The 72,089-nt window shown below is 38.9% G+C and overlaps 3 protein-coding genes across 7 annotated transcripts in view; 1 reads left to right on the forward strand and 2 right to left on the reverse strand.

Annotated features, from left to right (window-relative positions):
* Window positions 1-700: 700 nt before the first annotated feature.
* CAPS2 (calcyphosine 2) lies at window positions 701-34,155 on the reverse strand. 5 transcript variants are annotated; one of them, XM_080392512.1, is made up of 18 exons: window positions 32,655-34,155; window positions 31,438-31,544; window positions 28,999-29,045; window positions 27,665-27,710; window positions 27,411-27,530; window positions 26,445-26,486; window positions 21,667-21,789; window positions 17,967-18,034; window positions 15,556-15,675; window positions 13,127-13,201; window positions 12,141-12,236; window positions 11,941-12,034; window positions 9,672-9,787; window positions 6,651-6,727; window positions 4,877-5,031; window positions 4,214-4,333; window positions 3,046-3,142; window positions 701-1,745 (listed from the first exon to the last, which is right to left on the reverse strand). In XM_080392512.1, exons 2-18 carry the CDS (start codon window positions 31,513-31,515, stop codon window positions 1,570-1,572), a joined length of 1,650 nt encoding a protein of 549 aa, XP_080248638.1. In that variant the 5' UTR covers window positions 31,516-31,544; window positions 32,655-34,155; the 3' UTR covers window positions 701-1,569. The 5 variants fall into 5 exon arrangements, with proteins under 5 accessions (XP_080248638.1, XP_080248636.1, XP_080248639.1 ...); XM_080392510.1 differs by lacking the exon at window positions 32,655-34,155 and adding an exon at window positions 32,163-32,518; XM_080392513.1 differs by lacking the exons at window positions 26,445-26,486; window positions 32,655-34,155 and adding an exon at window positions 32,163-32,518.
* Window positions 34,156-34,264: 109 nt separating this feature from the next.
* Window positions 34,265-43,201, reverse strand: CCDC107 (coiled-coil domain containing 107). Its single transcript, XM_080392519.1, has 6 exons — window positions 42,532-43,201; window positions 39,467-39,672; window positions 38,127-38,193; window positions 36,747-36,837; window positions 35,542-35,651; window positions 34,265-34,934 (listed from the first exon to the last, which is right to left on the reverse strand). Exons 1-6 carry the CDS (start codon window positions 43,136-43,138, stop codon window positions 34,660-34,662), a joined length of 1,356 nt encoding a protein of 451 aa, XP_080248645.1. The 5' UTR covers window positions 43,139-43,201; the 3' UTR covers window positions 34,265-34,659.
* A 16,279-nt stretch (window positions 43,202-59,480) lies between these two features.
* GLIPR1 (GLI pathogenesis related 1) overlaps window positions 59,481-72,089 on the forward strand; it is a 19,494-nt gene continuing 6,885 nt past the window's right edge. The window contains exons 1-8 of the mRNA XM_080393451.1: window positions 59,481-59,793; window positions 61,931-62,176; window positions 62,594-62,706; window positions 63,501-63,583; window positions 64,878-64,904; window positions 64,990-65,210; window positions 66,961-67,143; window positions 71,964-72,089. The exon at window positions 71,964-72,089 is cut by the window's right edge and continues 120 nt beyond it. Coding sequence (XP_080249577.1) covers window positions 59,620-59,793; window positions 61,931-62,176; window positions 62,594-62,706; window positions 63,501-63,583; window positions 64,878-64,904; window positions 64,990-65,210; window positions 66,961-67,143; window positions 71,964-72,089 — 1,173 coding nt within the window. The 5' untranslated portion in view covers window positions 59,481-59,619. The remainder of the gene's footprint in view (window positions 59,794-61,930; window positions 62,177-62,593; window positions 62,707-63,500; window positions 63,584-64,877; window positions 64,905-64,989; window positions 65,211-66,960; window positions 67,144-71,963) is intronic.

Consider the following 72,089-nt stretch of genomic DNA (forward strand, 5'->3'; position numbering starts at 1 on the left):
AGAACACTTAATTAACAAAATCCTTCCAGCAAGAGAAATTCCAGCAGGAATGGGAAGCAAGAAAATCATAATAAGCCACATCAGAATTCTTAGAATAGCAGAGAATTTGCCTTTCTCTGTAAACCAATACGTACAGACTTTTGTAGCCCCAAAAGAACTCCCTGAAGTCTCTCATTTGAGGATTTAGAGCAGAAACTTCAGTTTTAGTTACATCTGAGGACAGGGTAAAACAATCAAAATGTAACAATGCACAAGCTATTAGAACAAGGAAGTGTTGTATCTAGAATAAGTCAGTCAGCCACAGAGGGACCAAAGTCCCTCATTTCAGCACTGCCCTTACCATCCTATGAAACACAAATTCTGTCTCAGAGGAAGGTTTAACCATAGACTATAAATGCAAAACCAGGCAGACAAGCACAGGGGAAACAAATATATTTCAATTGCTCAAGAAATGCAGTTCAACATACAGTTAGTTTTGGCAACAGGTATGTTGAAACCAAAGGCTATCTATCTCTCTATATAATTAATAATACATTTCTTTTTATTTCTTAACATAAAGAATTGTACAGAATTAACAAGATGTATTACATTGAAAAGTGTACCTCGCTGAATATTTGAAGTAGCCAGAAATATTTCAATTCATGGGTTAATTTTTTGTGACAGAGGTGGTTGGTTTGGGTTTGATTTTTTTTTGGGGGGAGGGGGGGTTAATAGACTTTTCTGTTTTAGAGCTGATAGGAAATGCTATATATCAGCTTGACAAAGGATATAATTGCAAAGTTTTAATTACAAAAAAAAAAAAAAAAGACAGCAATAGAAAGTAAAGATTTTTTTTTCCAAAAAAAACACACTTAGCAAAATATAGGAAAGGAGGAAGTGCATTACAAAATATATATGTGCTTATTAAAATGTTTGAGATTCAATGCTCAGCTTCAGATGCCTGACCATAATGAAAAGGATCAGTCAAGATGGTACACAGGCCAAAGGGCTAATTGGTGTGAATATTTCCGCACTTTCAGTACTGCAGATATCCTCAAAATCAGAAAAGGATGACCTGTTCTCTTTCAAGCTCAGTACCAGCATAACAAACAAAAAATGACACAAAGAATAAGAACACACATATTGCTTTCATAAGAAAACTATGAAGAAAAGCTACCATTCATATTTATGCAGTCAAATCTAAAGCTTTTCACAATAAGTCATAAAACTAAATTTTCTCTTGCATATACACCCTTTCATGCACTTTAGTAGTCTAATTCTCTCTTATTTTAAAATAGGTCACTTTAACACCAAGTAAATGATGCCTTTCGGTATGGGGAACAGCCTTTATTATTCCCAATGAAAAGGAATGAACATAATTTATATTTAAAAAGTGGTTGGCATAGCTCAACAGACACTCCTCTAAGGAATTTGCCATGTATTATTCTGAAAGCATCTAAAATCTTCAGTCCCTGTAATCAGTTTAAGACACTAATTATGAAGTAACGCACATCAAGACTAAATCCTCCCTTATTTAGCTCACTCCCTGTTGTAGAAAACGTCCCTTCTTCATTTTTGTAATCTTCAACTCTAAATTCCCCAAGGGTTCCTTAAGATATTAACAAAATCATCATCATCTATTACTCCAATACTTAATCCTTCATAGTAATCTTCAAACTCAGAATAGGACACTTCACTGGGGTTGCTGCAGGACTCTCTTAATGTTTCTAGAAACGATGATTTAATTTCTTCTTCTGTAGCTTTGCCTGTGAAAGTATATTTTTCTATTAAATATGTTTTCAAGTACAGGGAATATATTGCATTGAATATACTTCAGGCAAGAAACTTCCAAATTTTAGCTTGCAAATATTATTTTCTTGAACAAATTCAATATTCTGATTTCAGAATTAAGTCATTGTCTCACTTAGTAACAGCTGCAGAAATGATTTTTCTTTAATAGAACACGATAGCATTAAATATCAACAGAGGCCACGGTCAATTTCAATGAATGACAAGATCAGGAAGACTTCTTCAAATGACTGCAAAAACTGAGTAATGCATTTGTAAACTAAAATTCTGGTAATTCAGAAATTATCTTCTATAAAGCATATGTTTAATGTAATACTAGTTCAAAGCTCTAGGAAAATATTAAAATGCAAGTTTGCATTTGAAATGCGTTCTGCAATTTACATGTGTTTTAGTGACTTAATAAGGAATATACTCAAGATTATTTCATAGCACTCAGGGAAAAAATGGAAAAAACATAGCACTATAACACTGGAAAAACTTGTATGTGTAACATCCCTATACCACCATGTATCTTCATGTGTTATCATTAAAAACACCAGCAATACAAAAAAACATCCTCTCTTCTACAGGTAAAATAGAAAGAGTCAGGACACTAAGGAGGCTTTCGCAATTACTCGTTTGGTACATAGAAATGATATTTTAAAAACTCACACAAATATTTAGACTCCTATTTTTTCAATGATAGAGTTTAAACATTTTTGAGAATCCTGAGGAAAAAGAAAAAAAAAAAAAAAGAAGATACCAACATTTCCTCTGTAGAGGATGACAATCCTGTCCCAGAAGTAAATGAGTAACTTATTCAGAAGGAACTTCAAGTGCCAAGTACATTCAGTGTCATTTGGAAACCGCACAGTTTGATGGAAGACAGTAACATGAAATGGGAGTATCCTCCTAAATGAAATTACTAACATCATATGTGTCACTGATAACTTGCACACCAAAGCTGAGAAATAGCTGCTTAAATGTAGTTCTACACAGGCAGGGAAAGGAACTATTCTGCATATATGCAGTATTCGCAGCTTGATAAAAAGCAAGTATTTAAATTGTGTCTATGAACTCCCTTATTATTCGTAGTTGTGTTCCAGATAGACACATTCTAGGTCATCAGAGGAAAAAAAAGATTCTCCTTACCAGCTCGAGTCTAAGACAATATGAAAACAGTTTGTATTTGCAACCAGTTTCTGGATCTGGTATCTCTGCTAACAAGATGACTTCAGTAGTTACAGATTTATTATTTTTTTTGTTCACGTGAATTACCTGCCAATACTAGAGGATGTTTCTTTGCACAGTAACATTTTCTGATATCTACCATAGGCACACTCCCAGTTTTGCTGAAGTCTAGTTTCATATAAGCCTATAAGGGGAAAAAAAAAAAAAGAGTTTCATATAAGCACATAAGAAGAGAGTAAAAAAGCAGAAAAACTTAAAGATCAAATATTTAAATATCAAGATATTTAACTACCTAGCACATAGTTTTAGATCTTGTGTAATGGATTATGTGAAATTATCTATTTTATGTAAGGCACCAGATACAAGAAAATTATTCTAGATTATGGAGTTTCATGATTATTTTATCTCAACAGCTCTCATAACAGATGTGGTCCCCTCGCTAACTCAAAAAAAAAAAAAAATCATTCTCTCCAAAATTTCTAGTTCATCCTTAGAATCAGAATTAAGCTGCTTCCCTTCTGCCTCCTCCAATTACTAAGATACTTGCATCATTCTGACAGAGGCCTCAACACAGCCTCTTCAGCACTGCTAAGAGCAGCTTCATTTTCATTCCAGTTTATTCAAGTACACGTGCTTGATACATAAGATTAAGGGAGTCAGATCCTCCGTGACTAAAGAAAAAGTTTGAAAGTATGTAATTTCTTTTGATCTTGATATCCAGTTGCTACTCTACCGATTGATTTGTGATCAGTGTTTCATACTGCAAACAGTTCCACGTTACATTATAGACGTATAATAAATGGCATTTTAAATATAAATAGTCTCAGGAATACAACAATCCCAACTGTAGGTCTCAAAGGAGCCAAGTATTACTGCCACCTATTTCTGGCACTGAGGGGAAAAAAATCTGCACACAGATATAGTGATCTGCCAAAATAAGGAAACATACTTCTGGAAGAGATAGTTTCAGGGACTGAACTGTAAGAATAGCACACATATGCATAAACTCAAAATAATAAAGGAATTTTAATTCTAGAGTTTAAAATTAACTAATTCTACAATGAAACAGCATGCAGTCCTCTGATTTATATTTGTTTTAATGAACTGATCTGAAAATTTAAAAAGTCAATTACCAGATGCACAGTTTAAGAAAAACAACAATAACAAAAATAACCAATAACCAGAACATGATGAATAACCAACTCCAAAGTTAGACTGCAAAATATCTATACTTGGAATATCTGTAACAACTTACTTTTCTTACAAATGCTTTCCTATATTCATTCATTTCTCCAAATATGGCACGAGTAAATTCTCCATAATCGACTTTACCGCTCTTGCTGTCATCAAGAATAAGCCATAAGGATTCAAAGTCCTGCAATTTAAAAATATTTTGCTGAAGTTCTTCACTATGTCCTAGAATAAAACAATTACTAGAATAGGAAATTACAGTATTCTGTAACCCTTCCAAATCCAAACTGATTAAAATATTTTTCAAAATAACGGAAGTCATCATCAATCACAGATGAGCATAATTCACATTATATGCATTTCTGGTAGCTGCAGGTTATTTTTAAAATGTAAAATATATATATATATATATATAAAAGATAAGTAGACAGCACCTTCTAGATTATTTTTACAAGGCTAAATAAGAAAAAAATGGATTGCAATACCGCTTGCTTCTTCATGATTAAAAAGGTTGCATGTTTTTAAATGTATTAATTTTTATTTTTAAGAATTTCACACAGAACCTAATGCAGAAATGTCAATATACCACAAGGGGGGGGAAAAAACCCCTAAACTCAATAACCTTGCAAAAAACAGCCATTAAACTATAGATTTAAGCAAAGAAAATAACTGATTCCATAAATTAAAATAAGGTAATACCCATGATTACAGTTCCAACTAGACTTACCTCTTCAGGAATTTCCAAATGGAAAACTTTTAGAGCTTCTTTAAAGGCTGCCTGAGAGAGAAAACCATTTCTGTTCTTGTCTACTTGTCGGAAATACTTTCCTAAGCCTGTTATAACCCGAACTCCTCTTTTACTTAGTGTCTCTCTGAGTATACCTGAGGATTTAGAGGAATAAAGGACACAGAGATTACCTGAAGTTGGCCACTTGCTATGGAGCTGATATAACAGTAAAGAAACCCACAACTACTTATGAAATTTCTGGTTAAAATGACACATCCACGCATCCAGGCTCCCTTATCTTTGATGACAGAATGTCAGATCAAAATGAAACTATCAGTTACTTAATATTTGAGTAATAATAATATAAAGCAGCAGCAACATCTTACTAAACTTTTTCAGAGATCAGAGAAAGAAAGGGAGAATGGCTAACACCCTTTACGTGCTCAGATTATAAACTGCTTACTTCTGCTAGAACTGATTACACACCACTGTTCAACATACAAAACAATGTAGGAACACTACTTTGGTAATACAAGCATTCCATTATGGGACACAGAGTTGCTCCTTCATTGTACAAACACATTAAATACATCTGGAAACAAGAACAAGTATCAGTAATGCTGCAAAATTGCTCCAAAATGATATGCAGAGAACTATTTCTACAGTAAAAATGACAGCCTTATCAAAATCTTTAGGTAGCAGGTTTACTTTAGGGATGCCTGAGTTTCTTAGCATAATCTCTTAACAGATAATCTGCTATTATCATAGTATATCTTCAAATTATTTGTATCTACAATTATAAAGCAAAATAGGGGGGAGGGTGACAGAAGCAAGTTTTTTTCAAGTGAAGTTCAAACTCAGATGTATGTTAAAAGATTCTTGAAGCACATACATGTAACCTTCTTCCCAGCTACACCAGCAACCTTAGATGTAGTCCGACAACTGAGAAATCAATTTGTGTCTATTATGCAAGGGAAAAAAATGGAAAAACTATAAAATTGTAGAAATATCCCTAATTATTATTCCAAGAATTTTTCTAAAATTAAAAGTCTAAGCAGATTTTAGTGACCAAAGAGTGCCTACTGAAACCAGGTTTAGCTAATGACAATAAATAATGGAGATTACACAAGCTAGATAGTTTTGGTTGACCACAGGTTACAAAGACAATATACAGCACTGCATAAACATCTTGCCGTGATTTTAAACACAAAGCTATGCTTTTGTCCTAAAGACTGTAGGTAGGAACCTGAAAAAAATTGTTTACATATTCCAGAATATACTATTCAATTATACTTACATACTCTAATAAGTATAACATTAAAGACTATCAAAAATAACTTATTAACGGATAGAAATAATGGCCAAAAGAAGCATCTGGCAGAAAAATAACTGGAAAAAAATGAGATTGTGCTTGTACATTTTGCCAATAACTTTTTTAGTTTAATACCAGTTTAACATAGGATCAGCATTATGTTTCAGCATGTTTTCAGAGATTATGTTGACACAGAGATTAACATTTTATTGATTACATGTATAATTATTCTGTACTGTCTCCACAATCTTTAGCCTGACTGTTTATTTAAAGAAAGAGAGAAGAAATTATTCCTATGGTTGATTTATGCTGGTATCACTTCCAAAAATATTTTGATAAACATCTGAATTTTGTTTAATTTCATTTATACAAATAAAATATTTATAACGTCACTATTGTTCTTGGTGTTGACCTGAAAAGACAAAGGTGCAGAAATTAGAATAGGTTCTGCTAGACACTAACCTTGAATCTTCCTGAAAACTTTGTTGTCATCAACCACTTGCTTGGAACACTCTTGCTTGAACTCTGTAGAAGAAGCTCTAAAATAACAAAAATTAATGTTGCTTGGTGAAATTACATATAATACTACTGAATTTAAAACAGCTGTAGTAAAAAACATACTGAACTTTATATTTAATTCTTATACTACCCTTAAGCATTGCAACCAATTGCTTGGGTTTGAGATGGCACACATCCTTGCTGAACAGCTGCAGGTATACAGAAATTCCTTTCTGACAATATTCCATTAGCAGCTCCTCTACTAATTCATTAATTATGGATAATTTCTCCTGTGCATAAAAACTCCAGAAATTTATTTCAAAAGAGTCCTAATCTCCAGCTCAGGCCACTGGAAGAGCTTGTTAAAACAACTACATTTCGTTACCATCAGGAAAATAACATGAAGTAGCTACAAGTTTCTCTTTAGAAGAGAAACAAGCAAGGGTATAGACTAAAAACTGGATCAGCATATCTTAGGTGTGATCTAGGAATTATAGTGAGATTTTGTGTTTTGTCTGACAAGTTCCCTTCTGAAAAGAGCTTCCCAGAAGACCCCATCAGAAATTATTGTAAAGGTTGATAAAAAAATACCGTGGAAGAACCTACTGGAAGGAAAAGAAAAGAAAAGAAAAAAAAAGTCATAATTATCAGAACAGGAGGGCAAACAGAAACGCACTACGGTCAACTTTGAGCTGCTTGCTTGCCAGTGCTTTGTTATGGAAGAGTACTCCCCCTGCTGCTTTCTGAGACCTCTCTGCTGCCTATTAAAGACTTTTCGTCTCCACTTTGGGTACCTTCCCATTATGAAGTCCCTAAAAGCTTGCCTATATCAAACCACCTAAACCGTAAAGCCAACGACCACCTACAGAGGACAGCATACTCTCTCCAAAACACATGTAAAACAAGACTCATGGCTTGTGACAGCAGGGCATAGCTGCCATTGAAAACCTGCAATAGACCTTCCGGGCTGTACTTGAGCAGAATTCTCTGTGAGTACCGTAATGGAGGTAGGAAGACTCAGTTCAAGAGTTTTGCATCAGATTGTACCGAGTTCGATAACACACCCATTCAGAAGAAAAAGACAGACTTCACAATCTGAAAATTAGTCACTAATGGAAAGAACACAGAGAGCAAGTATAAAAAAGAAACAATCTGTTCCACCACAGGTAGAAAAAAATGCAAAATTATAACCCAGTGAGCAGGTCTTCTTTCTGCAGCCTTCAGAGATAACATTGGATCAACTCCAAATTTCACAGGTATAAGATTAGCAACAAATGAAACAAAAAGCTGTTTACCAGAATGATAGGCTTCTGAGATGTAAAATGCCTTACATAAACTATCTGAAATTAAACATATTGTCTTTTATTTCATGGAAAACTTGCAGAAAGGGAACAACTAGCATTGAGCATCATACAACTATATATTTCTATAACAAATTACATTTGAATTTATTGGTTTATGTACTGTTAGCTCACTATGGCTCCTTTGCAAAGCTTTCAGTGTAAAAGGTCCTTAAAGTGAATATTACCATAACTGAGAACAAGCTTCATGCATCTAAACACTTGCAGAAAGAAAAATAATAGTTGATTAAGTTGTGCTAAACAAAAGTAGTCTTTAGATACTAAACATATTTAATTGAAATTGTGTTATTGCTGGTCCCAGTCAAGGGATTGAAGCATCTGATACATGAAGAAAGGCTGGGAGAGCTGGAACTGTTTAGCCTGGAGAAAAGAAAGCCTGAGGGATCTTACCAGTGTGTATAAACACCTGACAGGAGGGAGTAAAGATAATTGAGACAGGATCTGCTAGGCGGAGCCCAGTGACAGGACAAGAGGTAGTGGGCATAAACTGAAACAAAGGAGCTTCCCTCTGAACATCAGGAAACACGTTTGTACTGAGGGTGACTGAACACTGGAATAGGTTGCCCACAGAGGTTGCAGAGTCTCCATATTTTGAGATATTTAAAAACTCAACTGGCTGCAGCCACCCTGAGAAGCCTGCTGTAGCAAACTCTGCTCCGAGCAGCGAGGTTGGACTAGAGACCCTCTGGAGGTCCCTTTCTATGATTCTGTGATTTTATGAAAATTTCTGCCTTGCAACATCTGATACCAACTAACACTCCTCACCAAAATTTAAGTAATCAAACTCTGACTGTATTTCCAACACTTAAGTAACTTCTGTGTTCAGGCAACGCAGCAGGGTGATAAATTTTATACCAAGATTTTATTTGTGCTAAGAAACCAATATACTCACAATAAAAGCCAGAAACGCCAGAGAAAGATGCTTTATTCCCTAGACAGTTTACTTCTGCATAGCTATTGAGAATAACCTTCATAAATAACACATATTCAAAGATTAACCAATTACCTAACCATCTAAAAAATTTCTAAGAAATTCCCATCTTTGAGACTATGGAACAACATAATTTACCAAAAACTTTTTTTGAAAGAGCGCAGAAATCCTGTCCCAGTGCCTGAAGTCTTCAACATGTGGCAATATATGGAAGAATGAAAAATGAAGGGATAGGAAGGGGAATGAAAGGAATGAAGAAGAAAAAACAGAGAAAGAAATCCCCAATCCTTCCCCTGCCTATATTGAAATACTTGTGTTATCATGACTGATACAAGCTTTTAACATAACTGTCACAAAAGATTCAATAATAATAATGCTGATCACAAAAAAGCAGATTTTCCCCAAATGCAGTATTTGAGTCCATTACATAAGAAAAGTTTCAGTATATGACTTGTATATAAAAACACCTGACTTCAAACAAAGCAAACAGGCACTTATAATGTATTTATTTTAAAATTACCTCTCATCATTCTAGAAAGTTAATGAATTACAGAACATCCACTAACATCTATTACTAAAGTCTCCTAACAACAGCCTAAATTTATTTTTTTAGCAGTATAAGATATTAGAAGCTCTTAGTAAAAAAAACTTTTTTGCTTAAAGAAAGGTAGTTTGAAAAACAGCTGCACTTACTTTAGAAAATCCATAGCAGCTTCATCTATACTTATCACACGAAGGGTGAGAACTGGGTTCTGCTTAACACTTTCTGGAAGGTTATGATCAATACTTCGGAAAGTTAGGTTAGCTCCCTGTTGGTAAAGCATACAACCACTTAAAAACAGGTCATGTATTTCATAAAATACATTCTTAAAACCTTGGTATGAAGTGATGGAAAAGTGCAACTAAGGTCAGTTAACCTGCTTAACTTTCTAGTACTAAATAACAACAGCTGCAGGCTCCAAGATGACACATTATCGTCTACATAGAGGTTTGTCTAGTAAGAGGGACTACTGTTGCCTAATCTACAGCTTAGAATCACAAGACTAGAGATTTTTGTTCCCTCAGCCAGGCTCTACTTTTCAATTTTTCTTCTCCCTTCATCCATATGGGATCCAAAACTCACTGGACCACAGAATAGTCACAGAAGGTGCCACATTGATTCCATGACAGCAAAGTTCTCTTAAACCAGAAAAAACCCTCCAGTTATTTTCAATAACCTAAAATCATACTTGAGATAACCACTAAAAAGTAGCCTTCCCAAAGTTCAAATCATTCCTGTGAAGTTTAACTATAAAGTTATTCTTTAAAATTGCCAAATTTCACCAATAAATATTGAATAAAAATATGTTATTAGTAGCACAGAGTTCTATTACCCTGCATAGTTTCTTCTAGTCTTACAAACCACCCTTCCCTTCAAGTTGGGGACAGAGAAAACACTTCACATATTCTGCAAAGTTCAGGATGCTTTTTGGTTTGGGTGAAGAGGGAAGGGGAGAGAAAGAAAAACAGCAAACTAAACCCAAAGGATGCTGAGAAGCAGCAAAAAAAGCAGCAGCTCTAATATCCATGCAGGCTTGGGTTATAAAGCCTCCAAAACTCATAAATTAGGAAGGGGACAGAGACACTGTTATTGTACAAGTGTCTCAAACATTTGGATTTTGTGAGAGATTTTTACATCTTAATGTCAGCCCAGAAACCCAGTTTGCAGATCTGGAGATTCACAGATACGATGTTATACTGAAGAGCTATCCAACTTGGCAACAGTACATTTTCTGAATGGCTTTAAGATGCATCTTTATTCAGAACACATTTCTATCTGCAGGTTACAAAGATACACAGGGCAATAATAATAATTAAAAAAACCCCAAACCTCTAAAAAATAGCTTCAGTTTCCATACCATAAAGAAAGTAATCTATTTCATCTTGGAAACTCTTACATCATAGCCACATATAAACAGTTAGAATTAGGCAGGTGGTTAGACAAAACACTAAGAACTAATGTTGTCCTCTTTTAGTTTCAATACTTAATTCAAACACATTTTTGCTCTAAACTCAAGATTTGCAGGAGGATATGACGAACTCGGTGAAAACACTCTGTACTTGAAAAATTGCTCAAGTATTTATAAACCAGGAACACTTAACCCAGTACAGAAGTACAGAAGATGCAGTATGATTTGTAGTCAGTCACCAAATTATCTGGTAGATGAAGTTTACCATTGTTTCAAAAGCTCTATCTAAAAGGCTGGTAGTACACATTTTCAAACTTCAGGTTAGAAACCATCAGCCTGCCATTTCCCCATGTTTAAAAAAATGCATTTTATAATTTTATCGCGTCAAAAATGTCAGCAGACCTTGCAAAGATTATTAATTTTTATCAATTACTTTGCTCTACTTCATTTTAAGGACTTTCCTTCCCGAGTTGTTCATTTCGCCTACAAAAAGGTCTACGCTGTCTGCAGTCTTGTGCCCTCTCGTGGGAACATCGGGAACTACAGCTTAATCTGAAGCCAAAAACGGAACCTAAAACATGGGACAGCAAAATAATCCAGACTCCTGAAAATCTTTTCATTCGAAAACGTTACTGGAGGGAAAGAATCACAGAATCATAGACTGGTTTGGGTCGGAAGGGACCTTAAAGATCATCTGGTTCCAACCCCCCTGCCATGGGCAGGGACACCTTCCACTAGACCATGTAGCTCAAAGCCCCATCCAGCCTGGCCTGGAACACTTCCAGGGATGGGGCATCCACAGCTTCTCTAGGAAACTTGTTCCAGTGTTTTTCCAGTCTCCTAATAAAGAATTTCTTCGTGATATCTAATCTAAGTCTACCCTCTTTCAGCTTAAGGCCATTACCCCTTATCCTATTTTCTCTTGAAGTTAGATCACAATTTTCAACTCAAGTATCTATAATATTACTTCCAAACCACCAACAAAATTGCCTTACATTCAGCAGAACACTTACAATATAGAAGTCACTAAGGTCATAAGCTTTCCCCTTCCTTTGTCCACGTTCATGTTGATAAATTCCCTTCTGAATGAAAGGCAAGGCATTTGTTCTGTGAAATAATTCAAAAGTGCTAGTAAAACAATTACATTTAAGTTTCTTAGATACATTTGCAAGAAGTTTTCTAAAACCTTTTTAAAAAAAGTAATTTATCCTACCTATTTTTTCCAAACTGCCGAAATTCGTACACAGTAAGGGATCTGTCACATGTGAAAAAAAATCCAATCAACTCTCTACAAGCATCATGACCATTTCTAAAAGGAAAATTGAAAAGCACCTTTATGTTTTTGCATCTATATAAATCCAATTCAACGCAAACATAAAACACATTTATTCTGGAATATGCATTTTATTTCCAATGTTGCATGTTGTACAGCCTTTTTCTTTGAAAGAGCTATCTTAACCCACCATAGAATTCAACTTCTATATGTGGACATGTTTTAATGCAATATTCCATTCTCCGTAATGTTAAAAATATATTTCAAGGCTTCATGTTTTAGGATACCAACGTAATTCTCACTCAACGACTAACGGATTACTTACACCAGGACTACTGCATTCATTATGGTATATGAAGCTATGATATACGAAGCTACATGGCTGAACCCTCAGCTACATCTAACAAGTACACAGTTCACTGCTTTAGAAAAGCACCACTTTCAGAGTTTAAGAATATGGTCGTGTCACCACTACTCAATTCAGAACAGTTTCAAAGATGCCCTAAATCTACAAGTTTAATACATAAGGAGCTACAAATGAGACACAAAACCATCTTTTCCATCCATGGCAGTTGCCACATAGTAAGACAGGGCTAAAACAAGTTTTTCATTCAGCTGAAGTGCAACAGGTGCGAGCACTATTATACACAGTCCCGGTGCTAACCATCCTGCCCAGAGCTACAGGTATGATGGTAACGTAACATTACTTACGCATCTTAATGTTCTACAATGGGACTGTAAAGCCGCTATCCATCAGTCACATCAAAATTTGTATTATACATGTATGCATATATATACCCACACAGCATATAGTTTTTTCTAAACATAGGGAACAGAAATTTCAGTGCAATTAATTAGTTCAATAGAGTAAAGAATATAATTCATAAATTCATAGAGTTGAAAGGTTTCACAAAATTTATGATTACCTTGATATAATCCTACTATCAAAGCACAGTTTGTTAGAGAGCATGTTTTCAGTTAATCCTGATTTGGTCCTTATTCTGTGAAAATAATGCAGCATGTTAATGATACCTATATGCTCACAGAAAAACATTACATAAAAATCAACTGTTTCAAAACAGCAGAAAATGTGAAATACGGTATCCTTGGCAACTGGCTAAGGAGATGAACCTTTGTAGTTGAATTAGAAAGTAACTCAAGAGTTGTAATGTGAAATGTGTTCTGTAATTATATGAGAGTAAATTCACAGAAGGCATAGATATGAATGAGATCTTTTGTTTACATAAACTTAATATAAAGAATTAAACCTCTACCACTCACTATCCTTCCATGAATCAATGTGTTTTCTTGCAAAAACACCCACGTTGGGTCTTCTTTAAGCATGTGGAGGAAGAGAAGGTCATCAGGAACAGTCAACATTGATTCACTAAGGGGAAATGGTGCCTGACCAACCTGATAGCCTTCTCTGATGGAGTGACTGGCTGGGTCGACCAGGGAAGAGCAGTGGATGTTGTCTGCCTTGACCTCAGCAAGGTGTTTGACACTGTCTCCACAACATCCTCATAGGTAGGCTCAGGCAGTGTGGGTGAGATGTGTGGACAGTGAGGTGGATCGAGAACTGGCTGAAGGGCAGAGCTCAGAGTTGTGATCAGTGGCAGAGTCCAGCTGCAGGCCTGTAGCCAGCGGTGTGCCCCTGGGGTCGGTACTGGGTCCAGTCCTGTTCAACTTGCTCATCAGTGACCTCTGGATGAAGGGACAGAGCATACAAAACTGGGAGCAGTGGCTGATACACCAGAAGGCTGCGCTGCCATTCTGGTGTATCAGAACTGGCCAGGCTGGAGAGCTGGGCAGAGGGGAACCTAATGAAGCTCAACAAAGGCAAGTGTAAGGTCCTGCATGTGGCTTGGGGCAATCCCAACCACAAATACAGGATGGGTGGAGCACGGATTGAGAGCAGCCCCAAGGAGAAAAACTTGGGGGTGCTGGTGGATGAGAAGCTCAGCATTGCCTGGCAACATGTGCTTCCAGCCCAGAAAGCCAACCATATCCTGGGCTGAATCAAAATAAGTGTGGCCCACAGGATGAGGAAGCTGATTCTACCCCTCTACTCTGCTCTCGTGGGACCCCACCTGGAGTCCTGCGTTCAGCTCTGGTGCCCCCAACATAAGACAGACATGCACCTCTGGGAGCAAGTCCAAAGGAGATCCACAAAGATGACCAGAGGGCTAGGGCACCCCAACTATAAAGACAGGCTGAGAGAATTGGGGTTGTTCAGCCTGGAGAAGAGAAGGCTCCGGGGAGACCTTAGAGCGGCCTTCTAGTACCTGAAGTGAGCCTACAAGAAAGCTGGAGAGGGACTTTTTACAAGGGCATTAGTGAGAGGACAAGGGAGAATGGGTTTAAGCTGAAAGAGGGTAGATTTAGAGTAAATATTAAGAAGAAATTCTTTCCTGTGAGGGTGGCAAGACAGTGGAACAGGTTGCTCAGAGAAGCTGTGGACATGCCATCCCTGGCAGTGTCCAAGGCCAGGCTGGATGGGGCTTTGAGCAGCCTGGTCTAGTGGAAGGTGTCCCTGCCCATGGCAGCGAGGCTGGGACTAAATGATCCTTAAGGTCCCTTCCAACACAAACCATTCTATGATTCTATATTACTAGTTCCAGAAACGGAGATTTGTCCATGTGATAGGTGTAACAGATTGAAACTGGTTTTGTGTGTGTGTCCCCCTTTTTAAGAATACAAAGATGATATTTGTTGAGAAAGACTTTAGAGCAGGATGTTAAAATGTGCAGAGATGTTTGCCTGCACATTGAGAAAGATCAGCAGAAAAGAATTTGGACCTGTAGATTCACTTCATTTTATGGATCACAGTGTTTTCTCAGGTTTTCTCAAGCCCTTAGTATCACTATTTCAATGCTCACCAGCCAGGAATGACATTTAAACACCAATATGGTTAATTAATGCCGCAGAAATCAAAACATGAAAGAAAAGTATGATTATATCATTAATATCTACATTAGCATTTACAGATGCATATTTATGCAATTTTATGCACCTCAGGATAGGAATCTCTAAAAGGATATGACAAGATTACAAGCATTCGACAGCTCAGAAAAGGCTGGCAAGACCCTATGATGAACAATATCAATATAAGCTTAAGAATGTTCTTCCAGAGGATCCACAAAAAAAGGTCCCACTACACATAATTATAAGCATGGGGAGGCTACAAAAAAGGTTTCACATGAAGCTAGTGGAGCCGAGCCAGAAATAAAATATCTGGAAAGGTAAACAGACTTTGCAGAGCTGCAAATAATGACAAACACAGCAGATCTATTTCTAAAAAAAAAAAAAAAAAAAAAAACACAACCAAAAAACCAGACCACTAGAGAGAGCTTACTTCGTTTCATGGAGCATTCTTTTTCTAAAATGCATTGGTGCTCTCCCAAGTCCCAGAATTCCTTCAGCTTCCTTGTAAGCATCATCACGTGTGGACTGCTCTGGGTCACTTATAATGCCTCTGATCAGAAAGAGCAGGGAGAAGCCCTCTGAAAATTAGTAAGCTTGAATTTCAGACCTTACAAATTCTTCCTCAGGAAAGAAAACACCCAAGAATAACACAGCAATAAAATCTTGGGGTTACCCATTAAGCTTGCATAAAACTGTGGGCTTATTTTTCTGTTTGTTTTTACAGACTCTGAAGTCTATTACTCAAAATCAAATATATGCAATAATATTTTGGCAGTGCACTACTATATTCTAAATTTACATGTATATATGTATTATTTGAAGTATATTTTATATATGCGTATAGAAGGCAAATCTTAGAATTACAAAGGTGGTTTTTTTCCTCATTTTGACTATTTCTGTAAGTATTCCATCAGTGATATTCTTTATTCACAGCTCCCTCAAAAATCAGTGACAGCAGTTAGTCATACTGGCCAATGACATCATCCAGCAAAAAGACTGGCAATTCCTCTCCCAAAGCACTGTATACATAGCCCATAAGACCCCAAAGTCTCATCAAGCAGAAAAGAAATAGATGAACCCGTTTCTGAAAATTTTTATATTCTCTGTAACAGTTCAACAAGTAAACAAAAGAAGAGACCCTTTAAAAATAAATTAGATTCTTTTTACATTATTGAAATGGTTCATGATCAGAGGGAAAAAAATTTTGCACAGCTAATAGTTTTATAAACTTGCTCTCTGATGCACCTTTGCAGACATCAATTACACCGATTTAACCGCAAGATTGGCTCTACTAAAAAAAATAATTAAAAAAATCAAAATAGATTTTTTTCATGCAACAGTTTTGAACTAATCCCCAATTAGCATCCTGCTCTCTGATACCAATTTGTTTGGCAGTACTAGCACAGTTATATTTGGAACGTAAACAGAGAGATTTTTTTAAATTAAAGTTCACCCTGATGCAGCTGCAGCACTACTAAATATTGTTTTGACATTGTCAACATGAGGGTTCTGAGTAGGAGAAGGAATAAATGGAGAAAATAAGGCAAAGCAGCTGAAGGAGGTTAAGCACAGAATGAACATCCATGATCCAAGATGAACAAATCTGTATGTTTAATCCAACATCACTAGAACAGAAACACTTCAACACAACCAGTACATTTTTAAGATAACCTCTGCAATCATGTGCTTTACCTGTATCTTTGTAGATATGACATGGAACAAGCATTTCTTAGAAAATTGGGGATTTCTGCTCTGAACACTTCCGTATTTTTAATCCTGCTACAGTGATGCTTGGAATTTAACATTGTGTTTCATGACAATCCTGTTTCCTTCAGGCAACTTTCTTGATATCTCAGCTTTTAAATAGCATAAAAGCATTAATAGACTTCTAAACAATATAGGTCATTTAAATTGCAGTCCAAATGAAAACAAATAAGATGGTGAAGTGCAACATTCCAACCTCAAAATCTTGAGATATGATGGGCTATAATATCAGTACAGATGACTACAGAGATTGTAAACTAAGCAAAGAACACAACGTACTGCAGGACCTACCAGATAATTTTTTTTCAAGTGTAATATAGTTTCATGTTACCTTAAACTAGCTTGCACCATTCTACATTGCCATAACCAGTAAACTTGGATAAAGCCTTGAATTATTAAAGGATGCTTAAAAATAAGAACAAGTTTATGGGAATAATAATAATAAAGAAAGATGGTTTTACTATACTTATCTTTACCTGCAAGTTACTTTTCTTCCCCCTTTAACATATAAAGGGATTTTCCTACTCAGACGAAAAACCTTCTTGGAGCTAAAGGGATAGCAGTGAAGTTAGGAGAGCCTTCCTGTACAGCCTTGACCAACTTGATTCATCATTGTGCATTTTTTTCCTACCTGCCCAATGCTGGTACAATACTGCTTTATGCCTGAGGGATGTTGTGTCAATATTAATAAAGGAATATTAATAAAGCTAAGATTCTTAGAAAAGAAAATAAATACTGAAAAAGCTTAATTCATAAAAGCAGGCATCCATATATTTTAGTGAGGTGCAAGAAGGTTATTTCTGAGAACTAGTGCTATTGTAAAGCCCATAAATTAGGTTCAAATATAAAATAAAAAATTATTCTCAGGAAAAAATGAACTTACACGTAGGACTTTAAACTGATCTTTTAAATTAAATTAAAAAAACTTAAAGAATTTTTGCAAATAATTGTCCTACATAAGACTGCATAAGACTTGGAACAAGATGATCAAGACACCTCTTAGGCAAGAAAAGCCACACACTCACAGATCTGAATTCTTTAGGGATAACCTAAATTTTACATTATAAATTCACTTACCTAGATAACTGATCAACCATCGCTTGTTCTACTACAGCCCGTTTTCTCCTCTCTACAGCAACATCCTCCTGCAATGAAAAACTGACTAGAGCAAATTAAATATATACCAGACACTTCACATAATAAATTACCCTTTAAGATAGCATTCAGAGGTTACATTCTTACCGATGTCACAATTAATCTTTTTTCCCCATCTTTTTTAGTAGAATTCTATTTGCATAACAGATAGACAAATAATATTCACTGCTACACACTCAAATTTTCTATGCATTCAATAAATATGAGAATTCTAGTATTTCTATTGATAGACAGCATCCTTATTATCTCTGTATTGTTTCCAATAAATTCTTTAAGTACAATAGAGCCCGAGGAAACTCACACTATTCCAGGTTTCACGGCTGACAGATTCCAGTTCAGAGAATGAAACTTTACCGCCAGCAATATGTAGTCAAAAAAAAAAAAAAATCTTTTAAGACTTTTTTTTATTTGCTGCATGGCATAATAGTTTTCTGCTGAGACAGACCAATCTGAAATATGTTTCAAGAAAGATCATCCTAGGGGGGAAGGGGATTTAACATGATCTATTATTATTTTTATTAGAGTAACACTGAACCATAACTTTGTGCTATTCACTCTAAAGTGCTCAGGCATTGATCATCATTTGTTTCGTAGAAAGAGAAACCAAAACACAAGAGGATGTCCCGGAACAGCATGGAGGCTGCCAGCAACAACCAAGCCCCAGCACCTCTCGCCATTTTATCTTCCAGATTTCTGAAATTTTTCACTGCACTTAAATTTGCCTTATTCCCCCCTCCCCCCCCAAAAAATAAATAGTTATATATATGAGAAAACAGAGATTATTGTTACTGAGGGAGTTCATGCAACCTTTTTTTCAACTTTGTAGGTAATTCCGAAACTGAAGAATTAAGATATTTTTCTGATTCGTTATTTTTTCCATACAATTCTTGTGTGCAAACCAAATTCTTGATAGATCAGATCAGGCCTTCCCATTGCTGAAGAAGAACCAAAAGTTGGTTCCCAGACAGCAGGTAACTGTAAGGGATAATCCTTAATTTCACAGAGATGTTATGGGTATAATTCACAACATTCAAGTAAATACTGATTGCCACTAGTCAAAAAAAAAAAAACCAAACCATCCAAACCACAAACTTCAAACCAAAAAAACCAAATAAATAATATAACACCAGACCAGTTGGTGTTTACTCTGAACAGATTTTAAGCCTTAAATATTTCTCAATTATAGGAGATAGGGGGCTTTTAGTTTGCTTTCATATGTCATTTTTTGCACCAATCAGAACTACGTGGTGCTTTATTCCAAGTTACTGAATCTTTGCCTATTAACTGTTGCAACAGGTATATTAAAAAGCATTACGTAAAGGAAGACAAAGTGATAATACACATCAGTGTTTGTTAAAAGACAACATATTGCATGGACCCAGGCTTATAGCATGAAACCAGGTAGCATGCTGAAAATAACCTGATTTTTTTTTAAAAAAAGAAACCTTATGCCTTGAAATTCAATTGAATACTAGGTCACTAAATTTAACATGAAATACCTTCCATTCAACTTAGACAAAAGCTGTACTACGAATTTACAAAACTGCTGAGGCAAACATTTAACTTGCAGCAGCACTCACTGGTTAAAAAGCAGTAACTCTTGTTCACAAGATACGATTATTCATAGAAAACCAATCTTTTCCAAAAAAACCTATAGCATCTATTGGCAATTACATATGTGCTATAATCTGGCTTGAATAAGGGGACTTTCATCCCAAACCACAGAAAAATTAAGAGAAATGCTACTGTAACATTAGTTTTTTTTGTTAACAATTACAGTAAAAGGAAATTTTAACACTGTGTATGCTTAAGCAATTTTTTAAGGCATCTTAAAATCAAATGCCAGCAATTGAAGCAACGTACTCCCAATGGAATTAATGTGTATGCAGTTACTATGATTTTTCCTATTATTCTGACCACTATCAGAAGCTTGAAGCTGACAGAACCTAAGACATGCTCCTAGAAGGAGACAGACAGCCTGTGCAACCATGAGTGCTAATTAGTAACAAAAGGGCTTGCTCAAACACCTGCTGACTTCCTTTCAAAGCATGCCAGCTGCAGTGTACTGGTTATTTTGTGGTCCTGCACTGCTCTCTTTCTCAGTGTTTTCAGCATATTTGATTTAACATTAAGCAGTTACTCTAATGATACTCCAAACTGTTTTTCCATGTCTTCACCCTATAGTATAATTTTAAAATTTATTCTAACAATAACAAGAGGTTCCTCAAGTTCTTAATAGAAGGTACTTTCTGAAAAGATATTATCATGAAAATGAATAGTGGCCGCAGTAGTGCAAGATTCACGTTCCCTTTGATGAGACTAGAAATCAAATAAATGTTTGCAGTGATGTAAAATTGAGTGCATAGTGATAAGCAAGCAAAATAAATTAAAAGTATTATGCACTTCTACAATATCACAAAATTTCTCATGGCTTAGTATTCCATGAGAAAGTTAGAATGCTAACTGTTCAACAATACCTTCAAAAACAAATTATGACAGCCACGACTCTGCATATGTAAATAGCAAATCATGTGATATCAAAGCTCAAGGTTCTTCATTATTGTAAATAATCCTAAATTCAAGGCTTAGCCTTAGATGGGCAAGACTTCTATTGTTCAGTCCTAAAAAGAGTAAAAATTGTGTCTATGTAAGAAATTAAAGAAACATATTGGGTATGTCCATATAAGAGAAGTTCTAACTCCCCTCTACACATCATAGTGAGGCTATACTTGTTTCCAGTTTTCAGGGCTCCCTCCTTCCAAAGATCAATAGGGATGAGAGGAACCTGGGAAGGATCCGACAGGGGATTGGAGCCAAAGCAACTGAAAGGAGAGGCTAAAGGAGCTTGGGGTGTTTGCACAAGCAGCAGCTGTGAGGCATGCTGAAAACATCCTACAACAAAAAGGATGTTACAAAGAAGGCAGAACCAAACTTTTCTGACAGTGCCCAACAGTACATCAGGAGGTGAAGGTTATACAGTGAGCCTTGGGAGGCTTGGTATGGATAATAGGAAGAACTTCTTCACAAGGAGAGTAGCGTATCATGGGAAGGTGCTGCCTAGAGATGCTGTAGAAGCACCACCCTTGGAGCTTGAAGACTCAAACAAAGCTACAGTTGATCCGATCTAATACCATCAGCAGAGCTCATAAGCTTACAAAGCCAGTTCTCATCACATACTCCATTTCAGGAGTTAATGAGGGAAAACAGCCTGTTTACTCTAGAAACACATCAATGAGCTGATGGAATCATGGAATCCATGGATCATGGAATACAGGCTCTGGCAAAAGCTACAGACCAGAGGAAACGTAACACAATACTCAGCTTCACTCAACTCAGTTAATCTTAGTCGTATGTGTACATTTGTATTTATTATTCATAATTTACATTCTCATTTACATACCTGACTGCATAAGATACAAGTACTGCAGATATGATTTTTAAAAATGCTCACTGGATTGCTCAGCTTAGCTCTCATTGAAACAAATGTTTAAACTACCATGATTTCAATGGGTGCAATTACATACTAAAACCGAATCACACGGACCTAACTTCTGTTGAACATCTAGGAAGTCATCCTACAAGCCTAGACAGTTAACAGCATAATAACAGCCCAGTTACTTACAGCTTCCGACTTCCTTATACTGTGCCACATATTATAGGGCTTGCTTGTGTAGCGTTGTTGCAGTAAAGCTTTCTCGTCAAGAGCTGTAAGATAATCATTATGCCCATCTTCAAGCTGTGTACCCTAAACAAAAATAAATTATTTTCATAAATCAAATTTAATTAATTTTAAGAAAAACAAAATAAACCCCCCACATTTTCCTCAAATAATTTAAAAAAATTTTTCTTTCTTATTTAACTGTCTACTTCTTCCACTTAATGCTAATTAGAAAAAGTAAAGAATTTTTTTAAGCCTAGCTTTCTACAGAAACTGAACTTACAAATCTTGCTTTCTAGTCCTTCCTTATATCTTTTGAATACTTGCCATCTTTCAACCATATTGAAATAAATTTTTTAAAATCAAAAGAATACTTTGTTTCTACAAGCTTTGTGAAAAATCAGCAGCACATCTGAGAACACAGACTGTTAGTACCTCTCAGAAAAAGATAAGAGCTCATCTTTTTCTGTTCTGCTCAAGAACAGCCAAGAGAAAGTGGCGAATTTGCCATTACGCATATAGCTCAAAGTTCACCATTGCAGAGATGCTGCTTTTTGACCAGCAATCAAAATACAGTTAAATACAGTCTGGACAGGGAAAAGCCAAAGCATACTGCTCAAGTGGATCTAACAGACTTGTAGATCCATGTATTTCCTACATGAAGGATATGAAGAAAACCAACAAAGGAGACTGTTTACAGAAGTCAAGAAGGGGGGAACATGGGAAAGAAATCAAGAGTAGGTTTTGTTAGCTATGCTCCTCTAGGAGCAGCTTCTTTTCAGAGAATAAAAGTTATTACAAGTTCCACTAATCAGATAAAATAGTAAGTATCTTCAAATCTAAAGAGGCTTTGATTAATTTAGTCAGGTAGCAACAATAGCTAATAGAAAATTGTTCTGCTAGACATTATATTGAAGTCTGCCATAAGAACTGATGCGCATGGCTTCTACTGCTTAGCAAGTATCTTTCTGGAACCCAAAACCCACCAGAATAAGTCAGTCCTGCTTTTTCTCTCCCAGTATACACTTGCCACCTACTTCTTCAGTTTCAGATTAATTTGGCTGTTCCTGTAAATACTCTTCTGATAGGCTTGCAGTACAGCATATAAAGGAGTTACTGATTGGAAAACAGATGAAATGACTGTGTCAAATACGTACCTAAGAGCAGAATCATTAAAAAAAAAAGTAAAAAAAAAAGTAATGCTACAACTAATTCCCCAAAATAGCAACTGCCACCAAACATAAAACTAAACAAAATAACAGAACTGTTTTTTTTCAATCAACTCTTTTGCTCACTTTCTATCTATATATAGAAAGTTTATCTATAGGTCCTTGCAGGTTCTTCAAGTTTTATCTGAACACTTGAAGTGTGGCTGTAAGACTTTCTCTTTTCATTCTACTGAACATTAAGTAAGTAAAATCATTAAACTCATTGTTATTCATCACAAACTTTTTTCTCTGAAAAGCGATGAGCACAATATGTTCCCTCAACATCTGCATACTTAACTTGTCATTAGGATTCTTAAATGGTCAGCAGTGTCTAGCATTCAACCAGTCCCCACAGCTGTTGCTTACTTTTGTTTCCTGTTCCCTTACACCTACAATGATGTATCTCGCTCTGTGCAACCACCCTTCCCCCCTATCTCTTCCAGAACAAGAGGAAAGTTGACTTTTCACCTCTTTGTTTTCCAGTTTCTCTCCACTGGTCTTCCCTTGTTTGCATCTTAGTATTAATTTAAAAACACAGCAGAAACCTGGCAGAACGAATATGGCTTACAGTAACCTGCACTGGATCTTACACAACATCAAAGCAAAATGTACAGATATCTCTCACTATTTTAACCCCATATTCTTCTCCATTTTCTAAGTTAAGAGTTCTCTATGGTAAAGATTACATCTTTCACTTCTTTTTTAAGTCCTATATACAGTCATAATTCAGTAAATAATTAAGATACTTCTATATTTAAAAAATTAAAAAAAAAGCTTGAATGCATTTCTTTGTCTGAAAACATTTTATCAAGATCTTCCCACTGTCTTTCATCTTCTTAGGCTGCAAACTCTTCCCTATCAATCACGCTATCTTCATGCTCAGGCTAGAGGTGCACTATGAGGGCAAATGCTACATTTCTTACTAGAGAACACAAGCACACTTAGATTCTCACGAGCAGCTCAGTTTCTCTCTCTGGAACAACTGAAACAAGCTTCCTATATTTTATTTCCTACTCCACAATAGATGCTGAAATTAGAGGTTTTTATCTCTTTACAATAAAAACATGGAAGAAATTAATTACACACGGGCACAAACCTCTCCAAATTTTGTAATGAAATGCCAACATAAATCTGTTATTTTAAAATGCAATTACTTCCTTGCCAGCTACCTTAATTGAAGCTTCTGGACACAGGAGGTGGTCTTTTTTCTTTTCTGCAATTCTCCGAGAATACTGCTTATATTCTTGCTTCATATCTGCTTCATACTGACAACACTTTAGTTTGTATCTGTCTGTTGGCAATACAGACAGATATTTTCTGGTATTGTCTTCTGCTCCAAAACAGAATTCTAAACCCACGAGTAATCAATATAAAAGCCTGTGGTTAACCTATTGCATGAGAACAGCATTTTTATAATTCCCATCCAGTATAACTTCTGAAACTTTTTGACTGTGTGCTTCACATTAAGAAAAAAATGCAAATATAACTGCCTATTCAGGCTTAATTTTCATGGCATTCTTCATATTCTGCCATTTTTAAATTTAAAAAGTACACAGCCAAATGGTTTTACATCACTTTTAAAGAGAGAAGGCAAGATTTAGTGGTTCTGTCCTATAACATGACGTTACAGATCACTAAAATGGGAATTCTGACACTTGATTTTGCATGGCTGAAAATGAGCTGATGGATTTTTTTCAGTCAGAAGACCTAATACTCTTGGATGGCAGACGAGTACTAGTACTGGGACTTCCTTCCCCAGAACACCAGCTGAAAAGGCTAAGTACTTTCATAACTTTACGCCCATTTCAGTGCTCAACACAACAGAGGCTGGATCAGTAGAAGCAGCGCCAATGACAGAAGGCCAAGACTCCATTCTTCTTTCTCTTCTTGAATAACTAACACCTTCAATGTTTAATATTCCTTCAGTGCCAACAAAACTAAGACAGCCTTATCTAGCACCTCTGCTTGATACATCTCATCTTGCAACAGCAGTGTAACAGTCCTAGAAAACCATTTCTCAAAATCTCTAGAGATGTATCTTCTTGAAAGAGCAGCTTTCTCTTTCAAAAGAGGATCCACATCCCTTCACTGGTTAATTCCTGAATGGTAAGATTATATTTAAATAATTCTTACATAAATGACCTATTTGGGGAAGATTTACTTACATAGTCTGCTGTTGAAGAAGCTGGAATATATCTTGCTAAAGGAATGCTCAGTCAGGGCCCCAGAAGCAAGCAATGCAGAAATAAAGGCCGCTCAGAGGAACACATTAAAATATTTTAGAACTGCTTGAAAATCTTCTCCACAGGAAAGGGAGGTGGGGGGAAAGTCAGGCAAAAAGAGAGAGAGAGGGAAGGAGAGCAAGAGGGTAAGTGAACGGAAGATATTTTCCTGCATATTCAGCATTTAAGACATAATGAAGGCAGAAAGGAACCAACAAGAGATAAAGGAAAGCAGAGAAGAAAGGGAGAAAGACCCTGAGAAACAGAGAAAGTCATACAACCTTCCATTAGCCTTCCTGCAGCTAGACAGTATTATATGTATGAACTTTATGTTTTAAAAAAAATGGTAAAGCGCGTAGTGAAAATAGGCATCCAGACCTCAAAAGAGTACAGCAACTCAAGTATGTCTGCACTGCACGTTTATAATGCAATACACAGGAAAACCACCCATCCGTACTTAAATGCTCACAATTACATCTTCAGACACACAAAAATACCTATGCTGGGCACACAGATATTCTGAGAAACAGTGTGTTCCTAGCTCATTATTAAAAAACAAAATAAAACACAAAACCCCAACACTTAACCATTTCAGGTTTTATTTAAATGCAATGGGTTTTTTTCAAGTTGAGAAACCATTTGGTTATCTAGGGAAACAAAGAAAATGATGAACTTGGCAGATTCACCTTGAGCTTCAGCCAACTTGGAGTCCTGCCCTACAAGTCACCATATTATTCATTTCAAGGGGCATAGGTTACGTACAAATTAATATTTGTTTTTCCATCTAGCTACACCTCTGTTTTAAATGCATTCATTGAAATATTTCTAGGTTTACGTAAGTTAAATATTTTTGAAATATTAGATTTTTAAACACTATATTTTCCAATTTTTCCAAAAAGGGATAACATTGATAAGTTAGGATATTTCCTGCACCCTAATCAAATAAAAACATACTACTAGTAGTAAGATTTTTACCATTGTTATATATGGTGCGCAATTATGACAGAAAATAATCATGTAGGTTGCATTCTTCCTAAATTACTTAAAAGTTCTGGATATCTAATCTCTTGAATATATAGGGACTACAAACAGAAGATTACTGTTTGCAGTAGTTCGGTATTTTCCCTTTAATTATCACATTTGAAACACTCAGAATACTAACGGAATAACAGCAGATTAAGAATAGTCTCCAATAAGCTAGTTTCTATCACACAAAAGAAATTAAAACATACACTATATGGTCTGAAAATGCAGTAAGTACTCTACTACTGAATTGCTGATTTTGTCAGTGTATATTTTACAGCTACTTTACCTCTGTTTTGTTCTGACAAGATTTTCTAGACATCTGTTTAAACTGAAGGAAAAAGAGAAGTTAAACATGTATCATGATCAAATAAAAACCTGTCACATTTAAAAATGAACAAATTTAATTCAGCTATAAGAGTTCAAAGGAAAACTTTTCCTGCATTCAGGGAAATGTAATAACTGAGTAATTAAATTAATTATTAAAATTTTTATAGGGGATATGGATCCTGAACACTGCTGTACTGTACTATAAACCAGAATCTAAGCATCTGGACTACTGATTTTCCTTATAAAGTACTTAAGATTAGTGGTGATTAAGTTTCTTAGTCATCTAGGGAAAAAAAAATGTTGATGTGTGATCAGGAAATTTAAACAATAAAGGTGGTTTGACAAATTGAACAGAATTCCAAAGCTAATGTCACAATTCTGTTTTAAAGACAAAGAGACTTAAGAAAAACCCTACAAAATGGCTGCACATAACTCTAAAAGTTTTCTTTTCACCAAAAGTAAGCGTTCCTCCACAGAAAGAGTATTTAAACTTGGGTTTCGTCTTCAATCATACACTTACTGACTACTATCAATCTTATCTTTATTGGTTTTGTAAGTTCCAGTTTGTTTAGAAAGATAAACCAAAGTTACATTCCACTTCAAAAGTATTACATTTTTCAGTTGCTTTGATGAGTTGTTAATAAAGATAGCTATTAATACATCTCTTCAAAAATGAGTACAGTGAAAAGAATGAGTATCAACCAACAAAGAAGAGCTAAGGCATGTCAGAAAATAGGATTTTTGAAATATTGTAGAGGTTTCTCAGTAAAAAGTACTTCGCCAAAAACATTTTGGACCAATAGCACTCAGAGATATGAGTTTAACCAAAAGAAAAAAACAGAACATGTATAAGAAAGCTAAGTGTGCTTTTCTAAGTTACTGCTAAAGGGGCATATTTTAAAGGTATTTGTTGCGACAGACTGACCTGCTGAGCCTGACAGTGATGTGCATATGGCATTTGTAATGATGTTCTCCAATCTGAAGATGACTCTAGAGGGCACGTATGAGGATAACTTCCACTGTATGGTGTGTAAGAGTCCCCATCCTAAAATTACAGGGAAAGGGGGGGGGAGAGAGGAGACAAGCAATTGTGGGTTTTTTATATTTAGAGTGATATTTTTATAAACTCCTACACATGAGTTCTAAAAACTATTCAAGATAGAATTAATTTATAATTACCTCTTCATCAGAATCTCCCAGCCTCCTTAGATCTAGGCATGGCACCCTGCAGGAAGTTAAAACAGTTTTAATAGCAGTACTTTATCTTGTTTTTCAATTACAGTAAAAGCAAGCTGCCTATTAGTCATTATTATTATTATTATTAGCGCCCTCACAAAAATTTCCCTGCTACGAACAGTTTCACTACAACTGGAGATGGCCTACTTATCCAACCCCTACTAGTTCCTCTTGCTTCAGCTCAGGAACTGGCCACCGAGTTTGTCTCCTCCCCAGTTGCAAAGTACCCTGGCAGCTGAAAAGGGATTCTGCAAAGCCCTTCTTCACTTCCAGCACAGCAATCTTAGCTCCCCTTCACACCCCTGCTGCTTCTGCAACAAGATCATAAATCAGGGATTCCGCATTCCTGCCTTCCACAGCAGGTCTGTGTCAACATCCCTCTATAATCAGTCAACAAATAGGCAACAGAAAAGCAAGAGCTCCTCGGGATAAAAAACCTCTGAACTTTTTGTAAGAGATTAACACAGTGGAAGCCAGCTATACTTCAGTATTTTATTCTGCTTAAAGAGATATAAACATCTCCAACTTATCAAAGCATGTCTGTACCTTCTACCTTTATTCCAGGTATACTCTGGAGCACCATGAACAAATATTCTTTTCTATTTTACCGCTAAGACTTTTCAAACAGCCCTATTATAACAAGATTACTTCACAGAGTAAGAGAGCTCCTTAATTTCCAGTCTTTTTCCATTAAAGAACAACTGACAGTACACAGAAATTGACATGAACAATCCCAGGCAATGGTCACACATACTTGTAAAATAATGTAGAAAGATACATTGGATCTAAGGCATTTAAGTAAACAAAAAAATAATTAAGCTATCAAACATGGTCCTTAAAATATCAGATGTTGCTTATCTGTCAAAGTCACTGTAAAGCTTTAAATTTTACAAGCACCGTACAAAATTTCCCCTTGCTTGTAAAAACCCTTCACAACAGTTTCCCTGTAACATTTACTGTAATACCTGCAAAGAAGGCCAATGGTTTAAAAATGTCTTCTCCTTTTGCAGACCATTGTATTAAAAATATTCAAGAAAGATTAGGTATAAATATAAAAGCTCTGAGTACAATTCTACTGTCAAGCTCAACCAAATGTATATCAACTTAATTCCAATGTAAATAATGCATCAAATATTCTACTCTAAATATAAATCATACAAAACAAACCTATGACAACAAATTTCATGGAACACGAGTTGCATATCAATACAAATGGAAATGCATTGTGTTAATAATGCACAATTAAAGAAACTGATCAAAAATAGAAGCAGACTTACTCTGGTGGGCGAGGTCCATGAGTAGCCCATGTATCTGGTCTCCAGCCCTACAAAAAAATGACACATTATTATATACCTATGGGGACTGGGACCAAAATACATAGTTCTCTTTCAGCTTCCCCTGAAATATTTAAAAACAATGCTTCTGAGTATCTGTCCAATATACTTGACTCAGATGCTACTAACAAAAGGACAAAACAAAAACTTTTCATTGAAAGTTGATTCTTGCAAATCATGTCCTTACAGAAAGATTTCCAGTGATTAAGAATCAAGGCAGTATCTACATCGGCTATTAATAATGCATTAAAAATAATCCATGTTCCTGAGGCTCTGTGCAATCACTGCTCACAAGGTTTTAGGTCACATTATCCTTGTTGGTTAGGAACCTACCCCTCAGCCAACCCTTAAACCAAAACCGCAACACTGACAGCCAGCTGGCTCACAAGGAGCTAGCTCAGAAAAGAAGCCCTGATACTTGGTGTAATTGTATCATCTCAGCTTTAATATAGCAGCACATGATGATGACTAGAAGGCAGCTTCTGTACTCACACTGTTTATTTTGCATGGTTGTGTCCCACACAGATCTCCAAACTCAATTGAGCAAGAAGAACATGGCAAGAAGCAAAGACTCGAGCCAAAGCTTCATCTACCCCACAACGGCTTTCTGAAAAGAGCCAACACCAAATCCCTAGGGAAATCTGACTGGGGCAAGCACACAGTAACAATTCCCGCAACTCCCCAGCTGGCCTCCCAATCTAGGGGAAGACAAAAAAAAAAAAAAAAAAAAAATGGTTCGAGGATGTTGTGAATCAGGGCCAGCATCTTTTTTTTTCCCCACACACACACTCCTCAAGCTTAGAGATCTCAGCATCATAGTCTGACCTGAGCAGACGTCCTATTTCCAGCAGTGCCCTAACACCTTTCACAGTTTGAAAGCAGTCACAAAACTGTAACTCCTTTCTTGCGACACCCCTCTGTAGCCTGCTCCTGAAAAAGTTCACAGTTCAGCAACACTACCCTCTAACGACTTCAAAAATGGGTATTCATGTTTAAAACAATAGTTTCTCTCCAGTAAGGGCACACATAATGAACAGCACCACCTTGTGGTCAAATATGTAAAAACCCGTTAAGAAACCTAACACAATTCAGGCTTACTCTCAAAACTAAACGCCATGCATTAAATCGCAAGTACATAATTTTTGCGTAACATTTCAAATAGTGATAAGATAACGAGCATACCACATTCTAGATGTTGAAGTCTTAATGTAATTCCTTTTTCAGAAGTCATCGGATTGGGAATAAAGCAAACAAAAATCATCCTGAATGTCCTCATTTATTGGGTGAAGCACATAGTTTCAACCTGATTTTAATCTAAGATTTATTTTTGTAAGCCACCAAGGATCACATGGACTAGGCAGCATGAATTTGGAAACTGAGAGGCACGTGAATTGGTGAAGAAAAGGGATGAAAGATTAGAGAAAAATGTGCTTTTCTTTTAAAACCTACACTAAATGCCCCAATTGTTCTTGTACACAGGTATTTCCTTATCAAGAGACTGGTTAAAAGGAAGCATTGTAACATCGATGTGATATCATTTACAAAAAGTCCTTTTTGATTCCAAATCAAACAAAAAAGGAAAACTGCAACTTGGCAGCCAAAGTCCAAGAATTCCTAATGGGGTCATTCAACAAAAAAGGAAGTTAAACGGGTACTTGAGGGCCGAGGGAAGATTACCAATTAACTTTACTTCATAAAGTACACAGTATCTGTGAGGAAAATCAACTGTTATTAACAATATTAATATCTACCTCAGCTATAATAAGAACAATGGCCCTCAGAATCCAAGATCATACTTGTAGTGACCAGGCTTTCAAAAGTTAGCCTGAAAAGTTTCTGCTACAGTGATCTTGTGAGGGTTGCACACCTACATTATCTCAATATGTAGACTACTAGGAACACCTGGGAAACGAAATTCCCCTTCATGCTGAATGCAGAGCAGCAAGATTGATTTTACAAACCAACCAGAAATCATGTCTTTTGAAATTATGTTTTGGGGGTTGCTTTATTGCTGTCTTGCAAAACAGAAACATAGACACACTTGTTACCTGTTTTACCAACAGCCTGAAACAGCACATCATACAGGTTTGAAGCCTCTGTTGCTCTTAATTGCAAGCACTAGTTCATTCCAAAGTTCTCCACATCCCAGTTAAGTACCCAGAATATCAGTTAAGAGCTGTTTTTATTGAAAATTCTCACCTTCATCTGAGAAGCTGTCATACTAAACTATCACTTTCTGACAAAAATAAGTTCTCTAAAAGTTTTGTTCTCTACAGAAGGAATTATAACCTCAAACTAAGAGCCTCCTGAAGTAAAATTGAAATGTTTGTTAAAATGTCAAAGTAAGGAAGGAAAACAACCACAAGCCTTCTGTTAACATACCTGACATTTCTTCCCCCTTGATGACAGCTGAGCCTGCCTTCTAGGGGATGCAGTGACTCCTTTAACTTCCAAATCCATGCAAATTCAATGACAGCATTCAGAATAAACTGGAAGAGAAAAGGCTACTGAGAAAATCATGTATTTTTCATACAAGTACTCTGAAAAAAAAAACATTATTGCGTTAGAGCATGTCTATCACCAATAATTAGGGTATTGACTTCAGCAAGCTATGACGTGTTACTGGCTTCCCTTCTTCACCACCTCTTAATTTCAGTCTTTCCTTACTAATGCTTAACCAGATTCCCGTTCAAATTTACATCTTTGCCTCAAGTTTAACTCCCTCTCTCCCTTAATGCTTCTCAGTGCCTTCTCATAGCAGTATTACTAAGTTGCCATCCCTTGACAACACCGAACCTTTTTTACTCTTCACTTGGAGCTGCCACCTGGCTTGCAGTTGCACCATGCCCTGGGATCAGGTATCTTCAGGAACACGAAAGGGCCCTCCTGGTGCACAGCCAGCCTCTGAGGGCTCCAGGGCAACATTTTACCAGTACGCTACTCTCCGGCTCTGCTGCCTTCCCCTTCCACCCCGCCGGTTTTGAACCCAAAGCCTAGCATTTCATTCCCAGAAGTCAGACACTCCACCTTCAAACCACCATCCACAAAAGCTGAACGCATTTCTACCCACCGAGCCGGTTTTAACTCCCAAGTACCCTCTCCCTTACCAAGCAGAATCGCAGCCGAGGGCCGGGTGGCCGCCAGCCGTGTCCCCTTCTCAGGGGACGTCAAACGAAGCGCCCCTGTCCCCGCACCCCCTCAAGGCTCTTATGAAGCGCAGCACTCTCCCAGCCGAAGGCAGAGGGGGAAGAGAGCATCGTTGTATTTAACGGTTAACATGCCGAAATAACTTTACCACAAACAACACTGTTAAGAGGCAAAATAAACATTCCGGGCTCAGGCAGCTCCACGGAAACGATAGGTTTTCCCGGGAGCGCACTGGGGCAGGGCCCGAGGCCCTGGAAGCGCAGGGCAGGGCAGGGCAGGGCAGGGCAGGCGCCGGAGGGGTCTCCCCGGGAGAGGTCTCACCGTGAGCGGTCTCACCGCCGGGCCGGTCTCACCGCCGGGCCGCGCAGGGCCGCCGGGAAGGGCCCACCCCTACGCGTCCCCATAGTAACCGCTCCCCACCGCCCGCCCCCCGCGCCTGCGCCCCGCCGTACCGCCCCGCCCTCCGCCTGCCGGCGGGCCGCCGCCGGGGGGGCCTTGCCGGGTACAGCAGCGCGGAGGGGCCAGCCCGAGCCGCGAGGTTCGCAGGTTCCCGTCTCGACTGCGAGGGGGAGCGACCTGCCCACCGCTCCTGAGGAAACGCCCTGCCCGCGGTGCGGCTGCGCCCCCCCGGCCTGCCAGCCCTGCCCCGGCCGCCGGCGCCGTGCGGGCCCCGCAGCCGCCCGCGGGGACAGCTGGGCACCTGGGCGCCGCGCTGGTCCGCGGCCTCAACACGCTGGGGCGGCTGAAATCAGGGACTTCAAAACGGCAGCAAAAGGGCTCACGGGGAATGCTTGTAGCGCTGGGCCAGGAGCACAGAAATACTTACCCCGAGGTCGCTTTTGTGGACCAAGGCAGCACCAGCACGCGAAGACTGCGGGAGGCGAAAGGCACCCGCGGTGGCCGCACGCGGCCCAGCTGCCCCCCGCCCCCGTGCAGCGGAGCCTGTAAAGTGAACTGAAACTAACTTCCATTAGACTTGCCAGTTAGCTAGGAGGTCATGCAGTTAGGGCTTTTTTCAACGGTTCCAAGTCAGTTACTTCTAAAAAATAATCTGTGTCCCAGTACCGGTTCTGGTCAGTCTGGGGGAAGAATCTGTCACCTCTTGAGAAACCCTGGCTCTTGGGTCAATCAGTTTCCCAAAGCTAGGCAAAACCTCACTTACTGCGAAACTACCAATACACTGATGCCAAGGGTGTATTTATGCATGCTGCTACTGCTCAGCCTGCAAGATCTGTTTCAGAACCAAAGACATGCCCTGTTTCTACACAAGAACCAACAATTCCACTCCAGACACGGTAACAGGTTTGGTCCCTTTAACTACAGTACATTTCCTCCATAAAAACAAACCCACGTGTTATTTTCCTGTAAGAATGAAGATGGCAAAGAGTTCAGACATTATAACTGGCCTACTTAAAAGCAAAAATTAAATAAAACAGGAAATTTAACAGCATTTTACTGTCAGATCTACCTCTACTGTAATTTCTGTCATTAAAGGGTGCCAGTTCCATTGGCATGTGCATTAAGTGAACAAAAATTTAGTAGAAAATAAAGGTATGGACAAAAAGTGATTCTGGAAAAGGACAAAAATGCTCTCCTCAACACTGACCCAAAAAAGCCACTCTCAAGTTGGTGTAATGTTTTGAAAAAAAAAACAACCTCCAAGGCCCTGGGTTAGTGAATGATACATAGCAACAGGGCTGTCAATACCAATGTTGGAAAGCATGTTACCATGAATCAAAAGGCCAGATGCTATTTTGTTAAAATAAATATGAAAAAGGATATACTACTAATCGGTATCAATCAATTTTTAGGCAGCTGCTGAGTGTAACCAGTGGCAGGCAATGAAAGAAATTAAGTGATTCAGTGTAATGCATTAAGGTTTAAACTAGCTTACAAAACTATACATCATTCTTGAGGAGATGGCAAACTCAGACATTATAGTATTTCAAAATACTATCTGTGGTTAAATTCCTCTCTCTAAATAAAGAAACCTGACTATGAATGCATCTCTAAGACTTAACCCATATTGCTTGTAATTCCCTAGAGAAAAATCTTGCACAAATTCATCAGTGCATGCTCTTTAATGAACTCAAGAAAGGTAAAGTTCAAGTGGCACCATGCTTACTAATTACATTTATCAAACTTTTATAGTCTCAATTACAATATATTCTAATATTTCAGTGAAGCATCAGATATAGTTATAGTGCATCATATACAGAGTACAGAAATATTTTTATAGGAAAAAAATAAATAGGAAAAAATATGTAAACATCCTGAGTAAAATTCTGCTGCCACTGAAGTTACTGAACCATCATAAATAGGAGCACAGGCAGTATCACACCCCTCTTTATAAAGCATACAGCAGTGCACATAATTTCATTCAAAACAGTTTAAAGTGCATACAACATTATAAAAAAAATAATTCATAAACTTTTGAAAGTTTTACATATGCAGATTTCATTCACGTCTATTACGTCTCCTCAATCCCATCTCTTCTGATTCAACAGCATCTTTGTTCATAATTTCTTGCTCATCTTCTATCACATCTGGCTCAAACTGATGTACTTCACGTTCATCACGTAATTCAAGCTCTTCTATTTTGTAATCACTATCAACATCTTCAAGTAAATCTTCATTACTGTCATCTCTGTCATCCATTTCTTTCTCTTGAGAATGTTCAGCAAATGACTGAATGAGATCTTCAAGTTTCTCATTACAAATGTGGCTGAAATCTTATAATTCACACAAAAAAAATATTAAAATTAACGTTTAAATTACCAGAAAGGCCCCAAATTTTAGGGTCAGTTCAGAAGTAGAATATTTATTGTTTTCTCTCTTTCATTAAGACTCAACTAATGCAAAATTCCCCGAATTTCTAGTGAACCATTCTTAACATTTAAGATCTCTCTTGGACTACTATGCACCTCTTCGAAGTCTCCAGTTGAAACTAATATACATATTGCTGTTTATTATGCCATGCATACCCACAGCCTCAGAACTCCCCACCTGGGAATCCTCAGACTAAAGTTAGTCCAGCACTAACAGACTGCTTAGGAAGTCACATTCAAGAAGCCCATTTTAACAAAGCAGAATGTGACTGTGTGGTCTATCCCAGTTCAATGTCTTTCAGAACTTAATTTAAAAAAAAAAAAAAAAGACCTATCAAAATTCTAAAATTAGATACACCTCAAACAGGAAGAATGGTAGTCCACCAGAATGAAATTAATTCCACACACATCACCTAAGATGCGGGAGCTGAACATTATTATAGTAAGACCTGTTTATATTTTTTTTAAATATAAACTATTTAGTTATCTGTCCTGCAGGAAATCAAAGTACCTTTCATCTTGTTTTCAGATTTATCCAATCCACTTTCTTTCATCAGGCGTCTAATTGATTGGAGCTGTGTCATTATTTCATCTTTCTGCTCACAAGCTAAAGCATTAACACTAGGAGAAAAAGACAGATGTCAACAGCTGAAAGATTACCTTGAAAGTGAGCGCTTGACAATAATGCACGAGACTGCAGTTATTTCCTTCCATGGAGAGATACCATAGTTAAGTTAGTAACATACTTAGGCCAAGCTTTTCTTTGAGAACTGTCTCTTGAGAAGTGGGGAGCCCATCACATACACCTACTGAATAATCTAGTCACTGAATTCTAACAGCCCCAACAGCCAAAGCTGAGTAATGACTACTAAAAGAAACAATTATCCAAAGTAATTTTATTTTTAGTACAACAATACCTAATACAGAACTTCACAGTTGAGAGGCTTTTCTCATTTTTTTCAATTATGTTTACTCTCACTCCTCCCCATTGCTACTAGAAATTTGTTAGGCAAATTGGTCAGTGAACTTGCTGCTTAATAGTTTCAGTACACGTTAAGTTCAGAAGTACACTAAAGGAACAATCCTGAAATTCTGTATGTTTTAAACTAGGCTTCATGAAGGACCTCAGTCTACAAAAATGGACTGCATGGATATTTTTATTTCTAGTAGGTGAGTAAGGCCCTAGCTTCTTAAGAAAAGAACTTCAAAACTACAAGGAGATTATATTACTTACTGCCTCGTTACACTGCAACAGGGAAGTTTTATTTCCCTGAAGCACACACAATCACTTAATAGGTTAATTTCAAAACACAAAAATAAGCAGCTATACCTTGATAACTAGTTTTGTCTTTAATCATATCAAAAGAAACTTTCTACTATGATCTAATTCCCACAATACCTTTCAAATGCTACTGAGCTTAAGTATTCAGTATTAGCCTCCTTGACCAATATTCAAGTTTAACTTGTTAAGTCACAGTAATGTGATGGTAAGTCTCAGCTTTTGCACTTATGTTTGGTAAACAAGAGACAGGAGGCGTCTATTGAAAAGATTACAAATTGCAAAGAGGTTATCTGCGAAAAGCTACAGAAACAGTAACTGAAGAAGGTTCCTAAACACTGTTCCTTACGTATATATAAGGAACACTTTAAGAACTCTATTTTTAGAGAACTTCATTTTAAAGAAAAACAATACTGAGATGTTTTATGACCACTCACCAGTTTGACAGTGGATCCAACTGAGTCAATAAAGAATTTAACATTTTCTCTGTCTGTGCTAGATGCTGCTCCAGTTCTAAAAGCTGATGCTCTAAAAAAAAAAAAAAAAAAAAAAAAAAAAAACAAAGAGAAAGAAAATAAAAACCAGAAGGAGGCAGAGGGAGGAACAGAGAAGGGGAGAAGGCAGACAGGAAAGACAGAACATTGTAAAAAAAAATTTAAAAGAAGTATTTACAATACCAAAAGAGTATTAAAGTTTGGTTGGACAGATTCAGAAACAGGAAGGTTTCTTCCTCCATAAAATTCTAGAGTATGAAAAGGGAGTGGTAAGGATAAGAACAGAAGCCTTACTATGTGTGACCAGACACCATTCTCATCCAATAACCTCACTCCAACAGTGTCCACACAGATGACACCTTGGTAGACACTGAGCAAGAACGTGGCTCTTACCTTTTCAGCCTCAAAAACTATGCAGTTCCAAGACTTCTTGAGCTATAAGTAGCATATTTATATTTAATATACTGTCATGAATTTGCCCAGTCACACCTCACAAATATATTCAACACTTAATGCACTAAAGCTGAGAGGAATAACTCCTCCTAAAATACTATGAAACTTCAAAGAAAGAAGAGTGCAACAAGGAAGGATGGTGAGTAGGCAACATATCAAATCATTGCTGAACCTGATTACAGATCTGGTGTGCAGAGACACCAAAAGAGGCTGCTAACTAGTTGTTTAACTAACTAAAAATGTGTCTATACAAGGGGCAAAAAAGTATGAAAAACAGCTTAACTCTAATGTGCCATAACTCTTTATTCAAAAGGAAAGCCCACTTCTTGGCACATGCAGAACAGACTGAATTAGACAGTACTTTGTATCATGAAGAAAAAGACATTATCATTCATTCTGTCTCTTCTATAAATATTTAATGGTTTTGACAATTCTCAAATTTGGCCTAGAAATTTAACAGTCTCTATAATCATTTATCCACACTGTTCCACTATCAATACAGTTCAATTCTAAAGCAGATCATTATGTCCTTTTTAAATATCTATTAGGCTAAAGATTATTATATCCTATTTAAACATCCTATTCTACTGAAGAAAACTAAACATGTCTTAAGTGAGAGAAACATCAGACATTAAAAGGCAGAGTATCACACTATATTACTACAGCTGTTTAAAAGAATATTACCATCCAGAGTTTTCAAACAGACTTCTAAATGTTTCAAACACACAGAATAACAAGGTAGGGTATTTTGTAGGTTCTTACATTACACACTCTCATCCAGCTGGACTGCATCAATGAAAATGTAGGTTTCTTCCAGCAGGAAATACATTTTTGGTGAACATATGCACTCTGAATGGACATCTATCTTACCTGTTTCCTTTGCCTTGTCTTCTGTACTTTTTTCCTTTTTGGAAAGGCTTTCTTCATGTGACTTCATCTTTAATAAATACAATTGTGTTAAAATACTTCACCATTATTTGCGTATTAAAAATAAAAATGCATTTAGACATTTACTGAAAGTAAACAGCACCCACAAAAACGCACTCCATTAATTTAACATTTTTTCCTGCCATGCCTTCTTCCTATCTTAAACTAATACTTCTGATCTTAAGCAATGACCATATGACTGACAAAAGCTGTAAAAAGGTTTTTTTTAAAAAAAGTGGTTGCTGTTTCAACTCCAGTTTTCAGAATTTAATGCGAAGAACCTTCTAGGTTATTGGATCCAGTCTCCTACCATTACCTAGGAGGTAAAACTTCTTTCTTAAAGTAATAAAGATGCTATTATAAAAATATTTACATTACAATCCCACAAGCGCAAGTGTAAAGAGTTATAACACCCGAAATACTGGTTTTATGATGTTTAAATCCTATTTACAACCTAATTAAATTTATTTTTAAAAATAAACTGGTCAGCCACAGCTAAGCTGTGGTATTTTTCCTCACATATAGATGATATGAAACTGACTACGAATATGAAGATGCTGTTTCCAGTCCTGTTTGGGTTTAAGGTGTTTTTTTTCCCTGAAGGCAAGCAAAAATATTCCAGCTGCACTATCAGCATTGTTAAGTGTTGTAATATCTCTTGCTATAAATAATACACATCAAGACTGATTTTTAAAAAAAACCCAAACCCAACTGGTTATGTGTCCTCCTTTTTTAAATTACTAATGGCTGAAGAGGTATCACATTTCATGGATAAAAGTCTACGTTGCAGCTGCATGACTAAATGAACAGTCCAAATAAAAAGTTGAGTATACTCACTATTCTATCTAATTGCTTATCTAAGACTATTATCCTGCAGGAATCATCCACCTCCTTTCCATATTCAGTCTCATTCTGAAGAACAAAAATAAGTGAAATATTGATGAGGCTAAGTTACAGTCTCAGGTAACAGCACTGTTCAGGTTCTCAGATTCTTACTTGAGGTTGGGGGTGGGGGTGGTTGGGGGGGGTGTGAGTATAAGATTCTTAGACACTTCCTTAAGTGTCCAAAAAAGGGTTATGTCAGAAGCCTTCATAAGGAAGAATCAGATATACTGAAATTTTAACTTTGGAGCTCACACTCAAAGTCAAATCAGGCAAAAAATGGCTTTTGGAAAACCACATACTTGGGCTCAGAATTGGGGCGGGGCACAAAAAAACCCAAAACAAAACCCAGTTACATTTCCTTCTAATTTCCATAATATAATCATTTTCATGTGGCTTACCTTAAGAAATTTGTATGCTGCAAACACTCCCACTCCAAGAGCATACAATGGCATGAGGGTGAATACTAACTCTCTGCCATTTCCTCTTGTTCTCTCACTCTTTATCTCTTTCTCCATTGCATTTCTCATCTGCTGAATACTCTGGTAAGTGTTACTATCAGACTGTTCTGGATTCAGGTGAACTTGATGAACTGTCCGAGGGCTACCTTAAAGAATTACATGGAGAGAAGGAAGCCAAAGTAAGAAAGGAAATTAAGACTGCAATTAGTTTCACAACTGGAATTAAATTTTTTTTTCTTGTGTGATCATCTTTGTTCATCACTCTTATAAGATGGTGTGGGCAGCCCTGCCTCCAAATAAAGTTTTTAAAAAAATAAAATTAAAAATCACTCTTTCATGAATTGAACGCAAAGTTAAATCTAGGTAGCAAAGACTCTCAAACCAAGTTTCTATGTTTCTTTAAGATACAAGTTTCAAGCTTCTTCCTTTGCAGCAACATTGGCAAACCCACAGCAAACTACAGAAAGGTAGATGTAACAAGAAACATCATGAATCTTGAAATTAAAGCATACTCAGAGAAATTATTGATAATGCTGAGAACAGTTACACATTAATATTTTTCCTGTGTAACGAAGAAAGGAGTTAAGTACAAACTGAATTGTCTAGACCTGGAAAAAAGGAAGTTTGTGTTGAAATACGCATGCTGTGTTGCTGCTTTCACTATTTTGACAGTAAATTCCGTGTTACATGCATTTCCCACAGGCTTAGAAGTGCTGTAACTCTGCAAATCAAGTATTTAGCAGGAAAAGATTACACACAATAGCAAAGAGATGCAACCTTGGAAGTCTGAAGCATTTTCGCATGCAATTTGCCAGCCAGTGTCATTGCTTGACTTAGATTATTTGGTAGTTAAATCTGGGGTTCATGGGACATGCAGATGAGGAACAATGCTAACAGCTGAAGTATGCATATGCTTGCAGAGACAGACAGGGTGACTGGGGGGTTGTGAAGTTTCACACTGATGTCTCTCAGCTGACTGCCTACACTTAATACTTAAAAATCCCTTTGAACATTTAGTTCGTCATAATTTATCAGAATGAGTATGGGTAAAACAAGATTCACATTCTATAGAAGACCATTATGCAAATCACTCCTTATCAATTAATACTGAAACACTGACATTTCAAGAATTTACTGTAATGTAAGTGTGCAAGAGACAGCCACCATCAGGTAAAGAAAAAAATTAACCTACGTTACAACCCCTAGTGAAACAAATGCTTGGCTACAACTTCTTCCAAATACAAGAGAAAAAGGAATCTAATTCTACTAACCTAAGCTGATACTTTGTGATAAGAGATCTGGAACAGTGTTTTAGAATTGTCTAACATGAGTTAGCCAAAAAAGTTTTTCGGACTTCTAGGGATGACTTCAGACTCTGACTGTAGCAACGTTTACTATCAGCTCTGCTGTCAAATTGTGCCAGACATAACTGCAAGTTCTTCCATGTGTAACTGACCAGTTCACAACATGCACATTTGAGCAGGCCTTTCACCTGTATGCTTACTCACTGGAACTCAAAACAGAACTGGACAGTTACATAAAAAATTGAACGTCCTACCTGATACAACCAGAACTCAGGCTATCTTAATCATTTAATGCAAGTTCAGGCTGACATTCTCTTTTCAACACAAGCAGGTTTAGACTTAATAAAAGTGCACTAGCTAGTCTAACTAATCACACCTTATCTTACATAGTTTTCCTCCTTTCAGAATGCATCCCACTGATTACTAGTTTTAAGTTTGCACTCACTGTTCTTTCCTTACTTGTAGTTCTATTTGTTTTTAATGTTAATGAAGAGACTTACTAAAACACCTAATATCACAGATGAAAAAATTCCCACAAGTCATACAAGTAAGAATGTGATCAAAGGAAACACCACCTTCCTGGCACCAAGGAGGAATGCTGAATCCGAATGGAGTCCAGTGTCCTGCACCAAGTTTATCCCTCAGAGGAAACAGAAAAGATACTGGCCAAAGAGGAGAACAGCATGTAAATTTGCCTGAAACTTATTTTACGCAGTGCTGGGCCAATATACCAGTAGAATCAGAGGCACCTGAAGTGCTGCTTTTTTTAAGGTCTGGTTTTAAAGGAATTTGATCTACAGGGAATGATAGCTACCATATAAGTTAAAAGTAATCAAGCAAAACAGACTAGCAGCTGGGAAGAACATGGTAGCAACTCAAGCCTCACTTTGTCCGCCTCCCAGGGAAAAGCACAGGCAGAACTTGGAGGATTACAGCAACTCTCTCTCTCTCTCGGTTTACAATGCCTTGGAAGGCATCATCAATGAATCACTGAGCTACATCAAGAATACACGCATTCTGTTATCTTCCAAAACTGAAGTGGACCTTTGGACCTTGAGCTAAACCCTCGGCTGAGGTACGCTGACGCAGCTTAACATACACGTATACCACTCAAGCCTTAACAAGCAGTAAGCTCTCTAACCCATTCAGCGGTATCTTTTCCAAGCAAGCACGCTGCATTTTTTCAAAAAGGCTGCCTGAGAAATCTCATACGATCCCGTGCCATTGTTTACTAACAGCAGCGCCGGGCTTCCCTACCGCAACTCCAGCATGCGCAGTGAGCTTTCTCCTCCTCCACCTCTCAGCTCCTCATCCCTGCAGAGGTTCACAGTACCTAACCGTGCCCCTGCAGGCATTATTCGTTACACTGCCCCGGTAAGGTACGCTTCCAACACCAGGGGCTCAACCTGTATTTAGAAATTATTTTCTTAAGACAACACAGACAAAAATCAGAACAGTAAAGAACAAAAAAAAAAAGCGTAAAATAAACGGGCTGGGGGGGTGGATGGCTACGGGAGGCGGTGGGCGCCGGCCCGGAGCCGTGTGCCGAGGCCCCCCCGTCACGGGCCGCGTTCCGCCGCCGCCGCCGGAGGGAGGCGAGCCCATGCGCGGCCCTTCCCCTGCCCGGGGGCTCCCCCCGAGCCGGCCCCGAGCACGGAACCCCGACCGCAGCGCGGGCTCGGGCACCGCCACGGCTCCTACCTCTGCGGTGCTGACGGAGATCGTAATGGCCGGGGCCGGCCTTGGCGCCCCGCGGAGTGCGGCCGGCTCGCCCGCCTCCCGCCCCGAACATCCTGGGCATGACGACGAAGACGCAGAGCACCAGCACCACCGAGACCAGCACCTGCTGTGGCGCCGACAGCACCATGGCCCTGCCGCCTCCCTGCCGCCCAGCCGCCGTCCTGCGCCAAGGAGCGGCGCCCAGCGCGGCTGCCGCGCCCCGCCCGCCCGCACAGCGCCGCCCGGCGGCTGCGCCGCTCCCCCGCCCTGCGGGCCGAGCCCCGGCCGGGAAGGTTCTGGAAGGGCCACGGGGTGGGCGGCGGCGGCCCCTCATGCGAGGCCCCGGGCCGCGGCGCTGGCCGTATCGGTGCTGGTGGCTGCAGCTGGGCCGCCCCTGCCTTGCCAGGCACCGTGGGCATGACCCTGGCCGAGCGTGGCGTGTGCCTGCAGCAGCCTCGCACCAGAGGCTGGCCAGCCCGCTGGGGACAGGCCTGGAGCTGCGTGGGTAGCGCCAGGGCCCTGCCAGAGGCATGGGGCAGTTGGCCAGGGGTCTTTTGGTAGTCCCTGGGTGAGGCGGACAGGGTGGCATCACTGGTTTGTGTTCAAATATAGTCGTGTTTATTTGATAGGAAACACTGTAGTGAGTTCTGTCGGTTGTAGGCAGGTGAGTCCAGCAGCAGAGTGAGGCGGCAGTGACCAGGCCAGCTGGAGGCGTTCACATTTCACCCAAGGAATGGCACCTTAGGAGGAAGCAATGGTCCGGCAGTAGGGCTGATCCAGAAGAGTTAGGCTCTCCATCAAAAGCAGGGGTATGAAATGCAGTACTGAGCCTGAAGGGGATTTCTGGTGGCAAGGAAGAAGTCTTTGCTTGTCATAACCAAAACAAACTGCACTAGAAAATTATTGCAGGGAAGGCTGTAAACAAAACTGAAGAAGATGCAGAAAAAGTGGATGTTGAGCAGTGAGCAGCTGAAGGATGAGTACCCTGAGGATGGCTTGGGAAGGCACGTGTACTCGGATACTGATGGCAAAGAGTGCCGTTTGCTTGAGTGGGTTTGAAGCCAGAATGGCAGACAAGGGGCTGTAACCGTGGAAGTGAAGAAGCTTGTGGAAAGACACCGCGCTCAGTTTTAGCACTCGGTAACAGGAAACTCAGGAAAAATTAAAGAGTAAAGGGGTGCATGTAGAAATATAATTAGAAAAAAATAAAGGCCTTAGGGAGAAAGCAGTATTGGCAGCCAGTGGAGTTATTGTAAGATCCACACAGAGACTAATAAGAGTGAACTGAAATGTACAAACACCAATAAACCTAGGCAATAAAACACTGGATATTTTACATAAGACATAAAACTAGGTACTTTGGTGGTAGCAGAAACTTTCTGAAAAACAATCATGACTGGAAGATGCACACCAAAGATTGTTCACGTTCAGAAGTCAGAAATTTTGTTAACATTGGCAGACTGCAAAGAAGAGGTAGCGGTGTCAGTTACTGGCCAAATATTAGCACGTTTACCTCATGAAACTGTCTTTGTAAAATGCTCTGATATGTGTATTTAAAGCTGTGCCATAGGACGAGTAAGTGTTTGTTTCTGGAGGCTCTCCAAAAGTAATTAAAATATTTATACATCTGAATCTACAGTAGCTGTGCAGTTTTACTTTAATATAATTTTTATGTACCAAATAGAAATCAATGACCTGTTCATCAAAAAAGAGAAAAAAGTTTCATGTTTAATTAATATTACAGTAATTTCTTATCTGAAGATAAAAGTGCATTTCAGGCATCTTTTCAGTTGCTAGCAAGTGCTCTTACAAAGTTAATTTTCAACAGCAAAGAGGGGGAAAAAAACATGTCTAATGAAATTAGTTCATGTGTCTGTGCTGCAACAGGAAAAGTCAATGAAAATAAAATGGGTACTTGCCTAAATAAGGGAAAGTATTTCTTTATGAAACCTCAGCATATGATATCTGTCAGTATTTCACTGCCTGACTGGTTTTATCTGATCATTTAAGATCTGGTCGTAATGTAACATTGCATAATTATGTCATCTTTCATGTTTTGCAGACTTGGGATACAGCTTTGGCAAATACTGCAGGGGCACGGGCAAATAAATGCATTTTTGAACATAATGTATACTTAAGTAAGAAACATCAGTGCCATCCTAATTTCACATCTATTAGAGAGAGTATTTGGGTTGGAAGTCATCAGGCATTCTATGTCGTTGATGCCATTAAATCATGGTATGATGAGGTCAAATTCTGTATTTTCGCAGTGCAGAAATGTACTAAGGTTTGCGGTTATTGCATTCAGGTAAAAGTTATCTTTGGTAAAGTGTCCTGTATAGTGCCTACCAGATGAATCAGTAGGGGCTGTAAATAATACAGAGTTGTACATATGGTTTGTAGTGACTGACAACTTACCGTCTTTTGTAATCTCAAGCAATGGCTGTACTGCCAGTTAACCCTGCACTGGTTCACCTCTTTGTCTTGTGTAATAATCCATTCTTGTCCAAAGCAGTGGCCTTACTGAAATCTCAACTCATCATTTCACTGTATCAGTACTACATGAAGTATGTAAGACATCATTTCAAGTCCTCTAGCTGTGAAGCCACACAGTTCTGAATTCTGTAAGTTTGGAGATGCTGTTTGAAATAATCACAGTAATTGCAAAATGATGTGGGTACTCCTTAGTAGAATTGTTAACAGAAGGAGAAAATCCAGCCAAAGTAAATTATACTCTTTACAAATCTTGTAAAAAAGGAAGAGGGGAAAAAAGAACATGAACAAAAAAAGAGGGAGTTTATGATATATTTCTGATTCCTCAGTAGTAGTTCTGATAGACTTAACTCTGCTGAGAAAGTAAAGCTTTTCTTCGAACACTTAATATTTTAAATGGATTTATTTGTTCCCACATTTAAAAACTAAGCTTTGCAGTAGTTAGTTTCATCTATGAGCAAACACGTAATATTTCACTGATCTAAAACAGATGATAATTTTAACGTCAAGTAGATCTTATCTAGTAAAAGTGACTCTTTAGTTTCTTATCTTGGTATTTAAAGATGCATAGACAGCTCGCTCTGAAAATTACTGATGAAAATACTGTGCAGTATACTTAACAGTGAAAATGTTACAGGACACAATGGTAGCTGCAAGGTTCTTTTTGAGTAGACTGGATTGTGAAATGAAAATACTTAAAGTTACTGGGATCATTTACAAAGCGTTTTCTGTTTGGGTCTTTTTGCACCTCTTTTTATATCTTTTCTCACTTACTTCCCCTCAAGTGTTCATTCTTGTTTTCTGCCCATGGTTCTGCCTGTAACAAACTCAAAAGCAAGACTGGAGGATTTAAGTTTTACTGTTTATTGAGCAGTAAATAGAAGATTTGAACTAAGCAATATCTTAGGAACGTAGTTTTCATTTTTTTCTCTGGCACAATAAATTATAAAAAGTTACATAGCAAGGCAGTTCCTAGCATTTTAAAATTTGCTCTTCAGACTTGTCTGTGTAGAATTCTGGAAGTTTTCGCATATTTCTATTGGAGTTAGGTTCACTTCTAAGCTTTCTTTCCCCTGATTAATATTACTTGCTCCTCTTGTTAAGTTACATAGTATCAAAATGTTCAAGCATTTCAGGCAGTATTTCAGGCAGAATTACAAAGGAAACTAATCACTGGGAAAACCAAGCACAGTACGTAGGTTAAACACAAATGAACATATAAAAGTACATATGTCATCAAAATTGATAATCAGAGACTATGTATGATGCAGGAGCCATCATGGTCTTGAAGGCTCAGAGACAAAATCGAAAATGGAAAAAATCTAGAAATCCTAAATGGATAGGCTGTGTAAACCTGATGAGAGAACCATGATACAGTAATATCAAAATGATGGAAATCACAAAAAAAACATGTGAAGCTGTTACATAAAGGCCTCTGAAATGCTTAGTCAGTGCGGGATTCAGGTAACACCACAATAAACATTAAGATCCTTTTTAAAGAAGGGTCTGTGTGTTGAACATGACTGCTTCTTGCAGTTATAATTGAAGAGATGGAACTTCTGGGGGTGTTCAGATCAGTTTGTCAGTCTGAGACCTGTGCTTTTTGTACTGGGGAGATACTGAGAGTAATCTCGTATGTCTTTAAGTTTTCCAGAAGTGAAATTTATGATTATCTGTATTTTCTAGGTGTGTAGTTAAACATTTTTCCTGAATTCAATACTGTTTGGTTAGTCATATGCAGAAGCTAGAGGAAGAACCTGCCAAGAAAAATCAGGTGCCCAAACTGTGATAGTAACCATCTTCTCTTTAGTATGGCAGAAAACACTCACCAGTTTGAAAATGTGTAGTGCTAAAGCTTTCAGACTTAAGTTTACAGTAGTAATCAGCCAGACCACTTCTAGCACACAGTAGAAGCCCTTCTTGCAGACCTGAGTTACAAATGTTGAAATTAACTAAAAGGAGCTGTTGGGTAGTTGCCGCTGATTTCCCTTTTGTTCCATGGAATTTACCTCTGGATCATTAAAGTCAATGACTTTTATTGAAATTCTTGTGTAGAAGATTCTGGAAACTTGCAGCATAGGTCACTTCGTCTTGAGAGGTGAATATTTAAAAGTTCATCTTAAAAACCTTGTTTAACAGTGATTTTTTTAAGTGTGTAAAAAGATCAGATGGTGCAAAATGAAAATAATATATAGGGTCTCTGAAAATAATTGAAACCTAGATTTTTGACTAGGTTACTGTTGAGTGTAGTTTTTAATGTATTTTAAAACTTTTTTTTTCCCCCATATTATTTGGGACTTCATATAAAATAGGCCGTGCAGTTAGTCTATGTAGGGAGGTTGCAGATATACAAAATGCAGCAATTATTTTTTTTTGCAACTATTTGCCAGAGTAAGTTGCGGCTTTAAATGTTAAGAAAAAAAGAAAAAAAAAAAGCAATTGTAATGAGATTTAGCTGAAAGTAAATGGGGTTCTTTATTTATTGGTAGTCTTGTAAATGCAAGCAGAGAAAATGATGACTAATTCAGTTGAGACTGCCATGAGCATTAGCATGTGTACTGGTTCAGTTTTTTAATCTGTTAACTTTACTGATAAATATTGTTCTGTGCTTATCTTAAGGAAAAAAATCCCAAATTTAGCTCGTGCTCCCCTTCATTATTTTCTTTTTCATGTGAAACACAAGAAATGAGAAAGTTGCTGCAGGCAACTACTGTCAGAACTGGAATTACCTCTTGTGGTCTTATACATTTCTTTAAATGCATTTTAGCTTTTTACATGGTGTTTCTTTTTTTCTTCTTAAAAGCAATAGAAATAATAGCACAGTCATTAGATCAGTTGCTTTTCCTTTCTGTGTAACTGGGTAAAATGAAATTACATTATAATTTCTTGCTTATTTAATAACTGTGATTATACCAAATGTTATTTAACCATTAGAAAACAATAAATGATCAAGCAAGAAAAAGCTAACTGTAACATGTGATTTTACATTTACATTGATATTCTGAAAAAACACAGGCCCCAGCCAGTGCTGTTACTAAACCAGGAGTTTGAAAGCACAGAGGCAGATAGTTTTGAAATATGTTTTGTCTCATAATGATGCACAGTCCATAATCAAGCACATGCATATGCAATCTGTTTGTCATTTTAAAAACATATATAGCTTCTAAGCTTGCCTGACAGCTGTTTTTTTTTCTCCTAGCAAACCTGGGCCTCTGCTGTGGAGTTGCCTGAACTAAGAAACTCATTTAGGCCTGCCCATCTCTTTTCCTGTACCACAAAACTGGACTTGTACTTGAGTTGTTATTTTGAAACGTGCTGGGGTATGGAACTTTGTTGTTTTCTTTTTGAAATCTGAATGAAAATGTTTCCAGTTGCCAGTGCAGAATAATGGCTGATTGACATCAACAGTGGTCTGTGAAGCTTTGTCACTTGAAATTTTTCTAATCTGTAACAACATACCATTTTGGTTTGCTGTGCTGTTCTGCACATCTTGGAGAACCAATAGCTAAGCTGAATACCTGTTTAAATTCAGGTCTAACATGCCATTGCTCTTCTGTTCACAGCTTGATACCAAGAACACTGATCTCTGTGTTGTCACAGAAACAAGTGGAGTTAGAGCAGACAGACCATCTTCTAATAGCCTTTTCCCCTCCTAAAGTCTCTGGAAAAACAGGCACACCTTAACCTTGCCACCAGTCATCACCACACTCCAGATACTGCAACAGCCTTTTCAGCCTTGACCATCATGACTCCTTCTTGAGATTTGGATCCTTAGTGCTCAGTTACCCTTGCTAGACAGCAGTTTCTTTTCAGAATTGAGGATGCACCGGACCACCTCACCAAAATGACTTTGCTCAGTGTAGCAGTTTTAAAGTGTAGTCCTTTTATAGACCTTCTCTGAAAGTCTGCTGCTGGGACCATCCATGTCTGAGATGCCCAGAGTATCTTTCCCCCGGTTTAAAGAGAAGCATACAGGACTTTGGAACGTGCCCTGTCCTGTCATCATTCGCATACTCAAAGTTAGCTGCCACACCTTGCTACCAGACTGTTCGTCATGCTGTTCTTCCTATCTCTTCTACCTGCCTTCCTCTTGGGAGGTGATTCTTCATCTGTTATGTCCAAGAAACCTTTGGCTCTGAGAGGAGCCTCAAGATGGTCCTTAGTATTCTGTTTGAATGGTAGCAAGCAGAATCTTAGAAATGCCCTTGAAAGGGTCTTATAGGATTGTCTCAAAGCTTACTGGACATACTTCTCAACCATCCTAGAGAACTTTCCCAACTAGTCATTTTCTTTTACCTAGTTGTTTTCATTTACCTACTTTCTTTTTCTATTTTAGGCCTTCATTTGCTGCACTGTAGGCAAAAAGTACAAACTAGAAAAACACTCTCGCTTCTCACTTCATTTTTTATAATCATGGCTAAAGGCAAGAAATGTAAACAACCTGGTGAATCCTGAAGGGAAGATTAGATACATACTGTGTGATTTATTACTTTACAACATACTGTATCAGTCACAACTATCAAATTACTGATGTGCATATTATGTGAATGCAGGGTGCTGTGACATTTACATGATGTCAAAAACCTCCTGATATCTGACAGTTTCTGCAGTCTTCACAGCACTGCTGGGTGAAGGCAGGCTATCAATCTGAACTGGAGTCAGTAAATCCAGTGAATCACTGGCTTCTCAGGTTGAGTGCTAGTGTTTTTTAAGTACCAGTTAGAGTTTGCACTCACCAGTCCCACGGAGACATACCAGAGGACCCCCATTTGAGGGTTGCTTGTTCTGAAACTAGTCAATATTCACATATTTATGAAGCTCAAGTCATTTTAGAATCACATAATTTCCACACTGTACTATGAAGGAAGTCTCAACAGAGACACCTAAAAATGCCTTCTTAGACACTACCATGTGGCAGCTCTGCTTCCTATTCCAAACTCTTGTCGAATTATTTTCTTGTTTCAGGTTTGTTCATTTCACTTGTCTTTAACAGGAGACATTGATTAATCACACATTGACTTCTAAGGAAGCTAGTTTAATGCATGCGAGTCAAATATCCCAGCTGAAAGTCTTCATCTTCATGCTCAATTTTCTCTTACACATTTGGAAATTGTATATGAAAATTACCAGGATGAATATATTACAATTGGTAGAAATTGGTATTGGTTAGAAATACCAAATACCTTCACAGACAAATGGACTGTAGATGTAGTTGAGAAGATTTATTCAGTTCAGTTGAGGCTGTCACTCTTATTTGTGCTTCTGTTTTACTGCTTTTTAGGAACCTTTATGTTAAGTCTCCTTTAGCAGGAGAGGGGAAACCTGTCCTGGTTTTGGAGCTGGTGATTTCCCCTTATTTTAGAGCAAAGGACTTTATAATTGTTTTCTGTTGTGAGTTGATGGTGACACATTCAGATCTTAAAGAACAGCTGTATTTACAGTTTCAGATTAGGATTTGTAGTGGTTAAGGTTATCCCAACACTGTTAAAAAGAATAAGCTGCCTTTAAACAGAAGATACCTTCTTTCATATTCCTATCAGTCTGTCTTACAGGTAGTACCTGTATTTTATGAGTGTCAAGTACTGTCTTTCCAAATTCTGTCATTTCACCTTTTCTCACCAGAAAAGTCATTGAGGTCCTGGATATTGACAGGGACAGGATATCCGTATTTTCCTGTTCAGCAGATCATGGTATCCTCAGAGCAAGAGATGTACCACAACTTTTAACAGATGTGGAAAAACTGTCTCCGTGTGCCAACTTCACTCAGTGCCTGTCAGTTCTCCTGTTGTAAGAAAAAACTATAAGCTGTGATACTTCTATGCTTCTGGGAATACAATAATGTCTGATTACCTTTTTATTAATGCACCTTTCCATGAATATGACCTTTCAGGTCTCCGCCACCTCTCTCGGAAGATAAGTGACATCCAGTCGCTGATAGGTGGCTGTATCTGCCGTTTTTAGGACTCACTTTCTCCTGAAGCAGCTGTGGGAGTTGCAATGTTAGAGGATCTCAGTGGCTAGTCAATGAAGTGGTAAATGAAAATCACTGCAAGTAAATATGAAGTGGCACATGTGGGGGGAAAGGTGGTCACCTGTACAACTATGGAAAATGTCAGCTCAGGGCTCACTAGCTGTTAGAAGCAAATGGAACAGTAGTAATGATGAAATTAAATGGTTACTCTTAAAGAGCAAAACATAAAACACAATACTGTCACCTTTCATGGAGACAGACTAGTTTCTGTGGCCTAAACCAGCAAGACAAGTGAAATTAAAGCTGAAACGATAGTCTCCCATATATTTTATCTCATTTAAGTAGCATAGTCTTCAGAAGCCACCTGGTGTTCCTTGTGACTTTTTTTCTCTATCCAGAAGTAAATTTGTGCCTTTCTTCCCATTCCTTACACCTTCTTAATGAGGCAGCACTCTACAAGCTAGGTGTTAAGCAATCTGTAGATTGACAGATAAGTACATTTACTTATATGTAATGACAAGATAGGGCTTCTTGGAGAAAAAGGCAAGGCCTTTCATCTCTCTGGATCTGTGGCTGAGAGTTCTATCAGTTTTCTCAAAGAGGATTTCACAGTGGATTATGAACTGTGTGAAGTAATAGTGTAATTATCACTTATAGTGATAGCCTTTGATACCAAGAAAGACTTGCTGAATTGCAGCTCAGGCAACATCTGTAGCTTCCTTGTATTGCATTCCTGCAATTGAAACATGCACAGTCACCAAGTGGGTCTGCTTTCACACCCTTATGAGGCATTAGGTTCTTGCCAGAGCTTCTAGAAACAATACCTTGTCCTTCAGTCTTTCATATTCTGGATTCTGAGACCTTTTTTAAGATAACCATATGGGCTATGGTTTGGAATCGCCCATGCTGTGCATGTATATATGGTCAATCACCCAAAAGATGTATTACTTGCCCTTTAACTTTTTTTTTTTTTTTGAGATATTTATTTTTATATATATATATATATATGTAAAAAACCAATTCTCTTCCCTGCTTTTCTCTTGTAAGTTCAAAACCTATGTTCAATTCTTGGGATCAGAAGATCCCCATTATACATATATCTAACTGCATGTCAGGGCATGTGGTTGCAATATGCCACCGTATATGCTGCTGGGATAAAATTCAGGCCAACAGTCTACCTGTGGGCAAAGTATATAAAAGACGCTTCAAAGCAGAATAGTAGCAAGTAAGTTGCAGGTAATCTTTTGGGGTGTTCTTCTCCCTCCATCTTGTACAACAGCATTATACCAACCCCCAACCCTTACATCTGTATGCCTGGTGGGTACTTATTTTTTTATAAATATAAATGATATAGGGTGTATAAGGTAAATATGGACTTAGAATCCTGAAAAAGTTATCACAGGTTTTGGTGCAAATTACGAGGAGTGCCCACTATGGGTGTGGGTAGAGTTTCAAACCAACCAAATAGCCCACAGTCCTTTAAAGAACTAAATCTGCCCCTGGATGCCCAGGATTAGGCTGTGAAGCACAGCATTGCTTCATCTTCTGAATGGATGCAGCACAGACTGGGTACTGTGTTTCCATTACCTGGTAGTGTAGTATAGGCAGCCAGGGTGATGGTATCTGCATTATCGTTTTCAGCAGTTATACGTATAAGGAGCCTTTCTGAAAATGTGCAGTGGTAAGTACTGCAGTCTGATGTTTATACTTAAACACTTCGGCACCACTTGGATGAGATACTTAAGCATGGAAGGAACCCAGTGACTTCACTAGGACTGCATACTTAGACATTTGTGTTTTGTGGAGTGAAACACACCCCCCCTTGGGAGTTCAGCGTTGTACGTGATGAGGCATGTATCACCCTCATAGTTTTGAAAGCATTGCTGATGTGTCTTGCTTTGGTAGCTATTTTATCAAAAAATGCTTTACAAGCATGGGTATGTCCACCTAACTGCGTTTCAAATGCCTACTACCTTCTGAAGACACTAGCCAATGAGTTAAGCAAAAAAGTCATACCAACATGACTTTAAAGACAACTTAATTTGACAATAATTTTGTTGATATTATTTTATGCACCTTAGAGAGAGCTAACATGCCAAAAAAAATGAAATTTCCTGTATTGGGAAAATATTAAGCTAAAGATGGTACCTGGTAAGGTTTGGAGCCTTATTTTTAAATAAAAAAATTCCCAAAATTGTGACATACTCATATTCCTGGAATTCAAGGAGAAAAGTATGTGTCAATTAAACAACTGTTACAATTCATACTAAACCAATATTTGGAATCACAATTGCTTAATTCAGATGCTGAGAGAAAGCTAGCATCATATTATGTACTCAGTCTTGGTTCCTAGAGTCACAGAATATTCTGAATAAGATATATAAAGTAAGAATACTATAGAAAGATGTTGTTTTATAAGTCTTGATGTTTATGAAGTTAGTACAACTCGGTATTTATAAGGCAGGACATTTATTGCTCCTCATTCAGTGTGATGCTTTAGATTTATTATTTTGTTACTAACTCTAAACCTGGTGATTATTCCTTGTTTTAAATTGTACTGTTACTTATGCATAGCATATTTCCTGTTCTGAAGTTTAATAATGATTTTTCTTTATATTATCTTGAAACTTGCTCAAGTCCATTTAATCAACACAGATTTTACTCGTCTATATTTGAGAAGTGAAGTCTTTCATTAGTATGCTTTAATTTCACTTTCTCCAAAAGACAGATAAAGTTTATACAAGAACCTGAAACTATTTTTCTCACCAGATTTTTTCCTTGTTGTATCTTGGTCTTGTCTAGTGAATGCCAGTATGATTGTAGAAAAGTTCATTATTATTAGATGATGTTTCACCGTTATTGTAAAGTCAGCAAATAAAAACCCCACAAAGTAAAATTCTGTGATTTTCTTAATGTTTGGAACTCAAATCGAGCTTAAAGGAAGTTTCTATGAATTCAACTTTAGGAATAGTCTCAAAGAAAATAAACTAGACTTTTGTTGTTGATTAATTTTAAGTGAGGCATGATATTTCTTCTGTAAGGTTTGTATTGTAAAATTACTAAAATCTTACTAAAAATATAGAACAGACTTTTCAAATAGAACCTCTGTTATTTAAAACTTGGATTACATTTTCAAATCTAGAAGCCTAATATTAGATTCCTAAACTCATAAACAGGTGGCTCCTACACAGAAAAATGTGCAGTATGAAAGTCCCTGAGTAGCAGCTGTTCCCGTTGGTTTACCTGGAAGTTGCTGATATTCACCATCTCTGAAGATAAATTCATTATTTAGATGCTGTGTTAGGGTTGAAAGGCTTAGTCTGGAGCTAAATTTCAGATGTCTTTAAGGAAAAAAAAAAAGTTTCCTTATACCTGAAATACAAAACTTGTACTACAACAAAGCTCTTTCAAATTTTAAAGTGTTAATATTGCATAGTTTTAGGATGCTGCATTTTTTAAAAAAAAACCTCCCCATTTACATTCAGTTATTAAAACAAATTTTCCTACTTGTAGCTGTGACATAGCCCAGAAGAAATTCATAGTTAACACAGTAATTCCTATCCCTGAGAATAACTGTCCTTGTAGTTAATTCCAAGATGCCCTTTTTAGAAACTGCGTGGATGTGGACTGTAATGGCTTGCTGTGTCTTCTCTCGGGAGGCTCCTGAGTATTATTCTGTAATATTTCAATAGTATTTTAGCAGTTCTTGAACTTTCACACTTTCATACTGCTTCCATGCACCAGCTATTTCTGGTGTTATCCTGTGAAAAGAGGCTTAGGATGGACAGCAGAAAAAGCCTTTTCATTTTACAAACACCTTGAATTTAAAAACAAAGAAACAAATGTGACAAATTACAGCAATTTAAGATCAAGGAATTTAAATCATGTGTGAAGGGCAAGGAAGATAACTGAAGATCCTGTCCAGCTAGGCGTGTACTTGTACTCTGTAACAAGCTTCCCGTGTCTGTGTTGTTACCGTGCTAAATCCTTCGTCCTACACAACCTGCTGAAGCTTTGGCTCCATCAAGGAATCACAGAATGGTTGAAGCTGGAAGGGACCTGTGGAGGTCATCTGGTCTAACACCCCTGCTCAAGCAGGGCCACTTAGACACGGTTGTGCAGGACCATGCCCAGGCAGCCTCTGAGTATCTCCAGAGGTGGAGATTCCGCAACCTCCCTGGGCAACCTGTGCCAGTGCTTTCTTACCCTTGCAGTAAAAAAAGTTACCTGACGTTCAGAGGGAACCTCCCGTGTTCCAGTTTGTGCCCGTTGCCTCTTGTCCTGTCACTGGACACCACTGAGAAGAGCCTGACTCGTCTGCTTTACACCCTCCCTTCAGGTATTTATATGGTTCAAGAGATTGCCCTCTTCCACAGCATTATCACTGTTGAGTGATCATTATATCACAACATTAAGACTGTCTGTCTCACAGCCTTCAGCAAAGCTATCACCAAAAGGAGGAGCCAGCCTCTGGTGAGGGTGAGTGCTTTACTCTTCCCTTTATCCTTTGGCTGAGGGAAGGGAATGAAACAGGCTGTCCTTGATGGCAAAGTAGGTGTGATAAAGGGCCATCCTGACACAGGAGGTGGGCAAGAACCTCCACCAACAACCTCTTGTGCTTTGGTCTGCATGACGTCCAGGTACTTTGCTGAGAGAACGCAGCAAGCAGCGCACTGTGGTTTTGCTCCATTAGGCTAAGGGGCACAGTTGTACTAAAGCAGCACTGTACAAGTTCTCCTAACCAAAACTACAGTAAAACTACTGGCAGTCCAAATACATCCTGATGACCTCTCCTGTTAATTGTGAGGCTGTTTACAACTTCATCATTAGAAAATAATTACGAGATTTTTTAGCTTTTAATAAGTACAAAATAGTTTATTACAAAATAATAGTTGTGGAAATGCAGTACCACCACCATCCTTTCATTTAATCTGTTTTTTGCCCTGAGGTGAGATTGCATAATAGAAGTAGCAATGTATGGCAGAATATTAGTTTATTCACAGGTCTGGAAGGCCAAGTGATCGTGCAGCTGCCTAATCCTGCGGACAGAACAAGAAAACCCAGCAGATCCACTCCTGTTTGTTCAGCTGAACCCAGTAAGTCAAGGACAAACAGATTCCCCAACACAAATAACAATATATTGTGGGGAAGCTGACGATTTGAGGACAAAACTGAATGTGATTTCACAGATTACCAGGCACCTTGGATATCTGTAATAGTCTGTAATCCATCAGCCTTTAGCCACTGACTGAATTGTACATTAGGGAAAAACTAAGAATCTGAGGTCTTACTTTTTCAGCCTTTTTAAACTTTGTACATTAGGGAAAAACTAAGAATCTGAGGTCTTACTTTTTCAGCCTTTTTAAACTGTAAGCAGGTGAGAAGTGAGCAAGAGCAATGCAAACATGGGGATTTTTTCAAAATAATTGGGCTGTACAGCTTTCTGCCCATACCCAGCTCATTGTGCTAAATTTCACTTGAGATCTATGCAGGGACAGGCAATGCTTGTATTGTCCAGACAAACATAATGTGATATCCAAATCCCAAAGCTTAATTTTCATCTGATTCGCAAGGTCCACTGATTAATGCTGGCAAAGGATTATAACTCTCATTTTGTGAAAACATCATCTGCAGATGTTTGAGGGCAGGCTGGACTTGTGCTTTATTTGTAGATAGAATCACTAGATGGAGCCAGAGTCATCTCTGCGGGAACGAATTTTACAACCTGGACTGTCCTGGATACCTCAGAATTTCCTTCTTCATAAAGATCTCAGTTCAGTTTCCAAGCACAGAATTTCAGCTGCGTGCATGTATAGCTGGAAGATCACTGCATTGCTAAATTAATAGTGCAGTTTTAGTGCAATTATAATTTTTGTGCAAATTGCATGTGGTTGTAATTTAATCATGGGTTTACATCAAGTGTAGCTGACCAAAGGCTTTAGATTCTTACAGATTGCAGGTCATTATTAGAAAAGAAAAAGAAATATAAAGCGTACTTACTTTCTAGTTTCAAGGTAATATTCAGCTGGAAAAAGAACAACTAGCAGTGAACTGAACTCAGTTGGCCCTGATTTAGAAAAGAGGCAAAGTGACTTTCTGTTGTGCTTTAACCCCAGCCGACGGACAGTGGACAGGCCTTCTCTGTACACTTTAGAAGCAGGGCAGGGGCCCATTCACTGTAATGACCTGACCTGTCATACTTTGATCTAAGGATCTCTCCATTACCTGGTGCTCCACATACCCCTTGTACTGCTACTGGTACCTTGTGGGCTTCAGGAGGGCACATGGTGAATTGGAGGGTCTTTGTGTAGCCCAGAAGCAAGCAGCTGACAGAAGAGACCAACCTCTGTCCTCAGGTATAACAGAAACTAATGGCACCCACAGCAAGAAACCTCCCTCCCAAGATCTCCTTCACCATCCCAGCCCGACCAGCAGTCATCAACGCCAGCAAGAAGCCATCCTCCTGTACATCGTAAAATGTCCCATCACAGCTGAAGGCCCTGTCAGCCTTGCCAATGCCTACACACAGTTTCTGGGATAGAGCATGACAGCAGAAGAGAACAGAGAACAGAAACTATGTCTGCTAGATCAGGGACCTTGGCACTGTTAGTGGTCCACCAGGAGGCAGAGTCAGCGGGTGGATCTAGTAAATGTAGGTGAGGTCATGTCCATGGCATACATGTTCTGGGGGCGGATGGAGCCAAAGCCAATCATGGACAGAGGAACAGGTAGAGTGATTAGAGCTAAAAGCCAATGGTTGGGCTGCATGTGTGACTACCAGCTTGTCCTGGGGTTGTGTCAGGGTGGGTGCTTCACCTCCTACTCCCCTTTACTTGCCAAGGGAGGTGTGGGTTTGGGAGGGTTAGTAGTGTCTCATGCAGCCTTTTGTCAAGGACATGACAGGACCAAAAACATCCTGCACCCAGCTTGCTGTCCCCATGGAGAAGGAGAAAGTAGCTAGACTTCTCCCACTGACCACTTTGGCTTCATCTTTTTTAAATAAATAATTTATTAGAGAAAAAAAATAAATGTGATCTAACTGGGAGCATTTCAAAGCACAGGAAACTATTGATAAAGAAAAGAGGAAGAAAATGCTTGTTCAGTTCCCTCTCTGTCCAGGTCTCTGGTGCCTCTGAGGGCTGTTCATTGGTAAGGGCCGTGTTAAGCCTATCCAACAAGAATAATTAGCAACTCCCTTTTTTTCCTTCCTTGAAAGATCCAAAACACCAGAAGCACACACAGACACAGATACACTTACACGTTTTGCCTCCTACAGCTGCCCCTACTTTCATGAAATGGTCAACAAAACATGGCAGAGCTAAGAGGAAAGTGTGAAGAGTTAGTACTGCGTGGACATTCATAAACACATGCACACAGAGAAGTATTTAATTACACAACTCCTGTTAATAGCCTAGATAGGCATAGCTAAGTTAGTGCTGGAGGGCCACGGCTCCTTCAGCCTATCTGAATTATGTGTACGGATTTTTGCAAGACTCTATGAAGTAAATCAAGGGTATTATTTAAGAAGGAAAAGCACCATGCAAACACAGAAAGCACAACCAGAATGATGATTTCCACAAGTGTTCAGCAGGATAAGGCCTGACCTGCAAAACAACAGGGAATCAGACACATGAACGTTGTTTACAATCTACAACATATTTTCTCTGTAAACCTACCTAAATCTGAGATACAAAACCTTAACTCTTACAACATGCGGTTGTTCTTATGCTCTTGCATGTGTATACGTTTTGGTGTGGGTTTGAAAAAAAATCTAACCATCTTATAGAAGAGTTGGTGAGGCAATACAAATCCCAGCACAGCCCATCCTACTGCCCCAAGAAGCGATCAGACTTGGAATGTTACAACAGAAGTGCTAATCCTGTAGGCACTCTCTGGGAGCACAGGAAATTCCACCAGTGATTTCAGGCTACAAGGTAATGGCAAATGGCTAAGGAAGGAGACAATCAACACATACCCAAGATTGGGATTTCCAGATTGTACTTTAGTAATATACCAAACCAGGTCAGAAAGTCTGTTCTGCAGCAAGCTGCTATTCAGGAGCTTTTATTTTTAACTCCTGCTGAGACATAGTTTTCCTAATTCTGTTTATTCCTGAGTAATTCTGACATGGAAGCAAAGTCCTGCAAAACAGTTGTAACTGAGCTGGTAGGACTAAGCTATACTGTAGGAAAATTAGCTGAACAGCAGATTTGTATTTTGTCAAAGCTATGATTTTTATGGTTGATGGAGGTTTTGGGAAAGCTGTTCTGCAGCATCTCTTCAGATAAGACCTACAATCACGAAATGGTTTGGCAGTCAACCAGAATGGAGCACACTCAAAGAAAAGACAGAAGTACACCTGGAGTGTTGCTCCTTGCTAATATGCATGGCAGATGCCTGTTTCACCGTTTACCCTTTGGCAGCCAGCTATGATGTCAGATAAAGCTGTACCTGATGAAGCAATTTCACTTCCTCTTACTTTGACACTTTCGAATGCTTCCACACCCAGAAAACAACCTCAGAAAAACTGCTCGCCAGTATTTTCCTCACCTAAGAGATTTTTCTTTTAAAAACTTCTAAAAAAATACTGAAAGCACTGAAGAATTATGAAAATCACCTTGTTCTTTGCTGCGTTGTTGCTACTGGATCTCTTTGCTTGCTGCCATCCGCAATATCCATTGCCTGACATAGAAGATGCAAAGTTCATTGAAGACTGTGTGAGAGCTCACAACACATTTAGATCGAAAGTGAATCCACCAGCCAGCAATATGTTGCGTATGGTAAGGGAATGTTTCTGATCTGTTTGAAAGTTAATATAGATTGTGGTGCTGATTTAGCCCATCTAATTCTTCATTTGCTTGTGCTTTTCTTTCCCTTTCTGTCAGTGACTTCTATACTACATATGTTAGCTCCTTGTAGGAAATAGAAAAGGCATTAATTTTCACAGTATTGTTGAATTTTAATAATTTGAAGGGAATTCCTTGTTTAGGGACAGATTACTACCTAAACTTCAGCCAGAGCAAAGGGCTGTATTGCAAAAATTAGTGTTCAGTTCTCAGTATTTCATTTACCTCTTTCTAAGAGAGATAGGGATCTGTTTTGTTAGTCCAGGTTTCATACAGGGATGCTGTCTGATATCAAAAAGTTCCTGAGTAGGCAATTTGCACAACAGGATTTCTTGAAAAATCTATCATCTCCTCTTGTTTCTTACAGGCTAGAACATGTGTGGAAGAAAGGGATTTGTCAGGACATCCATTTAGATACCTAGTTTTCATTTGCTGTAGCAGGGTTTGACAAGTAGGGATACTAATATCTGCAGATCTTCCTATAAATACAATGGATATAAGAACAGTCTATGGATAGGCCTCAGCTTGTTCAGTGGAGAAATAAGGAGAAAGGTAGATAGATAGCTGGGGGAGGTAACTCCAGTCAGTTCGAGTCATTACTCTGAGCTGTTCAGCAGTGCTGCATAGCTTGAAAGGAAGTGAAATGCATAGCTGCATACACAATAGGAATCATTTCTATGAATGCAAGTTCATAGTAAAAGAGTAAAATTCAGAGTATTCATTATTTTAATTTCTTGCCATTTTATAAAACAATGTTTAATCTAAAATGCTAGTGAACAAGAGCAAACATAGCTACTCAGAGCAAAGGTTTAGTGAGCCTGGAATAACAGCAGGACAAATATATAGAGACCTCTTGAATCAAAGTGGTTGCACTGTATTTAAAAGCTCTTGATGGATTTTTCTTGCATGATTTTTTTTCACCCTTTTGCTCATGCAAGTTTTTATTGTCCCTAGCATCGTGTAGCAAAGAGCTCCATAGCCTAACCACAAGCTGTGTGAAGGTATCTCCTTGCATTTGATTTGGACCTGTGAATTCCTAGCTTAGTTTGGTAGTCTCTGGTCTTTGTATTGGAAGGAGCACATAATTATTGCTTATTTATCTACTTCACACAAGATGTCCAGCTGTCTCTGATCAAAGCTGCAGAGCACTGTTGCTTTATGAAAGCAATGGCCATCCTCCTCCATGTTCTCTCTGTCCTTTCCAGTTCTAGTGTCCTCTTAAGGTGGGGTGCTGTGTTGCACACAGCATTTAACAGGACTTGTACAGTTGTGTAATTCTATATCTGGTTTTATTCTCTATTCCATCTCAAGGAATTTCTCACACTTTACTTGCTTTTTGGACTGTGACTAAACATTGATTTATGATTGGTAATAGCCATCTCCAAACCTGTCATCATGAACACAAAGCCAAAACTGGTTGGTTGGTTTGTTTTTTTCTTACATGCCTTAACATCTCCCTGTACTGAATTTTAGCTGCCATTTTATTGCCTGGTCATTCAGTGGCATAAAGTCTTTCTGCAAGTCTCCCAGACTGGTTTCACCCAGGATTGCAGAGATGAGTGAGCCTTTTATTTGCTTTGGCCACATGCTGAGGAGGAAGAAGAACAAAGAGGCAGAAGGTGCTGGGGAAAGGAGCAGCTGTGACTTCTCCTCTCTGTCCTGGGCAGCAGAACAGAATTCCTATCTGACCTAGTGATAATTGCAAAGTGCAAATCCCTGGAAAGCCGACAGCTCCTAGGCACAAAGTCCCTCAAGCCCCTCCACATCTGGGGGTTTCACCTAGTTACCTTCTCTCAGGTGTAGCAGCATAAAGAGTGCCATCCAGCTGTATTTTAACAAGTCAGATACCACAGGACAGTGGATAGATACTACTTGTCCTGCAATACCTAAGGGAGGAAGCAGGAAAAAAAATTGCTATGGGACTAGAAACGTCAAGTCAGAGAAAGAAACTGAATGCAGGGATGGAAAACAGAGGCATAAAGAATCCTTACAAGTTTCTGTTTTAAAATGTTTGAATGCAGTGAAGTCACTGCAGTGCAGGTTATTTTATGTTTTTTTCCTTTGTCTACAGTCCTGGGATGCTGCTTTAGCTAAGACTGCCAAAGCGTGGGCGAAGAAGTGCAAGTTTAAGCACAATACCTACCTTAAAATTCCAGGGAAGGTGCATCCCACCTTTACTCCTGTTGGAGAAAACATCTGGACTGGCACAGCCACCATCTTCTCTGTCGATACAGCTCTCCGTGACTGGTTTAACGAAGTCAGCAGCTATGATTTCAACACCAATAGCTGTACTGGCATGTGTGGTCACTACACCCAGGTGAGTCTTACGTGCCCAGCAGTTTATAATGTAATCGTTTCGCAGAAAATCCAAGTACGGGCTTGAAACAGACTGCTTTGGGACAGCACTTACAGCAGGGGTTTTCACCCCCCAGTTTATTGCTGCATGAGATTGGAAATAAATATTCCAAGCTCCAGGGATGTCTGAGTTCTATTTCCAGTAATGGTAGAAAGAGATTATCCCCTGACCATTTCAAGCTTCCAGGGGAGTCAGGTAATAGATGCAAATCCATCTATCAGTCAGCATTTGTCTCAGCTGCCCTTTGGGTTGTCACTGTTGCTCCTTTGTCAGCTGTTTCAAGCTTCCACAAGAACCTTCCCTTCTCCTTCCTCCCTTGATGCTGTTGCTTTTTCAGGCTTTGAACAGGTGCATTACATATTTCCCTTTGCCCTTCAGGTTGTTTGGGCAGAGAGTTACAAAGTTGGCTGCGCAGTTCACTTCTGCAACAGAGTTGAAAACTTTCCAGGGCTCTTCAGAGCAGCACATTTTGTTTGTGACTATGGGCCAGCGTAAGTTAACTATGGCATTTGTGTGTGGGGGGGTTATTTATTTTTCAAATATCCTATGACTGACATGGTATCAGGTGCCAACAATGATGGGAGCAGTTGTAGCAAATTTCAGAAGAAGTTGTGTCCACATGTCACTGGTCATGGTCACAAATGGGAAACTTCCCCCAGCCATTGAGAGCAGAAGCTGCTGGACATAGCCAGAGCTGCAGAAAATCCCTTTCTAAAAAAAGTGGGTGAGCTGATCATAGCTGCGAGCACTCACCATAACCAAGATGGTGGAATAAAATCTGTTTTGACTTTAGTCTCTGTAGGAAAACTAGGAAAGGTGCAAGCTTTCCACTTGAGAAAGACTACATCTTTCCATGGCCCCACCTGAACTTCAAACAAGACAGTTTTATTGAAGAATTAAAGAGAGCATAGTCCTCTAGTTTATCTCATACCTTGCAATTTCTGGACTTGCCTTTTATAGATTTGTTTTTTAAAATACAGATGGGTAATGAGGGACTAGAGGCAGATTCTCTTATACTTACACCAAATAATACGGTATTGCTTGAGAGATCTCATTAGTGTTGAGGGTCACCAGGTAGTTGCTCCCCATGTCAGTGAGAGCTTTGATCTGATCTAAAAGGAATTTCAAACAATTGCAATGATCAGGTTTTTTGTGATAAAGGGATTCCCTCCCCCCCATAATATCTTTTCATGACATATTATTTAAGAGTCTGATGAAACCATAAAGTATTTAAGGTGTTTTTCAAATGCCTGAGCTAAAAAAATACTGTTCTTCTGCTCTTCAGGGGGAATTACCCAAGAAAACCATACAAAGCAGGAAGACCATGCAATGGATGCAGTAATGAGAAGTGTGTAGACAAGCTCTGTGGTAAGAACCAAAGTGATCAACTAAGAAAATTGCATAGAAATAGAAGTGGCATAATTATCAGTGGAAATACCGCAATGAGTCAGTTTGTACTAAGTACACAGAGGGTCTATAGCCCACCACATAGCAACAGTATCAAACCCTGGTAAGAATAGTACAAGGAGGAATTAATTGAAATACTTTGCTGTTGAAGGCTCTTGGAGGTAGAAGCCAGAGTTTCTGATGAAGAGAAGTATCAGTCAGCCTCCTTTCTGCCCGTTATCTGATCAGGAAGTCAAATCTAAAACCTTAGCCCCAACAAATATTTCCTGTCTGGTTCTTCTTTCCTATAGAAACAGTATACTTAACTGCTGCTTTCTTGCTTGTTTAGTATGTCCTATCACATTTTCCAGACAACTATAGTTCTGAACCAATAAGACTATACTGAAAAGCACATTTATGTCTAACTTCCACAATTTTCTGAACTACAGCAGTGGGAGCTTGTTTTTCCAAAGCAGTTTGCAGCTGTGGACCTTTGTCATTACACCTAGTTCCAAATTAGTCAGAAATAGTGTTGTAAATAAACAGAAATTAAAGGATATGAAGCAATGTCTTAAATAAAATACTAATTTTATACAGAGATTTAATGGGGATAGTCTGTACTAGCCAGGCTCTAGGTAGCTTCAGCTGTAGAAATAATTGAGCATTTGGTAGTCTCATTTTCTTCTGTGATATCCTGGCTGACTCATCTTGAAGTCTCAGACCGATGCATCACAGAAAAACTAGAAACATCTCAAAGACTAGGGGGAGGGAGAGGAGGAAGAGAGTTTTTAAAAATCAAGTGCTAGATCATACAACTTGTTTTACCATATCCTCCTATAGGGCAAATCAGCAGTTCTAATAGAATGCACATAGGCAATCCTGTAAATGCATCAAAGCTCTTAGTAAAGGTGTACTACTTTGATAAATGTAGTAGCTATGTTTGTCTGTCTGAAACTACTTAAATTTGGTTTGTGTATCAATTTAAAAAAAAAAAAATCCATGGTTTTTTATGTGCTATTCCCTCCTCCCCATGACACAAATTCTTCCTAATACATCTGTTTCTTTTCTGCTTCTCTTTCGATTCCATAAAAACTATGAGCCCCACACCAGTTGGGAATGTACTCTTGCTGGCCTGCTTCCCCCTTGCAGGATGTTTTAGGCACTGACTGGCATCATCGGTGCAATCAGCCAGGCACGAGCAACAGCTTGCTTCTTTACATTAAGAATCACCACTGAATAATACTGACATTTATTTCCTCTTCTGATCTCTTTACAGAAAATACAGAACGTGAGAAGCTGATAAGTATGTATCAAATTGTTCTTAATCGCTTTCTTCTAGATGTGGCAAAGTCTGATGGATCAACACCTGTTTTCTCCTTGATTTTTAGATTATGCCTACTGGCATCCAGACTGGGATACACAGCCCCAGCCACCGCGGCCCCATCCCCCCAGGCCTTCCACGCCATCATACATCCCACCTGCTGAGCACCCGCGTCCCTGGTGTGACCGATACTGTCTTAGTGTTGCGATTTTAAGGCCACTGTTTTTGGTACTGAGTGTCGGTGCTGTTCTTTTATTACAACAGCGGTTTCCTCACGCATTTTTTTATGCATAATAATCAGTTAAGGTACTGATGGTGATCCTACTGCTGTATTGCTCTCAGAGAGTTGCACACATTTAAAAAACCACTTGGCCAGCTCTCCATTATCCTCGTAATGTTTATCCAGCATAGAAAAAACTTCTTCCTCACTCAAGGCAAGATATAAGTGGCTGTGCACAAAGTAAGTATAATTTATTGGCAGTAGCTGCAACACATTTCTATGTCTGTGTGAGGCTCGTAGCTCTGGCTTGGGGTAGATTGCTAGAGGGACTATGTAGACTATATATTACTATATATGCTAGCAAGCATCCTGGAATCCTGGGGCACCACAAAGACATGTCTGAAGCAGCACTCTGTATCCAAAAGAAGCAATAGCTCATCTTCATTAACCTTTAATTATACCAGACATTGTTTTCCCCAGATAATGGAGATTCAACTATATGTATTACTTTTTATGAACAGAAGGAGTAAAGCGTGTCCTTTACTATTTTTTTCTTTCTGTTTTCTCCCCCATCCTGCTGGGGAAGGGGGAGTGAGTGGGCAGCGGCTATGTGGGAGCTTCGTTGCTGGCAGGGGTCACCCCATCCCGTTACTCTGCTCTAACAAGAGGTCTGTAAGGGAGCTGTGAACATAGTGCTTCTCATCCGTGACTACCTCAGAGGGCCTTTTCGCCTGTAAGCTGTCTCCCCATGAAGAGCTGGAGGTGCGAGACTCACAGGACTTAATGTGCGCTTGTGGGGCGGCTGTTGCAGGCTCACAGCATGACTCCAGACCACCAACCTGAATGTGGCCTTGCCACCAGCTCCAACACAGGGCTGCATGTGCTGAAGTGATAACCAGGACCTACACCCAGGTGTTCAAAGGATGCAAACTCCTAGAACAAAACCTGGAGTGGGAAGAAACCCAACTGCATTCCCACAGAAATGTCCAAGTTGGGACTGTGGGAAAGGGCCTGAGTTTGATGGACAGGTGATAGTTAAGGGCAGTGTGAGGAAGAGGGTGGTGATGGTGGTGTGTCTGAGCGGGGAGTGTTGGGCACCCAAGGCAACATGCGTGGGGCATCAGCTCCCAGCGCCTTGGTGTGAAACCCAGCATGGGTGCCAGACAGCACCAACCTTCATAGCATCCAGCTCTGCTGGGGGCTTGGGCTGCGGGGAATGAACTACAAACTGCTAAAGTTTGGGAGGAGAAACTGATGGCAACACATAGCACATGTGATCACAGGAGAAATCCATCAATAAATGCAGCATATTTAAACTGCAGTTCTCAGGCAAACCTAACCCTCCAATAACTCAATTTATACTGTAGTAATAGTTTAAATAAATTCTCACAGTGATTTGGCTCAGACTAACAGCCTTAACAGGAATGCTATTTTCATGAAAAGCAGAAAAATTATCCAAAACTTTACTGCGATCCATAGTGATTGCTATGGATGAGATGGTGGGGGCAAAAGAAACAAAAACAAAGCCCAAAGGACAGGAGAGAAGCAGCTTACCCACCACAATCAAAGAAAGAAGAAAAAAAGAGAGAGACAAAGCTGCCACAGCTCTGATGTGAACTTGTAGCTTAATTTCCTTATTCTCATAGCAACGCTTTTGAAACATGACTCGCTTCCTGTGACCAACGCCATATTCAATTACCATGGGTAAGATAAGTCCAGCCCCCAAGCCTTCCAAGCAAAACGCTGCTGGTGCAGCAAAAAACACCTCATTACAGCTCAAACACTCTGCTCTTAAAACTGGAAGACCAGAGGCTGTGAATCATGACAAGCACATTTTCTGCCTGCGTGCTGGCTTTACTGCACTTCTGTTGTTTCTCTGACTCCTACGAACCACCGGAGTTGCCTGATGTTGGAGATCCAAACTTTATTGAGGAATGTGTGCAAACCCATAACAGATTCCGCTCTGGAGTGAATCCACCAGCTAGCAACATGCTGTACATGGTAAGGGAATCTTCATGACTTACATGCAAGTGTGTAGCATTGTGATGGTGCTTATGATTTTCAAAGATTGCTTTTGTGATCCAATGCAAAGAAATAGAAAAAAAAACAACCAACCCCAACTTCCTGGAGTCAAAAGAGCTTTTTCTTTCAAGAGGAGAGGAAGAGGCTCTGATTATCACATTGCTATATATGATCAGATATGTGTCATTTTGCCTGGCTTCATTTCCTGATTTGAAACCCAAGATTTCAACCCTCAACCTTTAACACTGTCATTTTGTGCTGTGAAAAACCTCCTCATTCAAGGCACTGCAGCTCAGCAGCCTGAGGCATAATTTACGTGCAGATCTAAGCACAACCTTTCATACTTGAGTCGACAAGGGCAGAGACCGTTGCCAAACGACATTGGAGAGCTTTCCCTGAGCTTTCTTTGCAAAGCTCTCATGGGCTGAGCCAACAGAGCAGCTGTTCCTAGGTGCCAGGGCTGCAGGGAAGCCAAAAAGCAACAAGTGCAGCAGAAGCGAGCGCTGGAGGCATGGGGTCGCACACCATTCTGCCCCACGCCTTCTCCCTGGCCGCATCAGGGGGCAATATCTGCAGCCACTGTGCAAAAGACAGCCGGTTGTGATTCAAAATTTATCCAAAAGTTGCCACCTCTCACTTCAGATGGCTCGTGACACTTGTCTCCACACTGGGTGACACATGGAAAACCCAGCAAGAGGAAGCTGTAAATGCATGCACAAAGCCGGGCTTACGGCTGAGAAGCCCATCTCTGATTTGTGAGATGTTCAATTCCAGTAGCTTGGGAGCTGTCTCTTGCAATATCCATCACCTTTTGTGCTTTGACTGGTTAATACTTAAGATACCATGTTTCTCTTTGGGTTCATCTCCACAGACCTTCTCAGACCACTGCTATTGTCCTAATTGTGATCTCTTTCCTTTTGCTCCTCTTTCTTACTATCTCGCATGGTCACCACCAGGAGAGGGCATAACCACGTCTGTAATTAGCAACACACCAACCAAAGTTCAAAAAATAAAAAGCTCATTTTCCATTTCTGGTTGTCAAACACTGAAAAGGTGATTCCCCATTAGGGAGGGGTAAGTGAGCAGTGAGCAAGCCCGAGTTGCAAAACTGACAGGAAACAGTTTAGTTTCTCTTCTAGATGTATTTTTTACTCTATCTTTCTCCAGCCAGGCATCCTGAACTTCCAGTACGTATTGCTCTAGACTCTGTTTCCTTTACTGGCCCTATGCTAACAAAATCTTGCTATGACGCATTTAAAAAGCAGCAGTCATCTTTTAAAACCATGTCTATTTTTTCCTTTTGAAAAAGAAGTGAAGTCTGAAAAAAAATGGCTTCATAAACAAACAAACATATATTATTACAAATAAAACAAGAACTAAATAATGGTAAATTTCTTTTAAAACACTGCAAAACCCCTAGTCTGAAGTATGACCTCTCCCAGGAAGAATTTAATGTGGAGAAAACAGTAAATTACATGACAAAATCTATTTTGAAAGTAAAAGCATCAGAATTTAAACCAGCATATATATTCATTTTTTAATGGCCTTTAGCACTTTAAAAAATGAGGAAATTAAGATGACTTCTTTATTTAACAGGGAACTTCTGTTTGTTGTAGATAATTGTCCATGCAGATATGTAAAAATGAAGACTATGAACTCAGGGCATTTACACCTTTTGGAAAAATATTTTTTAAAAAGAAAATAAAAGACAGAAAGTCCTTTAACCACAAGTAATGAAGATCAGCCATCTCTATTTATAATACGTTTATTATAAAATGAGAAGGCTGATCTAAATTTTTTTTCATCTGACAAATGTGACCCCTTTCCCATTCACCCAAAGCATCGCTTACATCTGTTCCAAGGCTTTTCAAAACCAGAAGAGTGCCACCAGTTTCATCAGGGCGTCACAACAATCTCCTTTGACTTATTGCTGCCTCTAATCACTTTTCACCTGCCATACATTCAATTTTCCCTACCTAAATCAACAAGCACTTCATCTGTTACAAAACCAAAACCGGGAAATATTTCATGGGGGAAAAAAATTGTAATTACTATTTTCTCAAACAGCAATGATATCTATATGCAAACCTCCATGTCTTGTGCATTTTCCCCCATGCAGTTTAATCCAATCTTTTTGCATAAATGCAGTTGCATAACAAGTGAGTATAACTATAGTTATACTAAAGATCATTCTGAACTATGTTTCTGCACATTGCTTTTTCAGCTGCCAGCCAGTTTAAGCAGTCGCACACACAAAAGAAAAAGTACATTTAAACTTATTAATATACCCTTAAACTTCTTATTATGTATATCTTTATCAAATTTAAACTTATTATTAATACTAGTATAGGATGAAGAAGAAAAGAGGTGTGGGGACTCTTAAAAAGCAGAATGTGAAATACAAGACTGTGAAGCACTAAGGTGCATCCACCACTATCATACATCTTTCATCATGGTCTTCTCCTTGCGACCTCAGAGCACTGCCAAGAGCTAAACCTCAGCCTCTGTCTTAACTTGCGGTAATGCTAGGATAGAAGATAACTTCTGTACAATGCCAGATTGTATTCATTGTCCTTAAAAGTTATTGTCTAAGGAAATATCAACTGCTCACTTGAAATAAGGCCTCCTGCCCCAAGTTCACCTTTAATATTCAGTACACTGGGATCCTAGGCAAAATATTTATGTGTTCATTTTGTGGGTGTATTGGGTTTTCATGGCCAGGTTTTGGTAGCAGGGTGGCTTCTGTGAGAAGATGCAAGAAGCTTCCCCCATGTCTGATACAGCCAGTGCTAACTGGCTCCAAGACGGACCTGCCACTGGCCAAGGCTGAGCCCATCAGTGATGGTGGTAGTGCCTCTGGGATATGTATTTAAGAACAGGGGGGAAAACCTGCACAACTGCAGCCAGGAGAGAGGAGTGAGGCTATGTGAGAGCAGCAGCGCTGCAGACACCCAGGTCAGGGCAGGAGGCAGGAGGGGCTCCAGGTGCCGGAGCAGATTCCCCTGCAGCCCACGGTGAAGCCCGTGGTGGGGCAGGCTGTGCCCCTCAGCCCATGGAGGACCCCACACTGGAGCAGGCATATGCCCAAAGGAGGGTTTGACCCCACGGGAAGTCCTCGCTGGAGCAGGACCTGCGGCCACATGGAGAGAGGAGCCCAGGCTGGGGCAGGTTTGCTGGCCGGGCTGGTGACCCCGCGGGGGACCCAGGCTGGAGCAGCCTGTGCCTGAAGGGCTGCGCCCCGTGGGAGGGAGCCCAGGCTGGGGCAGGGGCAGAGTGTGAGGAGCCTCCCCCTGCGGAGGAAGGAGCAGCAGAGACAGCGTGGGATGGACCCACCGCAGCCCCCACTGCCCGGCCTCTGCACCGCTGCGGGGAGCGGGGAGAGAGATGGGGACTGAAGTTGAGCCTGGGGAGAAGGGTGGGCTGGTTTTATTTCTCATTATCCTACTTTGATTTGATCAGTAATAAATTAAACTAATCTCCCCAAGCTGCATCTGTTTTGCCCGTGATGGTAATTGGTGAGTGATCTCTCCCTGCCCTTATCCTGACCCACGAGCCTTTCGTTGTATTTTCTCTCCCCTGTCCAGCTGAGGAGGGGAGTGACGGAGCGGCTGTGGTGGGCACCTGGTGTCCAGCCAGGGTCAACCCAGTACAGTGGATGAATACACCTCCTGAAATGTTAGCCATAGGAAGAAATGGAAGACATACGTTACAAAATATTTTCAGATCTCTGTAGATGTATTTTGGTATGATCTTGCAATTTCTAATTACTTATTGGTAGCATAAACAATACACAAATTGTTTCAGACTTATCTATGGTACAAAAAAGTTGTATTATGTAAAACATAGTTATAAAATCCAACAACTACCTTGTCCTTAGTCACTGTTACTGATCTGTTCAAAACACTTTCTCTAGTGATTTTGTTGTTTGCAGAAGCAACTGACATATTTAATCCATATAAACAAGGTCAAATTAAAAAAGTTTATATTTTAAAACAGTCCAATCCAAAATAGTTCAGCAGTGCTGAACAGCTTCATTGACATGACACAAAGTGTAACTAGTCATACACTCATGGTACTGCATTTTCCAGGAGGTACGATACTGTATTTGCTGAATCAAGTTGTCTGCACAAGAAAAGCCAGCAAAACCAAGCACCACCTCCAGTGCAAAGGACATTTATCTAACTTATTTGCTTGTATGGTGACATTCTGTAGGACTGCACAGCAAGTGAATAAGTGACTCCACAAATATGAATTCAGCATTAACATTTGAGGCCACCAAACACAAAGATGCAACCTGAGGGGTTGAGTTTAAACTGTCCCAGAAATCCCAGTGTGCTTGTGAACTGACCTGCAAGCAGTGGCCTTAATGCATGAGGCTGCACAAGACTCCAGCCTGACTGGTATGGTAAGCATACCCCCCAGACTCCAGATTTCCTGTAAATTCACTGTTTAAAGTACATTGACATTCTCTCATGGCCGGCACAGCCTGGAAGTGCACATTGTGCCCCAAACACTGTGTTTGACTGATGTGTGTCACTCTCTTGGTGTCCAACAAACCAGTCAGCCAAGATCGCCCACCACCCCCAAAACTTTCTCGAGTTTAATGAGTAATTAAATTCAAATAAGAAATTAACCTCCAAGCCAACCTCCATGTAGCTCTGTAAGTCTCAGCAGAAGCAAAAAACAAATGAACCCAAAGCATACATGCTACTGAGACCCATCTTCTCCTGAAAGTTGCTCTGAATTACTGCATTGCTAAGGTACAAAAAAAGTGATTTTTAGTTGTCTTTATTTTGCAGAGCTGGGATCCAGATTTGGCAAAGACCGCAAAAGCTTGGGCAAAGAAATGCCTGTTTAAACATAATACATACCTCAAAGATCCAGGGCAGGCTCACCCCAAATTTACCCCTGTTGGAGAAAACCTC

This window comes from Falco punctatus, assembly GCF_963210335.1.
Source record: "Falco punctatus genome assembly, chromosome: 6".
Classification (NCBI taxonomy): Eukaryota; Metazoa; Chordata; class Aves; order Falconiformes; family Falconidae; genus Falco; species Falco punctatus.

Coding starts and splice junctions, on each gene's coding strand:
- CAPS2 (XM_080392512.1), bottom strand. CDS start 31,515: ATGGATTTGGAAGTTAAAGGAGTCACTGCATCCCCTAGAAGGCAGGCT. Junction 5,032..6,650: donor AGTTTTCAGGAAGATTCAAG/GTTAGTGTCTAG, acceptor CTAAATCCTCAG/GTATACTCAGAGAGACACTA. Junction 4,334..4,876: donor ATTTGGAAATTCCTGAAGAG/GTAAGTCTAGTT, acceptor TTTAAATTGCAG/GACTTTGAATCCTTATGGCT.
- CCDC107 (XM_080392519.1), bottom strand. CDS start 43,138: ATGCCACCCTGTCCGCCTCACCCAGGGACTACCAAAAGACCCCTGGCC. Junction 36,838..38,126: donor AGACAAGGCAAAGGAAACAG/GTAAGATAGATG, acceptor TTTTTTTTTTAG/AGCATCAGCTTTTAGAACTG. Junction 34,935..35,541: donor ATCTGAAAACAAGATGAAAG/GTACTTTGATTT, acceptor GTGAATTATAAG/ATTTCAGCCACATTTGTAAT.